The sequence below is a fragment of the Biomphalaria glabrata genome, chromosome 1, assembly GCF_947242115.1.
Source record: "Biomphalaria glabrata chromosome 1, xgBioGlab47.1, whole genome shotgun sequence".
Lineage (NCBI taxonomy): Eukaryota > Metazoa > Mollusca > Gastropoda > Planorbidae > Biomphalaria > Biomphalaria glabrata.
In genome coordinates, this window is record NC_074711.1 from 34,722,192 (window position 1) to 34,794,280 (window position 72,089).

Genomic DNA, 72,089 nt, shown 5'->3' on the forward strand with positions numbered 1-72,089 from the left:
GTTTTAGTGACTCGCTAAGGAATCCATCTATGCTATGATATGCCACTGTGTGAATGAAACAAGGAAGGACTTTAAACCACTGACTGTTAATGTTTTGGTTAGGGTGATTAGTATTTTGTTTAAAACAAAGTGCATTATAAATTTGGTTACATTTCAAGCAGAAAATAATCCACTATGTAATATACAGGCCTACGTAAGAACAGAATCTTTGGATCTATACAACACTCGCTACCCTGGAAAGGGAAAGACAATGAAATAGATCTATTCTTTTTTTTCAAAACTGCAACGGTTGCAAGAAGTGTAAGGAAGCATCTATACCTTTTTTTTTTTTGGACACATGACTACTTCGAATGGGAAATCCCAGTCTTGCAACTAGTGAAGAAAATGAACAAGTGAAGAAACAAAAAACTAAGCCTTTTTTTTAACTATTTAAAATCTAGTTCTTTCTTGTACATACTTTTATGTGTGAATTACATATGTCAGTGCTACCTTGTTGAATTTCCACATTCTATGCGGAAAGCAGACATCTCTTGCCGAGATGTGTTGGCCTACACATTTTAGAACCAAAAAGTGGATGGAGAGAGGTAATATCTGAAACAAGAGAGTACAACTAATAATTTACCTTGCAATTTTATTACTTCTGTTACCTCCCTTTGCTACAAAACCAATCTAGTATTTACACTCTAAAAATAAAATATAGCTTTTGTGTGTGTGTGTATGTGTTTTTCTTCTAGAATCCAATCCTTATTTTCTATTTATATTAACAACAGCAACAAGTTATATTGTTCTATTCACCTCATTGTTATTTTTAGAAGGTGGATGGATAATGCTGACATATAGGATAGCTTAGACATCTTGACTTTACATAACTTGTAATCTATTTCTTTTCATATTCGTTTTGGTTTTGAGCATTGTGTGCCAAGTTTGAAGTTGTAGTTCTGCTCAATGCTGTTCTCTGGTGGTTGTAAAAATCCCAGCCCTGAATCGTTAAGACGACGTAGTAATTTAGAGATATACCAGTCGATCGCTTCAGTCCTCCATGGTGCAACCTCTGAGACGGTTGATGTTAAAACAATCTTTCATGGGTAGGTCTGGTGTTTCACTTTTCATCTGTTTCAATGGGAACGAAACAAAACCAAGGGGCAGACATAAATTGTCTTGGTCTAGTTAGGGGCAGACACAAATTGTCTTGGTCTAGTTAGGGGCAGACATAAATTGTCTTGGTCTAGTTAGGGGCAGACACAAATTGTCTTGGTCTAGTTAGGGGCAGACACAAATTGTCTTGGTCTAGTTAGGGGCAGACACAAATTGTCTTGGTCTAGTTAGGGGCAGACATAAATTGTCTTGGTCTAGTTAGGGGCAGACACAAATTGTCTTGGTCTAGTTAGGGGCAGACACAAATTGTCTTGGTCTAGTTAGGGGCAGACATAAATTGTCTTGGTCTAGTTAGGGGCAGACACAAATTGTCTTGGTCTAGTTAGGGGCAGACACAAATTGTCTTGGTCTAGTTAGGGGCAGACACAAATTGTCTTGGTCTAGTTAGGGGCAGACATAAATTGTCTTGGTCTAGTTAGGGGCAGACACAAATTGTCTTGGTCTAGTTAGGGGCAGACACAAATTGTCTTGGTCTAGTTAGGGGCAGACACAAATTGTCTTGGTCTAGTTAGGGGCAGACATAAATTGTCTTGGTCTAGTTAGGGGCAGACACAAATTGTCTTGGTCTAGTTAGGGGCAGACACAAATTGTCTTGGTCTAGTTAGGGGCAGACACAAATTGTCTTGGTCTAGTTAGGGGCAGACACAAATTGTCTTGGTCTAGTTAGGGGCAGACACAAATTGTCTTGGTCTAGTTAGGGGCAGACACAAATTGTCTTGGTCTAGTTAGGGGCAGACACAAATTGTCTTGGTCTAGTTAGGGGCAAACGGAAACAAAAATGTTCATAGAAGAAAACGAAATTTGATAAACGGAAACGTTAACGAAATAAAAGCAAAACAAAAATGAAAAACAATTTGACAAGGAAGAAAATGTGGACTAAAAAAAAGCGAAATAAAAATAAACATTTCGTTGTTAATAGACTTGCTATTGAAATATGTTTCAGTATGCTAAATGTTTCTTATGTATTGCAGTTGTTGTTGTTCTTCTTCTTTGAGCGTTGTAGCAGACGGCTCACTTTGTCAGGTTGCTACTAGAGATTAAACTGAAATAGACAATTCATTGAAATAAAGATGAAGTTGGCAAAAACTGAATAGAACTCAGCAGACGAAAGACGAAATAATAACTTAAACTAGTTTCACTAAAATAAATTTAAGAACAAAGTTTCTGTTTTAAAATGTGTATAGCCACAACAGAGAGATTACTGCCCTCTCCCCAACCCCAACCCTTTCCCAAAAAAGGACTTGATAGTCAGGTTGGTGTGGTAGACCATTTCCTTTCTCTTCCTGATAAAATCAATAAACAAATCTGTCTGCCTGCATTAGGTCAGATAGTGATAGAGTCAAGCCGAAATGTCATCTTCTCTCCTAGCTCTGATTCAGAGCTCAGACAAGTGAGAGAAACCGCGTGAGGAGGTAGCCTAGTTGTTGTTGTTTTTTCCCTGCGTATATAAGGGCTCATGCTTTTGATGACTCTCTTTACACATCTGGTACATCTTTTTCTTCCTGATCATTTCCTTGGATCAGTTGTGTCTATCGTCTTACTAATATATAGAGTTGTTAAATGCATGTTAGTAAGTTAGAACGTGAAATATACATGGACGCCAAGTCCAGATTCATGAATCAGATCTGGATATGGTGCCTGGACGGCTCAGTCTCATATATATATATGTACATACGCACATGTATATATATATATGTATATACAGAAATAAATGCGCACACAAATACGCAATAGTAGGAGAATCTAGAGACCAATATTTTCCCCTTTCCTCTTGGTGATCCCTAGGTAAAAAAAAAAATTGAGAAGATTAATATTGGCGAATTGAAAACGGCTTCAATTCCGCTGTATACATTGGGGTTGATAGAAAGTCTCAAACCGTTTAATCTGAGTCGCTTACCGCTGCGGCGTTAGCGGGTAATTAGAAATACAAAATGTCAACATACAATTATTTCAGTTCACCATTAAACTTTACAATTCATTGAGTCCAAAACTTAGACCAGAAATCCAAACCACAGACTCATAGAGTGGAGATTTTCAATACATGCCTTTCTGGTGTCTCCGGTGTACAAAATAAATGGAAGTTGATAAGCTCTGTTTCTAAAACGTTGAATAGTACTGTACGTGTACACTTTAGCATGTAGCTTGGAATGTTTCTAAGCTCTAGGTGTACACTTTAGCATGTAGATTGGAATGTTTCTAAGCTCTAGGTGTACACTTTAGCATGTAGATTGGAATGTTTCTAAGCTCTTGTGTTGGTATCATTTATTAAGTTGGCAAGTTTGAAGTTCAATTGAGCGTCCTTGACATTGTTTACTTTATGGTGAAAATCTTCAAATATATTCCCACATTTTCGAAATATCTTTTCATTTCGATCTTTTTCTTACAATGTATCGTCTTGTTGTTTTTAATAAAAAAAATTTCAACAAAAGTTGGTCTCTATTTTATTACTATTAATACATTTTAAAATGTGTCTTTTGTTGACGAAAGTTGTAGAAATATCAAGACATCGCGTTGAAACAATAGGTATGGCTAAGATAATACGTAAATCAAATAATGTTGATATAATATGTCTTAGTTTAAATACAAACTTGACATACGTAATTATAATAATAATAATTCTAGCTTTTATATAGCGCTACTTTCATGTACAACACGTAGGCCTCATCTCTTTTACTTATTTCAACTGCCACTGGCCATAGTGAAACGATTCTATCGAGTAATAAGATCTGGAATTCAGTTTAACCTTTACCTGCCATTATAGTTTAGGTAGAAAGTCTAGCAACGATTTGCTCCTGGCATTGTTTTGAATTATCTTTCTTAAGGCTTAGGCCTCCTCGCTTTTATACCATCGACAATATACTTTGTTTTCTTTTTTGTTGGATCTTTCTTATTTTATATTATTTTGGAACACACAAAGCAGTGTCAGAAAGGTGTATGGTGTAACGGGCACAGTCCCTCAACTCATTGAGGTGCATTTGTATTAACAACGTCCTCCTTCCCTAGTATTATAACATTATAGAAACATTCCCATAGTTCTGAATTAAACACATTGAAAAACAAGTATATATATCATGTCTATATCTATCTATATCTCTATATATATCTATATAAATATATAGGCATATATATAGGCCTATATATATAATATATATATATAGTGAAAGAGAAAAACGGTTAGGTAAAGTAGTCGTATTGAGGTTGACAGATAAATTGATAGCTAGATCAATCGATCAATAGTTGAATAGATGTCTGGCGTCAGCCTTGCTTGCATTTATATACTTTGCATAGGTCGACTTTATTTTTTAAAATTATGTGTATATATATAAGATATATATATATATATATATATATATATATATATATATATATATATATATATATAATTGTAAGTGCTTGGAATTTAGGCCAATCAACAAAGTTTTTATCCAGAATGATGATTAAGGAGTGTTGTTGTTGTTGTTTTTGCAATATTTATGCGCTTTTGTGTGATTCTGTGTTCTTTCTCTCTCTCTCCCAGGGCTTGAATCGTTTGTTTTCCTTTATCTGCTTTTCAATAACAAACAACTTTAAGCTGTTCTTCTTTTCCTCTCCCCCCTCCACCCTTTTTTTTTTGCCTTCTCTTTCTCTCTATCTGTCTCACGTTTTTTCTCTTTCTCTTTTAACGTCTTCTGTCTTTTTCTCTTCTTTGTTTCTTTATATTATTAAATTTAACTCTTCTTTCTAGATAACAATCACTTTTGCTCCCTCCTTCCTTCCTCCTTTTCACTCTCTCTGTCTCTCTCTCTCTTTGTCTATCTCTCTCTGTCTCTCTCTCTGTCTCTCTCTGTCTCTCTCTGTCTCTCTCACTCTCTCTCTCTCTCTGTCTCTCTCTGTGTCTCTCTCTGTCTCTCTCTGTGTCTCTCTCTCTGTCTCTCTCTCTATCTCTGTAGCTCATGTTCTACCTTCTTTACCCCTCTCCCCGTTCTCTGTCCTCTCTTATCTCCCCTACCCTAACCCAAACTAATGTTAAAGTGTTTATGCTGACTATGTTTGTAGGTTGTGTTGATATTGAAGAGTTACACAAACACCATGTCAATTATTTTTAGCTCTTTTCATATCTACAAATGAATATAGCTCCATTTTGTTGACATTCAATGTCTTGTGTCATATAACTGTACAGGAGGGAAGGTCGTTTAAGAGCCCAGCCCCATCTCACGCACTTCAGTTACCCCTGTAAAGTATAGTGTTACACTTTGAGTTGAAGAACTGATGACTGAAGCCCACCCCCCCCCCACACACACACACAAGTGAGTAATACCAAGTCGATGTTGAAATAACAAGGTCAATCTGCCCTGTCAGTCTCACGATTTTGTTATACACTGAAGAATCTTAAGTCTCTCGTGCTTTCAACGTCGCTAAACTGTTGAATAAAATGACATCCTTCGTCTGCACATGATGAAAAGGGTTATGTAATATTACACATTGTTAAATAAATCATTGAAGTTAATGAGGTAAAGACAATTGAACAACAGCTTTCTGTCAATCGTTGAGAAGAGTTTAGACACTGTTGAAGAGTGATAAGAGAAAGGAAGAAAGAGAGGGAGAGAATGGATACAGCAGTAGGGCGCCAATCCTTAAGGGGCGCGAAATGCTGACCAAAAAGTGGAGAGGAAGAAAAGCGTTCTTCTTTTTTTCCCAAAGACATAAATTCTGTTCTATTGACATTGTAGTTATAAATCTATATTTGAGTAACAATCAGGTAGTAGAATTTATGGTATATTCGTGAGAGGGTTTGCAACAAGATTGATAAAAACTTTTTTTTAAAGAAGATATTCTTCGGAAATACGAATATAAGAGTGTATCCATCTTTTGAAAGTCAGACAGAATGATTCAATTTCTTCCCACTGACGTAGGCCTTCAAGTCTTTTGCATGAACCAAAGAAGGCGACTGTCTTGCTAGGACGATCTAACGACGATTAAGCTCATTTCAAGCGTACAAGCTCTGCTATCGCGAATGTCTAACTTTATTAGCCCCATAGTTTGAATAACCCTATCTATTGATGTTGTGTAAATAAAAAGTGGGAGATAATCTCATCTAGATATTTGCGATTGAAAACTATAACTTTGGTTCATTTTCTTTAACTTATTACAATGTAAATTTACCATTGCAGCGCCACTAATGTCTGGTATTACATAACATTAGCGTCATCTCGATATGCGAGTCTTGCCAAGTACCCCAAAGTCACTTCGGCGGTAGGTGTCCCTAAAGAAAGAGGCATACCTACCCCATCAAAAAATATTGACATTTCTTGTGTAATAGTCTCTAACGCAATAAATATCTTTATCTCCTTAAATACCTTTGACACCTCCTCCCCTCAAACCCTACTAGGAAAGAAAGTGCTGAGTGTAGACTAAAAAAATGGCAGAAATATTCGAAAAGGGGATAAAGCACTACATGCTTCATATTCTATAAGAAAGATACATTGATTCTCCTCCCAAACGGTGCCGGATTTCACCAAGTGCATGACCCCCTCTTGAGGTTCACTCTCTCCAAGCCTTATTAAAATTGCATTTAGTCATTTTAGTGATACCAACAAATCTAAAAGCTGCAACATTTGTCAAGAAAGATTTGTAAATTAAATATCTTTTCATTTATGCATTTTTGAAATTACATCACTTTGATGTATGGAGATCCTGCTTAGGTGGTTGTATCCCGGGAGGCGGAGCAGTCCTGCGCTTCGATAGAATTAGAACTGTCCTCACACTTTTTTATGCAGTTAACAAGCCTTTAGATTTCATTAATGACCAGGTTTGAACAGATTAGCCAATAGGGATAATTACTAATAGCATTTAGTCTTGTTTGACAAGTACAATTGTATAGTATAATACAGTAGATAAATCCTTCCGTTTTTTTTCCGTCTTTCTAACAAGCTAAAAATAAAATGCTGATAATGAAGAACAAAAGTTGAATCGACAGTAAACGGAGACCTCCCGCCCATTCCCCAGCCCCCTTAGACCAGATGTAGGGCCGATGTTAACTTGACTTGGCCCAAAGGTGCACGCCTCATTAAACAACTATTTTCAAACTTGTTACTTCAGTCCTAACCGGCAAACGAGGCTCTTCAGAACAACCTGAAACGGAGAAGAAGAAAAAGAAAATAAAAAGCAAACTTTCTTTAAGTCGCTCAATCAGAGAGCCACTTCTATAAATCGTCTTTTAATCTTCTCCCCCCCCTCCCTTATCCCTCACCCCACCTTCCAAGCTCCCCATGCCTGTCTGACATATATCTGAGGGTCCGAGCTGAAACACAACGTCAGCCAAATCTTACCTGGAAACTAGAACAAGGCAATCAAACCATCCGATGTATCGACGCAACGCTTTGTTTGTTATGATTCAATATTTCTCGGCTGTGTTCATTTCGTAGAGACTTGTTTCTAGACTTTTATTATTTCCAAAAGTAAAAGGTATTTACAATTATATCTCTATGTAGATTAGATGTACATTAATTAGTTAATTATGCATTGACTGAAAGAACGATTAGTAAACACTAAGAAGTTATCCCCCCCCCCACCCCAGAGTATAGATCTAGGTTACTCACTCTGTTGTGTTTATCAACAGTGAGTCGTAAGACTAGATCTTATCAACAGTACTTTGTTCTAAATAAACACTTCCAAAGGCAGAACATTGTAAGGTGAAACTTTAGGACTTATATCACTTAAGGCTGACTACTTTTAGTCTAGGTATTTATTTTTCTTGACATTTCTGTTGGGTCCAGTATTTATTACTCCGGAGTAGCTGTTGGGTCCAGTATTTAATACTCCGGAGTAAATTTTATTTTGTCCTAACTCCTAACTTCAGTGTCGTTTTTTATTTGTTGACTCGAAGTATTACCTCGTTTCTCTCTCTCTCTCTCTCTTTCTTCTTCTTCTACTTCCCCTGTCAATCTTTCTATTTTTTTACACACAAATTAGTATTTCTCTCTCTCTCTCTCTCTCTCTCTCTCTTCTGGATCTCATATATTCATAATATTTTAAGATTTCTCTATCTTCTGACGTCTTTTTATCACTGATTTTCTCCCTTACCTAAGTTGATTGAAGAATTATCTACCTTTCCTATTTGTTTTTCTTTTCCTCTTCTTTTTCTATCCGCTACTATACGTTGTATGCTCATAACTTTCTCATAACTATCAAACACACTCTCAGACGTGTCTACTGTGTAGTGTGCAAACAGGTCGAGCTACTGGTTATGTATAAAAGATGTAATTGCACTGCTGACACATGGTAAACAATAAACTCATGTGCTCGATCTCTCAATGCGTAATATCCTCTAATTCCACCTATCTCCCGTCTAGAAAACACGTGTAAGGGTGTAAGTAGTCTTAAGAACATGTGGTGAAAACATTGTTAAATTAAAAATTACATATGTGTGCATCAATCATTATAATGTTAACAACTTACAGTTTTCTTCTTCTTCTTCTTCATCGTTCTCAGTTGAATATTAATATGTAGGCTATTATGTTCTTCTACACAGTGGCGTAGCAGTGGTCCCGGAATATATTGCTGGGCCCCCACCCCAAATAAGACAAATTTAGTGTATGAAAAAAAAATCGAGTAGTTAAAAAAGACTGTCTTTATGTAATATGTTGTAATATGTATGGTTTATTTAGGACTCCATACAAAGACATTGTCTTAAAACTCAATTTTCATACGACTTCTTAATAGTACTAAACGAACTTTTTAAATATTTTTTTTATCGCAACTTCGAGAATCTCGTGCAAAGTAAGAAATAGCATGCATGTTGTGATACTGTCTCGAAAACTTGATGATCAGATGTAGTTGTATATGATAAAAAAGATAACAACAGCCAGACCTTGAATTGTACACAGACTTGAAATGTCTTTATGGGAGGCTTATGAAGGATTGCATCTCTGAACAATATACTTTGCAGTATCATATGGGTAAGTTGAGACTGAAGCATGTAGACATGAAACTGGGCATTAATGACTGAAACATGTTGACAATTTTTGTCATATCTAGGAAATCTGTCAAGAAATAATGACATGGATAGTTGGTAACATACGTTGATTTTGAAAGTTTTCTCTGCCTCTTGAATTTTCTCTGAACGATAGTCATCAAGCAAATTGTCTTTTAAGTTTCCGCAACCGTGTAGAGCAAAAATCTGCATCATCACCCCACGATCAGGTTTTTTCAGCAGCCTTATTTTACTCTCTCAAAGTCATTTCTCAAATGATTTACTTCATTATAGATATTCTCTAGTTGACTCCCAGCTTTATCTCAATCCTGCTGTTCACGTTGGAACATCGTTGACACAACGTTGATAGCACTTACTTGAGAATAGCAGAACAAAAGTATCCAATGTTGTTAATTTTCCACTAAGTGCTGCAACTTTCAAACATTATTTTTCCTTTGGGGGACACAAATTAATGTATGCTTTAGTATATCAAAATAATCGAATCTCATTGTTGTTAGGGCATTATTTCTTGATGACCACCTTAAAGGGCACATTTTTAAGTGCCCTATAATCCATTGCTCTTCCTATTGGATTAAAAAACCGCCAATCTTAAGATTCTATAAGCCTCTTTAGAGGCCCCTGCATTTTGACATTCGACATCATGCTCATGACATGAGATAATGGCGTAATATTTAATATTTAATGTAAAAAAAAAAAAAAAAAAAAATTCGAACACCCTTTGGGGTCTCCCTCAAGTAGGAGGCCCGTGGGAATTTTCTAATTCCCCCCCCCCCATCCCCCCACCCTAGCTACGCCACTGTTGAAGTTGTTACTGGTTTATGTCACCCATCGTTCTCCGTCTGTATGTTTGGCAAACTTGTTAATGATTCATTGAACATCTCTTTCTAAATGGGACCAATCTTTGAATCCTTCTTTCCATACGTTTCCTTGAACATGTCTGACAGTAACACACGTTTAGTTTTTAGGACACAAACACAACTAAAAGCAAGATAATATTAAACCCCGGTTATAATGTTGTAAACAAAGCTGCTAAAACCCCAACCTTTATTTGTTCCTTTTGAGAAATCCACATTAGGTCTACAAAACCTATTTGACAATAAATTTCTGACTTCCACAGGCAATGGGCCCTGATGTTCGTGGGCCCGGGTTCATTGAGCCCTTTCGCGCCATGAATGCTACGCCACTGCTTCTACATTGATGTCATAGTGATAGTTAACCGAAAGTAGTAAAGATTTCTATAGAAAGTTTCTACAGGAAGTTTTAAAACTAAAATTTAAAAAAAAAAAATATTTTCTTTTAATACCGATATTTACACTTCTCTGCTCTTGTAGGACATTATAAGTTTTCTTTTAATATTAAACCCGCCCGCCCTCCTACGCAAGAATAACCATTGAAGTGATTTTTAGAATATAAACAAGCATTAGTAGCCGAGAAATATATATCCAAACGAGGCTTTAAACGTGTATATTTTATTTATAGTGCTGCCGTGGCTACGCCTATTCATGACATGTAAGCATGTTAAAAAAAAAGCATTAACATAATATTGTATGTGTATGCCTACAAAAACCAACAGAAAACAACTTTGAGTGACGGAACTACATTAACTACGAATATACACACATTCGCGGGCGACCTGTTTAGAATAAGGAGGGGAAAAAAAAAGGGGGGGATAAATAATCTTAAATTTACTTTGCAAACTCTTGACGTGCTGAGATGACGTGTAACCTGAGGTTGAAAGGTCTTCTTTCCGAAGTCCTCCATTCATAGGAGCTCCATATAAGGTCAAGTTTGCCTAAAATAGATCCTAAGTTACAGTGAACATACTCGGCGCTCTGAACGTCGACCCAGTTTGGAACACGTCACGTTAGTTATTTCAATCAGACTACACGTCAAGCCGCTAGACTGTACATGCCTTTTGGCTTCATTGAATCTGCGAGAGTCTTTCATTAAAAGTGCAAACACCACGTGCTATTTCTTTTATGTTAAAAGTACCGGTACTTTAAAGTTTGCATTATAAGTTCTTATTACATTCTGACGGCTAGTCACATACACACGCAGATACAAACTTTTTTTGATTCATTACAGATGTGGCCAGGCTGTCAGTGCTACATAGACTTAATTCTTAACCAACAGACGTGGATTAGTAGTAGATTATGATATTATCCCGGGTCTATCAGACCATGAGATCATTAAAATACACAGTCAGATAAAAGCAGTAGACAATACAAAACCCAAAAGAGAAATTTTACACTGGAATAAATGCAGCCTAACACAACTACACCAAGCTGCATTAAACTTTCAACAAACATTCTTATCAGAAAAAGACATTAACCAACCAGTCGATGACGTCTGGAATTTCATTAAAAACTATCTTAAAAACATTATAGAAAATCATATACCAACTAAATGCATATCAAACAAAATAAATAAATGCTGGTTTAATAATAGATTAAAGAAGCTTTGTAGACAGAAGGAAAACTTATATAGAAAATTTAAAGAAACTAAGGCAAGAAAAAAGTATATAAAGATTAAACACCTAACCCAAAAAGTAAGCAGACAGCTGGAGAGTGAATACATGAACAATGTATATCTAAAAATAACAACAAAAAACCTATGGTCATACATTAAGTCTAAGAAAATGGAAACAACAGGCATAGCGCTATTCAATCCCTCAACTCAAGAAAACATTAAAAAACTGGAACAGACACAAAATAGAGCAGTAGTAAGATTCATAACAAACGAATATTCACATTTGACTAGAGTAACACCTTTGGTAAAATCACTAAATTTAGAGAGCCTTCAGGACAGAAGACTGAAAAAGTAAAGTAGCAATTATACATAAAACACTGAACCATAATCTTCAAATACAAAAACAAAATTTAATAAAATACTCAGAAAGACACAAAGATAACGGTACATTTCTCATCCCATATGCTAGGACAAATTTGTACAAAAATTCCTTCTTCCCTAGTGCTATTAGAGCATGGAATGGATTACCTGAGCTAGCCAGGAAAACCAGTGACTTGGCAGAATTTAAGACATTTGTTAATATGCATGACTAAATGCATGACGCGTTGGACGTAGTCATCTTTTTTGAAGTAACGTCTGTATCATATAAGATAAGATAAGAAGATTGGTATGGAGTAAGTTTGTCTAAGTGGTTTATGATGTTACTACATATTATGTGTTCTAGGATTTTACATGTGATGCTGGTAAGTGATACTGGTCTGTAGTTTCCTGGGTCAGATTTTTCTCCTTTTTTTAATAGGTGAGTGACATTAGCTTCTTTCCAGTCCCTTGGTACTCTGCCATGGTTAAGAGATGCCTGAAAAAGTATTTTGAACACTGGTGCTAGCTCATTGCTTAGTTCTTTGAGTAAACTAGCTGGAATACCATCAGGTCCAGATTCTTTATTCAGTTTGATGTTGGCTAATAGTTTTTGGATTTTCTTTTCTTGTACTTCTATATCTCCTATGTTGTCTACTTGGTTTAAATTAAGTAATATGTCTTTGTCTCCTGGGGCTGAGAATGTTGATGAAAAGTATTTATTTGGGATGTTAGCTTTAGTTTCAATATCATTATGTGTAAAGTTTTTTATTCTGTTAATGGCGCTATTCCTGTTGTTTCCATTTTCTTAGACTTAATGTATGACCATAGGTTTTAGTTATCTTTAGATATTACATTGTTCATGTATTCACTCTGCAGCTGTCTGCTTACTTTTTGGGTTAGGTGTTTAATTTTTATGTACTTTTATGTACCAACATGGCTTTAGGAAATATAGATCATGTGAAACACAACTAATAGGACTAATTGATGGTCTTTCAAAAGGTTTAGATAACACAGTGAGAGATAACTTGTAACAACTTGAATACCTTCTTTTGTGAACAGAACTAAATAGAACTTTGATTAAACTAGAGACAAAATAAACTTGGGATGAAATGCAATAAATTTAGTAGAATTTAGTTAGAATATAAAATGGTATAAAGTGGTATTTTTTTTTATCAAACTCTAACTCAATGCAATAACAATTCTGTTCAGTCTCGCTGACGACAATGCCGCCTATCTTGCATCATTCAGTACCAATCGCTAACATTCTTCCAACCGTCACTATAGAAACACACAAACACACAAACATAACAATTAGCACTTTCAATGTTATTAAAATCACATGTCGACAGTTGATAATTAGATCTTTTAATTCAAACCAATGAAACGCGCAAACAGCAAAGTAGACGTATAATAATGTTCCTATCCTTTGAACTAATTGTCAATGAGTCATTCTTTTCGTAGGAATGAGTTGTTTGTCAACTATTTTATAGTGTACCACAAATTGTCGGGGATCTAGCTGTCGTTGAACCAGTTGTCTCAACGTATCTGTGAATCACTAGTGAAACCATTCCAAACAGCATCAGCTACGAGGAATGGTTTCTAAAATCTACTTCTTACAACCGATTGTGTTTCTGCCCTAAGCTGACTATACCAATAAGCGCATTCTCTATACAGTTTGCAAACGGATGTCGTCTTAGACTTCGTCATCTCCTTTTACCCGTAAAATAAATACGCACTTACATTTTCATATGCTGATTATAAAATGCAAGTATTAGCCCTGCAAACAGGAATTATGTCTTTTATAAATGTAACTTTCATCTTCCTGACCCTGCAAGCCCCTTACCCTCCCGTTTATTTTTTACAAAGCTTATATAGCAACTCACTCTGTGTCTGTGTGTGTGTGTGTCTGTTTGGCCAAAAGTGTGTACACGTTATTTCTCCGACACCCAATCTTGGATCAATTGTGCACAATTATTTCTTTTACCTGACAACACAGGAACCAATAAAAAAAATAAAATTAACCAATTAGTTAATTAACTATTGGTAATAAATTACTTTGTTTGATATCTCAAGCAAGGGAAAGAAATAGTACTTGATGGGATTTATCATAGTTATATGGTCTTCCAATCTGCCTACTGTGACTTTAGTGTTGCCGTTAAAATAACAATAGCCGTAGACGTTTTCTTCTAGTCTTAAAGGACGATTCTTTAAATGCATTCTCGGTAGAATTAATTAGTAGTAATCAACTCCAAACAGGAGTATTCATGTGTGATTGTTAGAATTAAAAATCATTTTTTTTTTGTTTTGTTTTGTTATTTTATTTTTTATCATTGTGTTGTTGTTTTTTTAAACAATTCCTACTATTAGCTAGCATGCACCTCGTGGATGGAAGGAAAAACTTGGTGAAAGTTCTTGAATTTCAACAAAAAAAAAAAATGTCTGTAACCATTTTCATATAAATTCGACAGTTTATGTATATCTTTGGGGTAAAAATCACAACCTATATGTCCACACACTGAAAACTTTAGTTTGACCGTTATTTTTTTTTCTGAATTTTTCAAAAAAGCATCTTAAAATTAAATTTGGCTTATGTCTTTTATTAATGAAATTCATCCGATAGACGTCATAGATTTTTTCACACCTACGTCACCCGAGTTCAGCGGGAATACTCCCTGCAATATTGAAGCATTACGAGAAACAAATAGAATGAGACATGATAGACCATAATCATCTTCATTAAGTAGAAAATGAATTTTTTAAAAAATCTTTGTTATATTATGTTTTCATTAGCTGACTATGAACTATGCTTGTGTTCACAGGCCGCTCTCGAGATGGCGTCCGGCGCTGTACAGATACCCAAGATGACAGAGGGTTATCTCGGACCCCAGGCTAAGTTCGACGCTTACGGCCTAAGCTTGGTCTCTCATAGTGACCCTATCATTTACATGCAGGATAGCCAGGAGGAGGTGGAGATCATATTGGGCATTCAGCCTGGCACTAGGATCACCATCAAAATGATTTCTTATGAGCGCAAACAAGAATGCAACGAATACTGTTTGATACGGGCGCTGGGGCCAAACTATCTGTTTCTCATCAGACCGCCAGTGCCTGGATTTTACAAATTCCAGATCTACGCCCTCCCGAGGGACGAAGCAGGACCGAACATGTTGGGGGTTTACAATTACCTCATTTACTGCCCGGGCAGTTTTGGAAATAATCCTTTCCCTAAGCAGTACCCTCCTTGGAAAGACGGCTGCTATTTGTACGAGCCTCTTTCACTACCTCGCGGTATCCGTGACCCAAGCGTCAGGTTCAAAGTGCTGATTCCCAGAGCTAGAGACGTACAGGTCAAGGTGGGAGAAGAATGGAACCCCCTTCAACAGTCGGAGCCCGGAGTCTTTGAAGGCAATGTAGACTTTAGTCAAGGTTATCCTTCAGGTGCTAAGGCAAAGATAAACGTGAAATTCGCAGGGAATAATTACAATACATTGCTCGAGTACTCCCTTTGACATTATGGATTGCCTACTATTGATAACGTGTGAAATTGATTTGGTTGTGGAAGCTTTCTACTGATCACGATGATTGTCTCTTTAAATATATATTGACACTGACGCATATATATCAATTATTGATTCTTATTTTTATACCTAATACCAGAGAATAAATAAATATTTTCTTCAATATGTATTTAGTATCATCTATTGGATTTCATTGATTTGATACTCTCTCTTATAATAATTGCATACCCAGTAGCGCAGCTATCATATTTTTATCGGAGTGGTTTTGATATGCAATAGATTGTATTAATCGGAACACAACCATTTTGATTCTTATAACCAGATGATCCGCTTACACGAACATGTCGTGTAAGCACTTAAAACAAGACTGTTCTGGTATTTAAGGATTCAGTTCGAATTAGCGGCTAGTCTGATTAACCGGATTTGACTTTACTTGGAAATCAGTAAAGCTTATTTTACTACATTATTTCTCATTTTATAAGAAACATAACCAATTATTTTCACTTTTAAATTAGATTTTGGACATGGACAGTTGCGTCCATCAACAAGTACCTCCTTCTGGCTTCCGCTTCTGCAGTACATAGACCTAACCGTGTTTTACACAAATGAGTTCTGGAGTTTCCTCTCCATTATTGGTTTTGGCAACAATGGGCTATGCATTTCGTTTCTTTGGTTTAAAACTATAATTATAAATTGGGCTGGAAGTACCTTTTTCCTTGTATATCTTTTACATTTTTCAGTTCTCATTTTAAATTAAACTGACATTATTATGCTATAATTTTAAGTGTGCCTGATAGAGAAAACAATTCTGCACAAAATTACGGGTAGTTAGAATCAAACCCGATAGAGGCTATACAAATCACAAGACAATTACACCAAATAGCTTACTTGACACCAACAGATGATCGGCTGGAAAGAAAGAGTTTATATCCCACACACTACCACATATATATATCTTCGCTAAAACTCCTTAGCCTTTAAATATTTTTTTTAATGAAATCAAAAGGTATGGGAGTTGGCCTTATTCCTCCAATTAGCTGATGGTAGGAGTTCAACGTAAACTGTTACCTGGCCTATTCACATACATCACCTAATTATTAGCTTTAAGAAAATGGCATAAACTATATTAAATGTCAAAGATTAGTAATATGACCAAAAAAAAAAAAAGCTTTAGATAGAGACATGGAATACAAGATAAGACCAGTATTGGAGCAGGTAAGAAGATGTTGCAAAAAGCCTGGGAAAGTAATGTTGAAATCGTGATCCAGTAAGTGAGAAAAGGTCACAAAAACGAAAGAAAGTCTGGGTAGAGATCTAGTTAAAGCCAATGAAAGCCAAAGGTAACAAACATCGAACCACGAAGTGACAGGGATCGAAACTGAAGAGGAGTAGGTTGTTAAAAAGGGGAGAGCAATGATGTAAAAAAAATAAAAATAAAGAGCTGTTCAAACAAAAATGTGTGTGGTTTAAAAATAAAAGTGAGAGAGAAGTAGCCAGACAGTGAAAACAGAACATATGTTGCGGGGGGGGGGGGCGTAAAGCCTTTAATCTTGATCAGAGGTTCCAGATTTTTTTTTTAAGTGAACCACTTCACAAGTGTGATTCGCGATACCTATTGACATAAAAAAGGTATTTAATGTTAAACACAAATTCGTGGGCGGCCCTGCGAGTCCACGATAATATGCGCACATCAAACGCAACAACAAAAGTTGTAACACAAACCCTACAGATCCTCTTTGTTTTGTTTTTTTAATGTTTATATGTAAAAACACACACGCTTCTCAGTCTCTCTTTCTCTTCGCTCTCTTTCAATTGCTTTTGCTCTCTCTCTCTCTCTCTCTCTTGCTGTTTCTTTTGGCCATTCTACCTTTCTAACTCTCTCTCTCTCTCTTATTCATGGTCGTTGCATCCCTTTTTTTTTTCAGCTTTGTATTTCTTGTTCCGTGTTTTCTCAAATGTTACTAAAAACGTATATTAGCAGTGTTGTGAGCATGTGCGTGAATGGCATAATGACGGGACAATATGAACACGAGCAGTGTTATGTCTGGAATAAAGACAGACCTAAGGGTGCCGGCAAGTCGCAGACGACATTGAACTATTGCAGCTGTTGAATAACATGAACGGCCTGTTACATCTTGCGTTTGAAATTTTTTTAATGTGTGCATATATACTTTATAATATGCATAATTATTTTTTAAATAGCAGTTGCATTTGTTCATGTTTTAATTAAATTCATTTGATAAACGCCAAAGCATTAGATTAAATATATTCATTATTTCCCTTTCAATTGCATCTCTTGAACCTTAACCAGTGATGCCTGAACTCCAGCACAAACTACCCATACAGTTTACTGTCCGTGAGACGGTACTCTCCAGCCATTTGTAACTTCTGCCCAATGCTTTTTGTACAGATGAGATCGATCTTCTAAGTTCAATAATGTCGTATGAGTGTCATTTTGATATAGTTTTTTTTAACTTACCCTACATAAGAAAAACTTTTTTAGTATTTTTAATTCTTTGTCATCACATTGGCCATAAAATAATTAGTCGGGAGGTATTGGTTAATTAAGGATTTCTTCACTAAGTACAATATCACTATCAAATTAACTTTACGAGCCTTGCGTGTAGCTAGCTAAGTCATACAGTATATCAACAAAAATTTCTGTTTCCTACAAAGATCACGCTCAAAAACAATAGCAAGCATTGCCAAATTGTTCAATCTATCTTCGTGAATTGTTGACCTCAAGTAATTGAATGACACCCCAATATGACTATTTTTCAGGAGATTTCCATGAGCCCGTGGAAAATCGGGAGGCCGCGGGAACCCTGTAATATAAGTTATAATGGTTTAATTTAATAATATACACCTAGCATTAGCGCGGGGTCTATGAAAGTGCGGGGACCACTGCGACCGGCCCTGACTGTATGACTTTGCTACACGCAAGACTCGTAAGGTAATTCTGTACATAGTAAAGAATGAATAAAATGCAAAGACGAATTTATTTTCTAATACAAACTCTTAATTTTCACTTATTATCCGTATCCCTTCCCAAACTTGGCCCCGCGAAATCCGACCCTGCTATTTAGTGACGGGTGAATACAGAGTAGATTACTTGCCCTCTCTTTTTTTTCACCGCTTAAGTTACGTGGGGTAACTTTAGTCCGACTTGAAGAAATAAAAGAGTTATCTTTTCATTACTTCCTGGTGTCCAGACTGTTGAGCCATGAAGAAAATTATATATATATATAGAGAGAGAGATTTTAAAACGTTTTGAGAAAAAATCTGCTACTACCAATAATGCCCTGGTTAAAAGTATTCACTGAACTTAAATGGTATGTTGTGCAAACAATTTTTGTCAATGTATATCATTAGATTTCACATTACATCTGTAAGAAACTCGCACCAGGTTTGAGCCTTGGACGTTCGACTTAACGTACCTCCACCTAGGGGCCACTTTATTATCAATTTTATTGCATATTTTATATTAGCATGTACACTGTTAAAATGCTGAATCATTGTTGGTGAGACAATGCTGAACACATATTTCCAATGGATGTTGCCAACTTAAAACATAGTTCTATCCAGTCTGTGAGCTCAGGTGGAGGCCCGGGTCAAACAAAAATTAAGAAATTCTTCCAACCATCCGTCAAGTTGAACAAACAGCTAGTCCCCCCCCCCCCCCCCAACAGTGTACTCAGAAGATTTACTAAGGAGGGGGAGAACAATTTGAACAGAAGGTAGAGAGTTTACCTGGCCCTCAATACAACACTGGGTAATGGCCAGGCTCCAAGCTATTTTTAGAATAGTCTTGACGAAGACTCTTAAAGATGAGTGATCTAGCAGGAGAATGGAGGTGTGTTTTGGGTGAACGTCTCAGACAAAATATATCGAGTTGAAAGCAACAATAGATACTTGTAGACAGCAGGTAGATACAATGATCTATGTCCTTATCAGGAGATGTGCAGCACTACAGCCAGCATCAGCGTGTGTACATTACACATAAAGGTTTCATGATCAACTCCATACAACTTTGAACATTAACAAAATAAATTAGAAACAACACACAATACAACAAGTGTAAAAGAGATTTCTGTGAGAACAACCCCAGGACACAAAACAAATGTGTGAAGTAAGTCTCAACATAAGGATTGAAGCTACATCTGAGACAAGACGAAAAACTTTTTAAAGATCTCTATATGATCTATTATATGAAAGCCTGAAAATAAAATATTCTACAGCAGTATGCAGTGGAAGCTAAATTTAATGAAATACAATTCACACCAAAAACTAATCAACTTAGGATAACATGTTCATTTAACACGCATTACCTCCCTTTAATTTATTGGTTGAAGCTCATTCAATTCAAAACAAAATATTTAAAGTCAAAAAGGATTGAGAAAGTCAGTTCATAGATTTCATAAGCACTTGTCAATGTTGGAAAATGGCTGAAGTTATTGTATCACAAACAAATGAATCTTTCCTAGTTCAAATGTTGCTCACTCACAAACAGGTCAATCTCAGGGTAAACAAAATACTTCCTTTAGTTTCACATCACATTTTGTTATTCATAAAAAAAAAACTTCAGGTTTTGTAACAATACACAATCCATTTTGTAGATGTGACTTCAGTAACAGTTTTGTGATAGAAGAAGTAAGTTTCCTTCTGAAATTGCAAGAATGTTTACATTTCTTTTGGATTAACAGTGTAGTGCTGTTCACATCATGGAAGTCATGACATAATTAGAGATGTCATAGATGTGTTAATGCCAAGGCCATTATTTAGTTTTAGACATTTTTTATTTATTTTTATACTAACCTACATAAGTGGCTTGATTTATTGCAATGTTGTTGGAACAACTAAATATTATAATCATATAAATCATCAGTCAGTAATTAAACCCCTTGAAGTTCAAAACAAAACAAACAAAAAGACTGCCATAGACTGAAGAAGCATTTATTAAAAAGATGAAATGCAAAGTACTACATCACAAAGTAAAAAGATATAAAACAAAATATAACTATCACTTATAGGCTTACGCTTTAAAATTCATAAAAATTTTAGTCCACATGGTATAAAAATGATTTGTGTCTAAAACCCATGAAACACACTTTGGTTAGATCTTCCTTATTACTTGAATAAGATTCAAAATAAAATAGTATTTGTTCAAAGTGTAAATATGACTATCCTTAAGAAATATAAATATGGATACATCATACTTGCGTAAATAAGATTCAAATAAACAAGAGTGAAAAAAAAACTGGATATAGAATGCACAAAGATGAATTTTTATGTAGAATAACTATGGCTAGTCATGGTTATTTAGCAGTACAGAGCAAACAAAAAGATGCATTGTGCTCAGGCAACAAGTAAATGTGTGCTCTCAAACAGTGTTTAGTAGTAACCCACAAATACAGTACACAATCTACTTCATTCTAAAATAATGGACTTCAAACTACTCAATGATGTTTAACTATGGTGTCACAAGTAGATGAAATTAGCCATGACATAAACACTGGGGGTGACAGCATGAAGACAGTCCTCACCCTCAGTGCCATTCAAAGGAAATATAATTTTTTTAATCAGAATTTCTGTATTAAACAACCTGAAATAAATGATTTACCCTTCTAAGTTTACTGTGGTTAGGATAGAATGAAGTAGTACAACCCTGTGTGCTCCCTTTCCAGAGGCCAATAGTATGAATGGCTGAACTGAGACCAAGCAGTGCTGTGTGATCAAATGTCCTTACAGAGAAATAGAAAAGAAAAAATAATACATCGAAGCAAGGGAGATAATATGCAAAGATTCTGACCATCTCACTGACTTGATCCACTATTTTGATTGGTCATTAACAAAACAGAACAAGAAAGTCAACACAAACAAAAAACATTTTACATGCCAACTTTAAGGAAGTGAAAAATGCACAAAGTTTGAGTTGACTAACCAAAGTAAAAATGATTGCTATCTAAAACTAAAGCATTGGAAATAAAACAAGTAAAATGCTCTTTAACAAAACAGCACATAAGCCTCTGAGTTATGGAACACATAGGACCAATAGTTGACTTCAGTTCTTATCAAACCCTCCCTACATTTGTGCTTCTCTTTCACTAACTAGTGTTGCGTATACATCTGAAAAGACTAAATGCCAAAATGATTTACAAAACATATTCCAGAAGAGTTGAGTAACTAGTCTTGTCACCACCAAAGTTAGCATTCAATGTGACCTTAACACCTTGCCCATACAAGCCTGCAACCTCAACTTGCTTGGCCCACTCATCACCCTGTATGAGACAGACATGAAAATATTACATTCAAAGAGATAAGACACTATTAAAACATGCATGTAAGAGAGTGATTATTGAATTTACTACTTACTACTACTATTATATTTATTTGAGACTAAAACACTACATTCATTTTCCCCAACCAATCTATTCTTCACTGCTTCACTGTGATTCAAACTCAAGGACCCCTTCAGGTTCTAAAACCAAGAGCCCTACTTATCCAACTTATTCCCTCCATGTTGGTAATACAACAATAATGAGAAAAGTCACACATTTATTTCTGAACAATAGTTTGTACAAAATAATATTACTAAATCTCTGCTCTACACTTCAGCATTGTAATGTCTAGATATTCAATGGAAACAAGACTTTATTAAGTCAGTGTAAACTTTGTCTTCTCTAGTACTTGATTTTCTTGCATGAGCTTTATCCTCATTAATTTTCCACTAATATACAGTCACAAACATTTATCTTTCATAATGTCTACATTGGCCTTTAAATATTCCAACCTCTCTAAAAAAGCTAAATAAATAATTCAATATATACATGACAAGGTTCCATGTCTCTATCAAACATCTATCTTTACATTTTTTCAATCTAAATTTGATCTGTCTCAAAATGTACTCATTTATTCACATCATTCATTGAAAACTAGCAGGTAGAAAATAAAAATTAATTAATCACCTGAAGCCTGTCCAGATGTGTCCAGTTCTGTCCAGCCACTACAGCCACAGCTTCAGCTTTGGGAATGCTGACATGGAAATTAATTTTCCCAGGGAGGCGATCTAACTGAACTTGGTGTGCATGTGGTCCCCTGTTGGTTGGAATCACACCTGGTTCATACATGAAGCAACCCTCTTTCCATTGAGCATATTGCTTGGGGAAGGGGAAAACAGCCTGGAGAGAGAGAGAGACACACAAATAAACAATCAAAAACATTATATACTTGCAGCCCTGATAAAACACTTGGAAGTAGAAATTATCAATTTCAGGAAGAGAGAAAATATTTTCAGTTTCTAGTAATGAGTAATATATTTTTGTTAAAAGTTTAATATTTTAAAACAATTATTACACTTTTGAAAGTTTTTGTGTCTAAAAATTTCTATATTTTAAGTAAGGTCATAAATTATTTCAATACATTTAAAGTAAGTTTCACAAAAAAAAAAGTATACAATCAATAACAATTTTTATAGGCAAAAAAACATAGTTGTATTCATTGTATAATAATATGGTGGCGCTATATTTCCAATAGACATATATACATAAATCAATATAAAATTTAAAAAATATACCAGTGTACCTATAATCAAATATCTGGTACACAATGGACCTCATTCACCAATCGTAAACAAACAACATTTAGCCACGTGATTATCTATATCTTCTATACAAATTATGTAATACACACAGGCTGTCGCTTTTTCATTGTTTTATCAATATTATCACGTGGCTAAATGTTTGTTTACGATTGGTGAATGAGGTCCATTGTCTCTATAATAAATGCAGAAAATGTAGAGAGAAAGTTAAACTACACATGTAATAGAGAAAATATTGTGAAAGTAAGCATCCATAGATATTTTTTCACCTCCAGCAATGTATATAAAAAAACAAAAGCTAAAAGTTCACACTATCATATTTTTTCTATCATTTAAGCATCACTGAATGACTGGATAATTGCACCAGGAAGTATAGCATGCTCTATTATATTCAATATAAAATTCCTACCTGTGTAACACCTTTACAATTGATCAGATAGTTAAAGACTCCAGGTAGTTGTTGACTGGGGTCAGCCTGTGGCATTGCGTAGATCTGTAGTTTATAATAACCCACTGTGGGCATGTTGACAATAAAAGATATTTGTGAGCCGAGACAATTGGAGAAAACAAAGTCTGGGAACTCCTCGTCTGAATCAACAGCTATCAGGTTGGCAGTCACACGCATGGGGAAAGATGTCTTCATTGCAATGGTGACTGTGTTTACATCAAGATGGACTACAGGGTCAACATGGGAGATACACTGCAAGCCAAACTCATCAAACCTCTGTTGTTTTCCAAGGTAACCATGAGGAAGACTGGGCAGTGGCTCAACCTAGTAAAAAAAAAGGAAACAAACATTATAATAGGAGCATTGCTATGAACAACTTTGGGTCATTTAACTAATGCAGACAGTTCCAAAAGACAGAAATCTATCATCATGAAATAATTCTATTAAAAAAAATGTCCTCTAAAAATGAATATCACATTAAAAATTATTTATTTAAGACATTTTGATGAAGATTCTGACAAGACTAAATTTTTGGGATGACTACTATTTTTATTTACCTTCACATCCTCCTGACAGAGAATGAGATATTGAGCAACATGATATAATGTGCTTCCTTCCTTCTCTGGGTTGTTGGCATAGATCTCCAAGCCATACTCTCCTCTGCCTGGACAGCTGACATTGAAGTAAGCTGTGTTGCCTACTGTCCTGTGTAATACAAAACCTTCCAGTTCATTGTCACTGAAATGATTGCTCTTTAGTTTAGCCATGAACTGCATGTTGCCACTGGTCTTGATCTGAAAACAATATACACATAATGAATATCAAATGGCTCATTTTTTTTATTCTATACACATGAGTGTCATTAAATTTGACTATCTCAACAATTAAACTTAGAATAAATTATTCATACTTCTATTTCTACTTACTAAATCTAAAGGACAGAATTTTTAACAAAGAATTAAAGAGAATAGGGTTTCCTTCAGCACGCAGCTAAGTATTTTAATACTGTGAGAATGTAGAAACTAATTCTAAATATAAATAAAATGTATTAATTTGTATATTTTGTTAAAAAGGTTATTTGTATTATTAATGATTTTTTTTTTTGTCGTTGGTGAAATGTCAATACCAAATCAAAACACGGGAGAAAGAAATGAAAGCAAACCTATGAGATACCTGTAATTCCACTTTTCCTTCTCTTGTGTTCAATGTGGCAGTCTGTTGGTAAGTACTCAAATTGTATCTATAGAATGCAGATCCAGCTCCCCAGTTGAGATAAGAGCATGGTGGGTAGGGCTCTGGTGGAGGCTCTGGAACTACTTCCTGTTCAATCTTGTACTCACAAACCTGGGCATAAACGTTATCTTTGTTTTCAGGAGTGTCTTCTTTGGCATAGATGTACAGAATATAAGAGCCAGCCACTGGCAAGCGAAGAGAGAATGAAGCAATCCTTCCAGAGCTCTCCTGCAGACCATAGCGACTCAGCTTCACACCATTGTACTCCTCATTGCCATCCTCAAACTGAATGGTGAAGTTGAAAGCCACAGCAATTTTATCAGCTGGATAGCGAAGACGAATGTGGAGCTCACCGCGACTGTGAATGACACCTGTGCGGTGTGTGACAAACTCTAAGCCATATTTGAAAAACTGTGGTTTCATATGAGGCATGGACTCAAACTCTTGAAGTGTAACACTGCGCTCCAGCAGTTGCCACTGACTATCCTCAGGGAAATGGGTGTAAATCAGCTGATGAGGATCAGGCAAGAAAAAGTATCTGCAAATAAGAAACAATTTTAAAATAAACAAAACCAACTCTAAAAAGAAACATACATATAACTGAGCATTATAGACATTATACACCTAACGAAAATCTGCTGCCGAGGATAGACGTAGACGGCAAAAAGAAAATCTTAATTGACTACTAGCAAACAATGGTTATGCTTGCCCTAGATGTGACAAAATATGTAGGTCACAGCTGGGGCTGTGTAGCCATGTGAAATATTGCATTCCTTATTAATCTTTGGACTCGAAGACAAGCTTTATTATTATTATAGACATTATATATAAAATATTTGTAAGCTTGTTTTAGTTATTTAAATGTTCTTAGAGTAGAGTTTCTAATACTGACTATCAGATGGAAGAGTGTAATACAAATTCTAAATTTGAATTTGAAATTATATTAATGCTTTATAAAAAATAAATACAAAGATAAATGTACAAAAGCAGAACATATTCAAGTATGCCGAGTAAAAAGTGGTGTCAATGTTTCTCTTACTCATCTAACTGGTAGTGGAAATCTTCAGTTGATGCTTGCTTTCCAATGATTCTCCTAGCAGCCCAGTGAGCATCAATAAGACACCATGTGCCATAGATGTAGACAGCATTCCACGAATGTTGGTTGGTGCCTGGTGTAAACTTCTGACCTGGTCTGTAGTCAGCACCTTTGGCATAGCCACTAATGATTTTACTGTGTAAACCAGCATAACTTGAAAAAAGAAAAAGTACAATGTTTACTTTAACTAGAAAAGTATATAATTGAGAGAGATATATGGAAGAAAATGAGTGTGACATAAAAGTAACCAACAGGTCCTCCAACAGAAATGTATACATTGCACTGTTGGTTTGTTATATATATTTTAAATATATTATGTAGTTCATTCAATATTTTTGCATGATAGACTATATGGAAACTAGTCTATATTTTAACATAAAAAAATATAAAAAGAATTTTATTCGTTATTATCTTACTTGCACATTGTGTCAAACACCATGGCATAGGTAGTTTTACCAGTCTTAAGACCCATCAAAACCTCCTCAGGACTTCCTTTATCTACCTTGTCAAAGTTCATTTCTTTCAAATTCTTTGTAGCTAACCAGCGGAAAATGACTCTAAATTAAACAAAGAAACTTGTATTAGTTACATCTTTAAGGTGTAGGGCATGGTTTGCAAAGTCAAGCAACTAAAGCATAAATTTTATTTTTAAAAAAATTGTATTAGGTTGATATCATTGTTTTCTATCTAATTAAATGTAATAAATGTGCCAATACCTGACTTTTTCTAGCTCATTAGTAATGTTCTTTGAATAGATTAAATCCCAGACCAAGTCCCTGAAGTTGTTGTGTTCTGATTTGGATACCTGTATGTTGGTTGAATAAGAAAAACTATTCATTTTACACTAGCACATTGTCAATTATAGATCTAAATCTATTATGTTATGTAGATACAAGTAGTACCTGAATAGCATGGTCATCTACAGATTGTAAAACATTTCTATCAATAGCTTCTAAAGTTGGTTTCTGGTTATTTCCAGCTGGGGCTGGTACTGGGGCATCTTCTTTAGCAGACTTTTGCTGAAGCTGGAATGAAGAAGGAGCTGCTTGTCCCTCTTGACCAACAGACCTTTTCTCCACCTGAAGAAAGAGATGTATAAAAAGTTGAGTAATGCATACAATGAGACTAGAAGTAACTACTTATTCACTTAAAGTCAACCCTAAATTTATTGTCACATATATTATGTTGTTTTACCTGGATGGGTTTAGTGCTAACAGGAATCTGAACAACTTCCGCCTTCTGTGGTTTCTGACCTGTAGTCTGTCCTACACCAGGTGCATAGGAAGAGAAGCTTTGTCCTTGTGGGAAGGCAAGGTTACTCTGGACAGCTTGTTGACGGCTGTCAGGAACAGTACCATAAAGGTACTGCTGCTGTAGAAGCTCAGGTGGTGGTGGAGGGAATTCTTCATCACCATAGGCATCCTGAATCAAACAAGAGTAAGTGATTGTTTTTAAAATGCAATACTCCATAGAAGAAATATGATGAATGTTATTTCATATACATTGTACAGTGATGGGAACAGACTTTGAAAAAATTTTTGGAAATTTTGCACACCTCTGTTTTTTAACTGGCCTGTTGCTGCGACTTTAAAAAAGATGTTGCTGAATTTTTTTTAATGATGTAGAAACATTTTATTTCATATTTTCTTTAACTGATGTTGTATTACATAATAATTACACTGTATAAGCTTTACTGCACACATGCACAAAAAATGCATGCAAGGCACTATTGTTTGTACATATAGATGAGAGGAGAAAGCTTTTTGCAGATTCTATGCTTTATGTCTGGGTCCAGGCAGTCTGAGCATTCTACAATAGATAACTGCTTTACTGGTATTGTAACAGCTTCTCTCTCAAACAACTATAAAGAATAAATGTGTATGAAAATCAAAACATGCTTGAGTTTTGGAAATACCTCAAAAGTATGAGCTACACTTCTGTTTGTTTCACTGATTATTAAATTTTGTACAGGAGAAACTGTTTATTAAACTTTGCACATTATGTCCACCAAAAATGCTTTGAAAAGCAATTGAGAGAAAGCTGCTGAATCTCTCCTTAGTTCTTAAGCAAGAACAACCAGATGAGGAGCAATGCTTAGAGGAAGAGAATGTTAAGCAATAAGACCGCGTATTGAGGCTTCCTAAATCTTTATGTGACTCTTTTTCATGCTGATACAAGTTGTTTAGAAGAAGTGGATTTCTACCACACTGGGCTTTTAAAGCATTAGTAATGATTAGTTATTAGTTAGATATAGAAAAAACGTTTATATTTCTCACTATAAATCTAGATCTATCTATAATCTAGATCTACTTAAATCTAATAACTTGGATCTACATCTCTAGTGACTCTAGAACCAATATATTATTATTAGATCTAGATCTATATTCTATCAGACTTATACTCAGTAACTCACTAGTCATGTAAAGTAGCCGAGGCATACATCTAAATATTAAAATCTATAGAGTCTAGATGGCCGGTAGGTCTACTAGATCTAGATCTTTTAGATCTATGTCTAAATCTAATCCCATTTGAACTCATGGAAGTCAGCAGGCAGGGTTCAAATTAGAAAAATCTAGGGGCCATCATATCAACAGAGTAAAAATTAATACTGCATAGCGGCCAGGCATCATGACATTAATATTTTTAGAACTGAACTTTTCAAGCTGGCAAGCAGCCTTTGAACTTGAAGTTGAAGTCTAGACGCTCTAGATCTAGATCAAAAGTATTTCAAATTAAAGAAACTTGATATCTTATCTAGAATATATCTATCTAGACAGGAAAATTTTGGATTTTTTTGCTAGAGAATCGGATCAGATGAAATTTTCGGAATTCCGAAAATTTTCAGAAAATTCCCATCACTGATTGTAATACTGATTAAAAAAAACAACTCACCCCAGCAGAAGAAGCATTATATTTGCTAGGTTTTGTTGTGGCCTGTTTCCCTGGAGCGAGACCTCGTCTATCTGGAGACTCTTGATAGAAAGCTCCTTGCTGCTCACTCTGTGGGGCGTAGTGGACATAGTATTGGCAAATATGTGTGTAGGTATCTCCATCTTTAGCTGGGTCATTGCCATACACTTCAATACCATATTCACCTCTTGTTGGCAATTGAACAAATACCTAATAAAAAAAAAAAAAATAGTAAAATGGTGTACAAAAAAGCACAAAACAACTATTGCAAATTTTTTATTATGCTATTACCATTTGCTATATAATTTTGTTACTATTCTTTTTTTTTGTATAAACAATCCAAACAGCTACTAAATTAAACTAGCTAAATGTTTGGACTAACTTTGACAACATCGCCTTCATCCCTTTCCTCAATATATTTCTCCAGATCTTCATCTTTCACTCCATTCTTGCGCAGTTTGCAGAGAATGTAGGCTGGCTTCGTTTTGGCAAACTCCAGATTGACCACTCCATCTTCAGTGGTAACAATACCATCAGGAGGGCTGGCAACAATACCAAGTTGGTCAACAGCCACTCCAGGTCCCCAACTACTGTCTGAACAGGCAGGAAGAGGTGCAGCATCAGTAGCTGCTGCATCTGCTATCACCTGAAATGGTTGCAATAGATTGACTATTTATAAACAACAAATCAATGAGGAAAAAAACAACAACTAACAATTAGATTTACATTATTTACAGCTCCATAAAAATGGGGATCACCTTAATACTTTGTATTTAATCTTAAATTGCCTTATATTGTATTGTGTTTATTTAAATAAAATGATCATTTCTTATGAGCTTAACAGTGAAATGTCGACCCATGATTTAATCAACTTTTAATGTATGTAACCTGTTTTTAACTACTTTAACTATTCTAAAAGCAACTGTGACCCACTCATAATTCTAGCAATAAAATGATGACTTACTTTATACTCAGCTGAAGCAGTAAAAATATTTTTGACTCCAAGTTCACCAGTAAGCAGCTGACCAAATATTGTAAAGTAGTACTGTCCAGCTTTGGGAGCTCTGAAGATAAAGGTTGTGGTCTGGTTCTGACCTTGATGCTGGAGGGCATAATTCTTCAGTTTCTGGCCCTGGTAAACTTCTTCTCCAGTGTCAGCGAATGTGATTTTATAGCTGGTGAATACAATAATAAGTATTATATATTACTAGTGCATACAACAAATGTAGACATGATAAATGTTAGTGATAATAATAATAACAGTAAAAATTAATTTTACAAACACCAGATAGATAGATAAAAAGAAAAAAACAAGATGAAAATGGAATGTTCTAATATTTAAATGTATAAAGTAAGTACATTTAACTAAAGTAAGTACATTTAACTATCACTTTATAAAAGTAGCTTTTTTATATTATTTCAAAAGGGCCAAAAGGTAAAAGAATAAAATGAAAGTTTAGAAGTTGGTGTTAATCATTTTAAAATTTCTTTAAAAGCCATGCCCAAGATGTTAATAAGTTCATTAACATTTTTTTTAAACACTGTTGTTATATTTTTCAGGATGATTTCTAAATCAGACCCAAATAATAAAGCTTCAAATGGTGCAGATGTCTTGTGGATCAAAGATCTTGTTTCACTGAGACTATGAAATTCAAACAACCAATACTTACGTGAAGTTTGTTGGTTTGCAAAAGCCTAGGGTCAAAGCTAGACGTCCTTTCTTGGTATCCACAACACCATTGTGGTGAGAGATGAAAAACATTCCACACTTGAAGAAATAGGACTTCACCAGTGGAAGGTTCTCAAAGTCTTGCAAAGTGACAGGTGTGTACAATAGTTGCCACTCATTTTTATGGGCCCAGTGACTGTAGATGAGTTGTTCTGGATCAGTCAGGAAGTAGAAATCATCATACTCATATACCTAAAATACAAGTCACACTAATTATAAAACCATCAGGTTCATACTCCTAAAAAACAAAGTCACATTAATTATAAAATCATCAAATTCATACTCCTAAAATACAAGCCACACTAATTATAAAACCATCAAGTTCATACTCCTAAAATACAAGCCACACAAATTATAAAATCATCAGGCTCATATTCCTAAAAACATTATATTTTAAAGTGATTTTTTTCCATTTTTAAGTTCCTTTAAACAAAAATATATTAATACCACTTATGGTATGAAGACTTAACCTTCAAAGAGCAGATATAATGAAATTAGCAAATTGTAATCCCAGACCTGCCTACCAAAAAAAGTCCAAATGCGTAACGCTGATGGTCAAAATGCGTATTTTGGCACCAGAATGCGTAACACTTACGCGATCCACTATTTTGTCATATATATATATATAATATAAGATCTAGATGTCATGATTAGATCTACAATAGAGATGATATCTAGACTAGATCTATGTCTATATAATGAATATAATCTACTCTAGATCTGGGCTCAAGAGTATTAAGTATTACTGATGCCGTGGATCCGCTACAAACGTAGGTCTACTCCAAACTTTCCTAGGCCTACCTTCATCCTTGATTTATTCTATACTAAGACTAAGAATCTAGTCTAGATCTAGACTAGATGGTAGTAGATGTTATCGATCTAGATCTAGTCAATCTAAATCATACTACAACTAAATTGGATCTAGATCTAGATTGTAGAGTAATGTACAGAATCATGACATAACGTAATGACTAGCTAGAACTAGAAAGCTGCTAGATCTATTCCTATATAACAAGTTATCTAGATTCTAGATCTAGAATCCAGATCTAGATCTAGACTAGATATCTACAATGTCACTCAATGTGTTTTGAATCGATAGCCTTTCGATATTTTTTTCTATACAAATGAATACGGGAATCAGGGATTCAACATAATTAATTTCTACTAATGAACTTACAAAAAAAAAAGCCACGTTGGTGTATCACATCAGCTATATGACGGTACCAACCTGGTACCAACCCGCCACTCCCTCACTCTCGCGTTCTTCATTTCTAGACTAAATCTAATTGCTAATTCCGATTAGAACCAATCAACGTATAGATCTGAACACAATGTCACTGTGTTCCCCCACCTTTTTTGTTCCTCCTCCCCCCCAACCGTGACCTCTGTGACCCAACAGGACGGCTTAGCGTGACCTCCGTGACCGCTCATAAGCTAGTCAAGAGAGTGGGAAAAAAAGGATACGAAATGTGTATCGCGACGGGTTAAATGCGTATTTGCGTATTGACGGTCATTTTTGAGAGATTTTGCGTAACGAATACGCATTTTGCGTAACGGTAGGCAGGTCTGTAATCCCCTAAAAATTAAAAACCTGTTGAACAAAGAAAGATATGTTAAACTGGCACTGACCAGGTTCTCAGGCATGTTTTTCTCAGACACTAGGTATCTAGTAGCCCAATGAGAATCTACCAAGTACCAATTGTTGTCAATAAGGACTGCATTCCAGCTGTGATTGTACTCATTGCCTTTAAATTTGTCTCCTGGGCGATAATCCAGTCCCTTTGCATAGCCAGTTAAAACAATAGAATGTACACCAGCAAAACTGAAATACAACATCAATGGAGTTACATGAAGCACAGTACATGCCTAAAACAATTGATATTATTACTTTAAAAAACAGACACAGTAACACAAATTACCGGCAAAGAGTTTCAAAAATTCTAGCATAGGTGCCCTGCTTGTTTTTGAAAGAAAGGAGAACTTCTTCTGGACTGTTAGGTTTGGCACCATCTCTGAATGAAATGGTGTACATGTTCTTGGAAGTCATCCAGCGAAAAATCACCCTATTAAAATAAGAAAACAAGTAAGTTTGTTTTTTTAAAAACATTTACCTATTTTATATTTAATTTACAAGAACATAAGAAAAAAAAAAAAAAGAATCAGAATGCATTGAAAATAATGCTAGTAAAATTAAAGGCTTGCCTGCATTTATCCAAGTCAGCCTGCAGGTTCTGACTGTAAACCAGATGATATATCAAATCAGTAAAGTTATCATGCTCTGTCTGGGCAACCTAGACACACACACACACAAAAAAAAACAAGTTTAGTTACTTTACACCTAAATAAGTTTTAACAACATGCAAACAAAATAATTATAGCATTTGTTTCCAGCAAGAATAAATGCCAGTACATTAAATTTTTTTTTAAACATTATTTAAAAAGTAGTTGTCTTGTATATTAATTTTTTTTATAAAAAAGTTTGTAGAGTTTACTAACTTAAAATTTAATATTAAAATGGATTTAGGTTGTTTTTCATATTCTTATCACTAGCTATTAACCAAGGATATCTGATTGAATAAATACCTGTATAGCGTGATTGTCAATAAAGTAAAATTGTTGAACATTTCGATAAAGATCAAACTTCCTGTAACGAGCATGTACTGGGGGAGCGTGAATCTGCCTAGCCCTGGAGTCATCAGGGACAAAATTTGGCGGAGCCTTGATCTGCATTGCTACTGCTTACAATTCCAATAATTCTGAATAGAAATTTTTTTTTTAAATATTAACATATTATTAAAAACATATTAAAATATTAAAAGTGGCTTGAGAATCAGCATGCATCATAAAAAGATATATGATCAGTCATCAAACCAAGCAAACATTGACTATGTGAAAAAAAAACAAAGATTGGAACAAATCAGTTTATATCAAAACAAATGTGCAATTTTCAAGTTTAGTGTTTGATCATACAGATATTAGAAGTATATAACTAAAAGGCTTGACATCCCCCCCCCCCCTCTTTCTTTTTGCCAGATAAGAATAGAGTACAAGGGGATTGGTCTAGTAGAGATAAAGTTTGTACTCCCAGCACTCCTACTCAAACACTACAACAAACATGCACTTTAAATGTACCAAGAAACTTTCTATAACCTGAGATATGCATCTTGAGTTGTGAATGACACATTACATTAGCACAATGCTGTACAGAAGGTCAGGATCCGGTGACCTCAATAGGACAAATAAGCTACAGACCTAAATGTTTCTGTAAGCTTGTAATGACTTGAATGAATAAGTGGCCATGCAGTTAAAATAATTTAAACTGGGCCTAAAACAGCTCTCTCTATTTTTCTAGGATGGAATTTAAACAATGCGAAGAAGAATACTTAGAATGCTTACAACAGAAAGACTTGATGCCTATGTGCTGAAAACCATATCACTGAGATCTAGTTTAAAGCAAATAATTTTCTGAAGGCTATGTTCCAACTTTGTGCATTGTGCAATCTTCTGCAAAACATTAGTGACTATCAGTCAACTATCAACAAAACATCATTAGGTAACTAACATTCTAGCTAGCTACCTGTCAACTAACAATTGATGCTTAACAAAAAAAAAGGGGGGGGGGGGGTGAAGGGGGGATTGTTCTTGTTTTCACTGTCTAGTAAACTGTGTGTGTGCAGTAAATGTGTGTACTGACAAAAAAAAAATGAGGGGAAAAGATTACAGACAGACGAATTTATTGGAAACACCATCACAGCTACACATAATACAATACACCGGAGAGAGTGTGTGTGTTTACGTGTGTCCACAGAGAGGGGTGGGTTGCCACTAGTCCCAGTTCATGACTCACACAGAACAGCAGGGATGTAGACTCTTGTGTTAGTCTTCAAGTGGCAGACCACTCACCACCTAACCCTATCGGTTTCAACACATAGATGCTCACCTATCGTGCAATTGACTTTTTCCCCCCTCCATTCTCTTTCACAATCTCTCTTCTAAAAATAAAAGCTACCGGTGTTGTTTTAAATTGTTTACCTATGTCCTAGACAAGAGCGCTCATTCTAAAATTAACCTCTCCAACTGGTGTCCCAAGAAGAAAGCAACAGTACGTGAACGTGGTCTAGACTACACAGTTGACTGTGCATAATGAACACAACATATCGCCATCAAGCTAACAGGGCTAAATGTCATCGCCTTTAAAGCCACGCCCTCGTCATCAACGCGGAATAAAAGGCTCAAGGCATGTGACACATTGGACAAAGCTCATCATAGACACTGTGCCATAAAGTGTAAAATTGAGTGTTCACAGATTTCGTTAGCTCTGCAAGGCATTATCAAATGACAAACACTCTATAGCCCCCCCCCCCCCCCAATGCTAATACGACGGTAATGAAAAGTTTGTTTTTTTTTTAATTGGGGGGGGGGCGCAGCTATATCTAAATCCACAAGACGATAGCCCCGGTCAGTTGCAATCCAAAACCTCCAGCAGTGATGTTCTTTGACATTTCGGACACCGCTGAAGGATTTGATTAGTGAATGTGGTTTAGTTTTACATTATTCCAGTATTTAATGAAAGTCAATTGTAACATTTAATTACTTGTATTTTTAACGTAGTTTTAAACATTTCTCGACTGTACCTATTCATCAAACAACATGCTTAGCTTTAAAAAAAAAAAAAGGGACTACGACATTCTCCCATGTGTCCAGGTTACGGCAAGACACTAGAAAGGGGGGGGGGAGCACCCAAGATGTCAGAGTGTAAGAATGAATCAGTCAACCCACTAGACCTACAGATTGTGCACAAATTTGAAATACCATACAGCGATGTAAACTTTGGCTGAATGTCAAGGTTAGAGTAACAATAGCGCAAGATGTATAAAGTGGCGAAACAACCAACATGATTACATAAGACTACATACGCAAACTACAATGCCATCGCGTTAGACTCAACATGAATGTATTGCCACACAACGGTGTACTTTCAAAGAACTGGCAGAAAGATCTAGATAATCTAGTCAGGCTATCAGAAGTACATAGATAATGATAAAGGTTTAACAAGTGTACATACTATGCGTGTCTAACATTCTGTTCACAATTTTAACAAACAAAAGTGCTGACAAGGTCTTTTTTTTTACAGAGCTTCTAAATACTTGTCTTTAGAATATATATATATATGTGTGTGTGTGTGTGCGTGTGTGTATTTTTATCTATGTATATATCTATCTTCTATGTATCTATGTATATCTATATCTATAATTGTTCCACTAGGCAGTTTTTCCTCCTAAGCTATTTCATGTTTGTAACTGGAAGAGAACACTCTCACGTATACATACCAGTTTATAAACATTTTTTCCTCCTGTAGACCTGGCTTTAAGGTGAGACCACAACGTGGAAGGTTTTTTATTTTTACCTGGAGCTCCAGTTAATAACGTGGATTCCACAGATAGGTGAAACGGGGAATGTGAACAAGAAAAGGGGGGGGGGGGCTATTCCAGCTATAACCTAAGATACATAACGATTAAAGTGATGTATGAGAGACCAGTGGTCGAGTTGAACATTGCAACAGAGCAATACAATTGTGGGGGTGGGGGGTGCAACGTGTGTGATGGAAAGAAATTTTGTTTAATACTTTCTGATCAACGTTACACTAGGTTTTTGTTAAAGTATTATTTAATGAGCTAAAAGTGAACGGCTTGGCAAAAGTGTTCAAGCACTCTTGAGTTTGAACTCATCTTGTTGAAACGTGTGTGTATCAGTTGAAATTGTATTTGGGATTAGAACGAAAGATTCAAAGGTCGATGTCACACTATAGCCACAACGGCCAAATAAAAACAAAAAATATGTCTATAATTATTTAGCAAGTTGTTGCAAAGTTTAAAGATCTAAGACAAACAAGCAAACATAAAACTTGTGAGTGAACCAAGATACGTTTGTAAACGTGTGGAATTATGTTCTTCACAAAGTGTGACATGGGTGGGCAACTTGATATGCATAGACCAATGTTTATGGTTTAGGAAATGTCAATACCGAAAGGGTTTTTCTTGAATATCTATATTATAAAGTAGAATGTGAGGGGTATGTATGTATGTATGTTACTTATAGACATCAAAACCGCTTGACCAATCTTGATAAAACTAGGCAGGAATGTTCCTTGGGTACCAACTTAGACCTTAGTGAATGTATTGTAGCCCTAAAACAAATGTAAGACCCTCAAAAAAAATAAAGTTGTCCGACTCTATTACAGCTATAGTATTTTATGGATCTAGGCCATGTCTACAATGTTGACATGAGAAAAGATAGAAAGGATTTAGACCTAGATCTAATTTTAAGAAATACACTTTGCGCAGATAGTTTTTTACTTCGATACATGAAAATACAAAAGAAGATCCATTGATTTCATTATATAATTAAATTAACCTTCAATTTTGTGTTTCAAAAGCATTTTTTACATTAATTAGTTCCTTATATCTGTGATTACAGATTTCCTGACGAACATTCTTTCATTAGACAATTCAGTAATGAATCGCGTACTAAATATTAATTCGTTTAATTGTTTACTTTATAATCCCATCCCTAGATCTAAAACTCTAATTCAACTCTAAGATGATAAAACTTCTCTTCGCACAGATAGTTTTATACTTTAACACATAAACATATTAATTAAAGTCCATTCATTTCATATTTTGATCAAATAAACATTCAAATTTGGTTTTCTAAAGCTACATTCGTTTACGAAAGCTGCGAAGCCGAGTTAAAGGCCTAGATCTATAGGAAAGGCCCATCAGCGAAATGGCATATAAAGCGAACACCTCTCCGTAATTTTTATCTATTCTTATTTATTTCAAAAGTAACTGCAGAACTAATAGAATGGTATTACAAAGACTCCATTTTTCTACATTTCCCACATATTCACTTTCGTTTTCCCTCATACAATAAAGCATAGCTGAAGGTCAAAGTTGACATGTATGGAAATTTCATTCTCAAAACGTTTCCGGATAAATGAGAGTAGGTCCGAACTTAAGGCGATTTTAAAGCACCAATGGACATCGACCGAAAATAAATTGCATATTATGCTTCTTAATTGATGAGGAAATAGTTAGCTAGAATAGCTAAGGCTATTCATTTCGTTGAAAAAAAAATATTATGGGGTGTTCGCTCAAAATGACCTTTTTAACTGAAAACCTATTCAGCGAAACCCCTATTATAAGCTTAAAAAGCTATTAATAATAATTTAGTTACTGATTTAATCTGTTTTTCTTTTTGTCGTATCTATTGTTATTGTTTGTAAACTGAAATATTAAAATAATAGGCCTATTTCTAACTTTAACCCAATGTCTTCGATTTCGAAGATTAAGGATGAGTGCATCACTACGTGTTTCACATGACTACGCCCAGTTGCGACCAGCATATTTTCCCGCATTTTCTTTCCGTCTAAAATGTTTGACTCGCAGCTCTCCAACAGTCTCTCAGAGGTCATATGCTGGCAGCTACTTTCCTCTTTGCCAGTGAGGGTGAAATGACGCTTCAGTTGATGTTAACAGTGCTTATAATGGGGGGGGGGGGACCTCTGTTTTGCCGTCCTCCTTTTTTTAACTGACTGGTTAACCTCTTGTTACTAATTAATGATATTAATATGTGTATAAATGTTGAAAGATCGGGTTGATGGTGATTAAGTGCACTGAACATTAGTTCTTTAAAAAAAAAATAGTTGCAGTAACGAGAGTTTATGAAATGGAGAGTAGTACGACGTGGACTAGCCTATAAGAAGGTGGCGAGATAGAATTTTGTAGTTTCTTTCTTTCTTTTTAAAAAAAAAATATTTGATCGCAAGTTTCGTAGGCTATATAGACTTCAGTTCCAAGCAGAGAAAGGAGATGTGGAGCACGAGAAAAGTGAAAAAAAAATTAGGCCTAATGACACAAGGAGGACATTATTTATAATGCTTCATGGAAGAAGTTAGATGATAGAACTAATTGAAGCATAATTTCCTATATTTTAACATGCTATTTCGCTATTTTTTACGGCCTTTCGCTCATTATGACTCCCGCGAAAATTGCGTTCGCTGATTAGGTCCGACCCCTACCGCAATTTGACTTGAATTATAAATTTAATAGCTGATATGGAAAAAAGAGTCAAATTTAGTTTTATCGCCCAATAGCTGAGGAGTCCGCAGATGTTTTCATTTTTTTAATATGTTTAACCATTGCGGAGTTAAAAATTCTAAACCAAAAACTGGCACAAAAGCGTTCGCCATTGGTCCTTTCCCATATATTCATTCATGAATCGCGTACTAAAAATTATTTCGTTTTATTGTTACTTTATAATCCCATCCCTAGATCTAAAACTCTAATTCAACACTAAGATGATAAAACTTCTCTTCGCACAGATAGTTTTATACTTTAACACATAAACATATTAATTAAAGTCCATTCACTTCATATTTTGATCAAATAAACATTCAAATTTGGTTTTCTAAAGCTACATTCGTTTATGAAAGCTGCGAAGCCGAGTTGAGATAGGCCTAGATCTATATTCATTCATGAATCGCGTACTAAAAATTATGTCGTTTAATTGTTCACTTTATAATCCCATCCCTAGATCCCTAGATCTAAAACTCTAATCCAACTCTAAGATGATAAAACTTCTCTTCGCACAGATAGTTTTATACTTTAACACATAAATATATTAATTAAAGTCCATTCATTTCATATTTTGATCAAATAAACATTCAAATTTGGTTTTCTAAAGCTACATTCGCTTACGAAAGCTGCGAAGCCGAGTTGAGATAGGCCTAGATCTATGTTCATTCATGAATCGCGTACTAAAAATTATTTCGTTTAATTGTTCACTTTATAATCCCATTTATTTAACAAAGCTATCGCTCTTTTCGTTTTAATAGATAAGAATGTATCGACTTCGGGTAAACCATTTTCGCAAAACTAATTTTATTTTCGTAGCGAAAGAGAAATAACGTGAAAGGATCATTAGCTACGTTTAACATACATCTAAATCCAATCCACTAGATTGTTCAAAAGCAAATGTTTTAATTTAAAAAAATGGATTTAAGCCTATTAGCTATTTTGATTTGATAGCTTCATTCACACTATTTTTACATTGACACATTCGCTTTACTTAGTACATTATTATTTCGTTTAATTGTTTACAAAACACTCTCAGTGACTATATCGACAGTAATGGCAAGTAAAGACCCGCGGGTCGCGGGTAACATATGTCTAGTCTACTATAAAGATGTATATCCCTCAAAAAAATATATGATAGATATAACAGCCTAGTTACATACGCGCCTAGAAGGAAATAAAATAAAAGAATGTTAATTTAACTGGTAAACACACCCTCAAGTTTAAGTGTACAATTACACCTCTAAATCTCATACTATTCAGTTAATACCCGATATTGCTTTGATCAGTTCATAAAAATCGAACGTTCTGAATCCATTTTCATGAGTTCATAGACTTTCAACTAGTGTATCAAGCAAACTTAATACCGCAGCAACTGCCAGAAAGGCATTTTTCTTATCAACCTGCAAGTAGGTTGCAAATAATTCCAATTTCTCACTTAACGACCAGCAGAAACAAAAATTAAAATGAACTTGAAAATAGTAGGCCTACGCTCCTTCACTTGACTACAGGTATTTAGCTGGAAGTAATGAACACAATTTTCCTCCCAGCTAGACCAGGTCAGCAGAAGATTGATGAGAACATGACCTGGATGGCAATACCCTCCCCCCAACTCACCAAGGGACTTATCTGGGTGAATGTGGGCCATGAAATATCGATCTATTTATTACATTCCTGTGTTGAAAGGATTGTATACAAACACTACACAGTGTGTGGAATTACATATGTCCTACAAGTTCAGTTGTAGAGAGTGGAACCAACTGAGTTACTTACTTGGCTACATTGAAAGTACGCAGTCGAACTGGGTGAACCAACTGAGTTACTTACTGGGCTACATTGAAAGTACGCAGTCAAACTGGGTGAACCAACTGAATTACTTACTGGGCTACATTGAAAGTACGCAGTCGAACTGGGTGAACCAACTGAATTACTTACTGGGCTACATTGAAAGTACGCAGTGGAACATAATGAAAGTTCAGCTTCTTGAACCGGGGCCCACAGCCTGTGGCGTAGCAACCATGGCGCTAAGGGCTTCATAGCACATGGGCCCATGACTCAAGATCGATTGGGGCCCACATGAGCCCTTGGGTATAAGACCAAAGTGGCAAAAAAATATATGAAATGATACGAATAGTAACTATTGTACATGTCTTTCCTCATTTATCAATACATTACTTAACAACAACAACAAAAAAAGACATTGTTTTTATATTAAATACACATCTTTAGAAGTCATGAAATGCATTGTCAAACATGAGTTCTATAGAGTTAACTTGAATTTCCCAAAAGACATTTCAGGAATAAATAAGGGTTGGTATTTTAGCAACTTTATCATTATGTCAGCTGTCTTCTAGAAGTTGCATATTTCTATGACTTCGTTCAAAGTGTGAATGATTTTGGTCATTGAATGTCAAGCGGTCATCAAGGAATAATGCTCTAACAGCTAAGAAAATCAATTATTTTGATGTGCTACGATGTTAAAACAATTTAATGTGTGTTCCCCAAAGGAAAAAGAATGCCTGGAAGCTGTAGCACTTATGGGAACATTTAAAACATTCGATACGGTACTATTGTTCTGCTTATTGCGGTGCACACAATTGTAAGCGCAATCAACGTTGTATCAAAAATGTTGCAACGTGAACAGCAAAATCTACGTCAAGCTGTGAGGTTGCTATGGTAGCTCCCTCTTGGGATGTTGATCCAGTCTTTTTGCTCCACACGATTGGAAGAAAAATAAAAGACAATTTGATAAGCCTATCACTGACTACTGTTTAGAGAACATTCAAGAGGAAACTAAAGACTTTCAAAATCAACGTATTTTACAGAACTATCAACGTCATTGTTTCTCAATAAGATAACATTTCTTTCCCATGACAAAAATTGTCAACATAATTCAGTCATTAATGCCCGGTTTCAAGTCCAAAGAGTTCTATGCCTTGTAGTCTCTTCTTACCAATATGATGCTGCCATAAAATAGTGTTCAAAGAGGCAATCCTACAAAGCTTTCCATAACCATTAACGACATATCAAGTCAGTGGGATTAGCCTGTTTTTTTTAATCATATACAGCTACATTGGATCATTAATTTGTCCATTATCCACAACAAACAAGTTATTGTTTCACTTTACCTGAGACAATTTGTTGCAAAGAGCGGCCATTCTCGAAACGACAATTATTACTTACGACTCGATTATTTTGTCACACACTAAATTCGTCTTTTTCGGGGAGGTAGCCCACCAACATATCCTTGAACCCGGGTACCTTGCTACGCTACTGGGCTTGATGTGAACTCAAAATGCCCCGTTGTTTTGTTAATTTTACATTTTTTTTTAGTTTATTCGCATCTATATACAAATATGTATAATGAAGAATGTATTACAAATGATACACTCTCTACCTACGTCTATCTTAATACGATACTCAAAAATTGTCTACAAAACTTGACTGTTGAAATACCTTTAGAAAGTCGCGTTCTAGTTTTATATTGACTTCACCATCGTAGCAATACTTATGTGCTGAATATTCCTCCACTTGTTTTACATTAGTTAGTGTATCGAGGAATTGCGAACATTCCAGGGAAGGAAACTTATGGCCAAAGTGTTACAGCCGGGATAATAGAACAATGTTAACTCTTTATTTCTCTCAAAATGAAATGTACAACAGCTACTATAAGCCAACAACGTGTAGAATAGGACCTTTGATTAGTCGCGATTTAGTTGGAGGTTATGTCTCTAAAGTTCGACTGACCCGCAGAGGCCGCCCAAATATTTTTTGTTTTTTTTTTTGTACCACACAATATATTTACAATCTTATTATTAACATATTTATTAGTTGTTGTTTTTTTGTCACCAGCAAGTCTAAAATGTGTTACAGGATAACAGAAGTTTTGTTCAAGAAATAAACACTGACTTGTTGGAGCCATGTTACAATGTATTGAAATTAATGTACACTATGTAGCTCGTCAAACTTATTTTTTTAGTCGATACAAACAAACAAGGTCGGGATATTCCCACCACAATTATGTTCATACCATCCACGATTTTTTTTGTTTGAAAAAAAAAAGTTCAATAAAAGCTATACATGTGACTGTGTATTTAGATGTTATAAAATATTGATTTTCAAATATGTTGAATAATTTGTTTAGTAATTTAAAAAATGTAATTCAGTATTATGATTGCTTAACACTACATCAACTCCAATAAATGTGATTTATGTGATATCTTTATATTAAAAAAAAAAAAAAACTGAACTAAACAAAAACTGTTCACAGCATTTCAAAAACACTCCACTTTCATCAGGCTACTAGGGCATAAACAATTCTATTGCAAGATACAAAGCTGACAGCTATCTGGAAAAGTTCCAGGTACCTGTTTGTTTCAATAATTAAGAACAGAAATGAATTACCCTTAAAAAATGTATACCTTTCATCATTGAAATTACAACAAAAAATAAACACTTAAATGTCACTACTGCTAATCAAAAACATAAATGATGTATTTATTGCAAGTTGCACAAAAGAAAATGTACCCATTTCTTCATAGTCTAAAAAGCAACCTGCCATTCTTTCTAGCATATTATGAATTAAAAGAAAGTATTTTGGTGTAAGTTATTATATATAAATATGTTTCATTCCTAGAGTTTGTGCACCATATTCCCAGAATAAAAACCTAAACTGATAATAATAAGGCTAGCAATATTATAATATAAAGGTGTAAGTATTCACTATCTCCCTAAAATTTTAAATTTTTAAACTATAGCTCACAATATATTTAAATTTACAATCAATATCTCTTTTAATCTGCTTCCACCTGAGAAACTTAATTCTTGAAGAAAAAAGTGTAGTAGGATGGAGACAACTATCCTGGTAGAATAAGATGAACATAACTCTTTATCAGTCATTTCTATTTATAGCTAGACCCACTGTGAACTTGAGTGCCAAAAGGAATGAGGTCATGGCAAAGCCCAGCAAGATGAGTCAACTTGTATATGATTATATTATTGATAATGGTGATAATAGGTAAGCTTTCCCAATGGAAACAGTAAAAGTAACATTTGTCTGAATGTGTAATGAATGCCTGGCACATCTAGAATAGACTAATCTGAGAACAAATGTGTATGTTAACTTAACATAACCAACTTGTTCACCACAAGCAATGAAATAATGATTTTAAAGTTTGAGTTATTGGCACATCGACACAAATTTTTTTTCATTAAAAATGATATATAATAATATAAAAATGTAATTCCAGTTAGGTATTATCCAATGTAGGCTTTCTTAAAAAACAAAACTTTTTAAAAATTATATTATATAGTGAAACATTTCATAGGCGTGGCTATATAATTTTTTCTATTAACCTACATCCAAGATTTGTTGTTTTTTTATTTGTAAGACACAGAAGGTTGATATGAAAAAAAGCATGTTAGATTGATATATAAAATATATTTGGCTAAAAGCATAATATTATATTTTTTTTATTAATATTTGTAAATATTAACTCTTAAATAAAATATGTTAAAAATGTAGGTTAAGATTTTGACTGAGAATAATTAAAGCTGCATTGAATTGGTAAAATTAAACCTGAAATTGATATAATTTATCTTTTACTTACTTTTCATGTATTTATTCTAGCACACACAACTTATGCAGAAAATGTACACACACACATATATATATATATAAATATATAATAGGTCAATGTCACCTAACCTAACAATAGGCCACTTTCTCTATTTTACTGGTGTATAAGAAGGCAATTTTAGACATTGTAAATTTTCAGCTAGTCATATGGGAAATTCTGTAATAAACATTAAAGTTTCATATAATAAGTTCTTGCTATTGTAATAAACTAGCTAATAAATTTGCAAAAAAAGACTAATAATATGTTGGGATTAACATTCTTTTATTGCTCATTTACATTTTTTTTCTTTCTCTTGCATTTTATTATGAACAAACTACTGGAATAATTAACAAGTAAAAAGCCACTTTGTGAATTAATCTCTCTAAATAATAAGCATTTGAAGAGTTCTGCTAAATACTCAGAATGTGTGAAGTGTTCTTTTACGGAAAAAGTTTGCACACACTGGTCTAGAATAGATGATCAAGATCTAAATATCTAGCTAGACCAGATCTATCTATAGGCCTATATTATAAGAGTACTCTCTGGTCAAGAAATCTAGACTACTCTTAACAGTAACAGTAGCAACAATCCATCGCAGTAATAATTAATATAGATCTAGTCCTAGAGTAATCTAGACTCTTACTCTTAGTTTCTTACTGATCCCAGACTTATTTGTCTTAGTGTTAGTCTTAGTCTAGAATAGTTTAATTAACTTATTAAATTTAATTTATGCCACTTATGGTAGATCTATTACTCAATATATCTTGATCTAGATTAGTATATATATAGGTCTAAATTCCTAGATTCAAAGCCAGTAATTTAATGTAAAGTAAAAGTCAGACACTGACACTACTGACAGTGACACACACTGACACAGTCACAAAGGCCTCAAAGAGTCACACAGTGACACTGTGACAGTGAGACAGCAATATAACTTAATTTTTAATGATGATCTCTCTAGATCTAGAATCTTAGAGTCTAGATGGTCTCTAGATCTAAAATCTATTATCATTTTAAAAAATAATAACAAAAAGGAAAACTGCAAAAAAAGCAAAACAAGAATACGGAAGTGCAGTCACTCGGCTTCAGCCAGTTGACTGGAACTTGTAGATCTAGATTTAATCAAATTTAATGGTGTATATAAGCTTTTGTAGTCTAGATCTACTCTACTTAGATTTAAATAAGCTGATTTTCCTATTAAAAAAAGAGATGTGGACTTACCCAAGCAGAAGATAGGTCTAGCAGTTTAAGAGGTAAACGAAAATGATTTCCTGAAGGTGCACTACCTCCCGAACTAGCCAAGATTTTTTTGTAGAACGACGCTGCCGGTAACCCGTAAAGAGAGGAAATTTAAGACAATGCGCAGACAAGATGCGCCGACAAGTTAACAAAAAAATAAAAATAACTTTTTTTAAAACCTGCTGAGGGCTCAAGATTTAAAAATAGCATTCAGGGGAAAGAACAAATATAATTCTACTATCGTATTGAGTGTAATATATGGCCTAGTTACTGTTCGTACTTTCGATTTAGACCTATTTTTAGATCTCCGTCTTTAGTTTTACCATGGTTTTACCTACTTAAGCTAGAGAAAGACGTGGGAGTGGTGCAAAGAAAGGGTAAGCAACTCCCTATTAACACTTATTGACATAACTTCATGTTCATTTCTGAAAAGTATCCTCCCCTTTCCTTCGAACTCCAAAGTTATACCAACGTTAGGTAACTGGCACTAATTTTCACTGTTATTTCACAGGTAAACAAAAATTGAAACCTATATAGAATGAATGGACCGAACTCTCTCTTGGTGTTTAGCTAAGGACAGCTGCTGACCAGGAATAATGAAGGGATTTGGTTACGCGAACTGTCATAGGAAGGTAAAGGGACAGATAATGATGACATACTTAGATATAGATCTAGATATAGTGACTAGTTCTAATGCTATACAAACAAACAAACGTAGCGATGTTTCTAAGCATTTTCTCCCAACTGAATCTTGTTTCTGTTGTTTTCAGCATTTCAGGAAATTCTCGTAGTAATTCTTCTGCCTTGGATTCTATGCTGTCTATTCGTAATGTAGTCCTAAGCATATTCTGCTGTGTCACCACTGAAAATGTTTTCTTGACTAAGGTCTACATATTCTTTACAACTTCAAATTCTGCTGCACAGCAGCCAAGTTGCTTAATTTTCATCTTCCGAAAGTATTTTTTTTATTAAATACTAAGTTAGTATGCCGTTGCGTAAAAAACATTTTTGAAACACCAGGATGTCATGTCGCCAGCACAACGACGAACCGCCTTTACTTTTCCCCAACTAATGTCAGATACCCATTAGAGCTGGGTAGACTCAGAGGTGCCCACAGATCCCGAAGTTAAAAATCCCAGTCTTCACAAGTATATTTTACAAAGCTTATCACTCAGTCTGTCTAGAACAATTTTTGTGCACATTATTTCAACCACAGCCATTTTGGTTCAAGTGAAACTTTACACAATTATTTGTTGTACCAAGCAAAACATGACTCAATGAAAAATTAACCAATTGATTACGGTATTGGTAATTAATTATTTTGTTTGGCCTCAAAGAAGGGAATTAGATGATACTCATTGAGAAATGTGGTTGTATATGTGGATTTATTTCCAATATTACGTAGTGTACACAATTTTCTCTCACTTTCCATTCTCGGATCAAGTTGAAATTCTGCATAATCATAGGCCTACATATACAATGACATACATCAATCAATTAAAAAAAATTACCATTTAATTAATCAATCAGTGGTAATTTATAAATTTTTGTTTTGTACAGAAAAAGGGAGCTTATTCCTGCATTATTGAGATATATGGTAGCGGTTTTTCCCCTTATATAAGCTTTTTTTTTCATTATATTGTGGTGATTTTTTTTTTCGGGGGAATGTCGCTTTTAATGAAAGTGTTTGTTTAAGCCAAACCACTACACTTTATTGCTGCTGATATATTTTTAAAGTTTACTAGCCGCTAGTTGTGTAAAAGCAACAACATTTCGATAATCTGTGGTACAGATAAATCTAGAAAGTAGATATTTTGAGAGCAGAAATCTGAAAGTCGTTTAAGAACCCAAAGGGGCGGTAATAACGAAGCAATATATCATAATGTTGTCGACAATGTTATCAGCCCCAATTATTATAGATTAAAAGTTTATAATGCCACACCAATGTCTCGTTTTTTTTTTTGTTTTTTTTTTTATTATGTATATACGTATATATATATATGTGTGTATGTATATGTATGTATTGATGTATATATGGATGTATGTCTGTATGTGTGTGTGTGTTTGTCTGTCATCCTTCATGGCATTTTTCTCATTTCCTATTAACTCGAAGATGGCTACAGAATCCAATCCTCGTTTTAAAAAGCACTGTAGTCCTTTCCTTTGCGATACTCGATGTTGAAGTCAGCCAAAAGCAGCACTGTCACGTCCAACATGGAAGAGTACATCGTCATCTAGGTTGGAATTTGCTAATATTGTACTTCCCAAACAGAAACACTTTTTAGCGGCCCCCGAAAGGGGAAAAGACGCTATTAGTTTTGTGCGAAATGTCTGTCCGTCTGTCCCGTTTAGATCTCGTAAACTAGAAAAGATATTGAAAATCCGACATCACAATATTTTAGACCATTCAAAGTTCTGATGCAACGGCTACTTTTTTTTTCCTGAAAGCGAAAACTATAATTTTTAAAATCAGTTATGCAAGCAGTTTTTTAAAGAGAAAAATCTAATTAGTATGCATTATAAGTTGGACCTAATTTAAAACAAATAGTAATCTTATAAATTTTATTTTCTTAATCAATATTTATATAGACACAGCCACAACCCAAATAAAAGACTACGGCTTTTCAAAACAATTACATTATGTAAAGACCAGGAGAGTCTCGTTAAAGCGCTTAGCTTCCGAACCGAGGGTCCCGGGTTCGAATCCTGATGAAGACCGGGATCTTCAACTTCGGAATCCCTGGGCGCCTCTGAGTCTACCCAGCCCTAATGGGTACCTGGCATTTGTTAGGGAAAAGCAAAGGCGGTTGGTCGTTGTGCTGGCTACATGACACCCTCGTTAACCGTAGGCCACAAAAACAGATGAACTTTACATCATCTGCCCTATAGACCACAAGGTCTGAAAGGGGAACTAATTAGGCCAGGTTCACATCTAACCTTGCATTCACTTGCACCTATCCTTTGATCTGCAGCACCATTGGGGCACTACACAAGATCTGTCAACCGTCCTTCTCCATTCTTATCTCTCATTTGTCCTTGATATAATTTCATTTGAATGTTCTTTCTGAAAATATTGAAGCCTGCCTGGGTGGACCAATTCGGGGGCCGATTTTAAGTTTGTGTTTCCACACAAACTGTCTTTGTAACCTTGTTTATAATTTGCTTCTTTTTGGCATTCTATGAGAATGTCTGGTTCTGTGACTGATTTATTTGGATGAGGTTGGTGCAACACTTTTGTCTTTTTTTACATTGATGAAGTTTTCGCAGGCATTGGCGAAGAGGGACAAGCTCTTTTGAAGGTCCTCTTCATTGCACTCCAATTCGATAGGGCCACCAGGCATCACCTAGCAAACGCATTGGAACGTTCGGAGCACTGTGGGACATATAGAGCATACTGATCATCCACTGCTTCCCAAACCAGCTCCAATTATCTGGAGCCTGTTCCGCTATTGGGAGCGAGAGAGTGGGTCTGATACAATGCAAATCTCCTACACTTTCATAAATTACTATGAATCTATCTTATATAATACAGACTTTACTTCATAAAAGAAGAATGTCTGTATATAGATCTCTCTCTCTCTCTCTCTCTCTCTCTCTATATATATATATATATATATATATATATATATATATATATATATATATATATATATATATATATATATATATATATATTCTCTTTATGGCATCACTATAACTGTGCTTCTCAATCTTTCACCAGGGGCGCCTCGTCCAAACGAAAAAAAAAATCGTTCCATCACACACCCCCTTTAGTCATTTGGGGTCTGGGGAAGCGTTGTAAATTTCGACACTGGTATACGGGATAAAAAGAAATTCACAAACAGATTGTGCTTAATTAGAACACAATTCTCTAGTTGTTCTTTGAAAATAAATTAATAATTATAATCGACCAAATTGGTAGTGAATGAATATTGTAACTCTGCACTGCGCACCGCCATTCAGCAATGCTATAGGTCCGCACTATCTTGTGCGCTATACAAGACAAGTGTAGAACCATATTTCCACGGTAGAACCGGACTTATCTTTTATTTTGAAAGACTAGAAGCATTAGAGGTGTATGGCAGAAATGTGTTTGATAATCATTTTATCGTCCTCATTATTTAATTAAACACCTTCATTTTCTTCAATTCCATTTCAATGAGTTACTTAGATTGTACAACAGTATTTTAACAAATTTTCTATAGCAATTTTTTTTCATAGCAATTTTATAGAGTATGTATAGTATTAGGATAAGAGGGATTTCAAGTCAAGATTTCAAACACAAGTGGACTCGATTATTTTCACTAAAAAAAAAAAAGGAAAAGAAAACGCCACGATATATTGTATATGCTGAATAGGCTACAGATAGTGTTTTTATTAGTTCTTTTGAGTTCAATTATATCACTTGCAACATTTTTCATTTTTTCACTTTTCATTTTCTCGAAGTACTATCTTATAGTAAAAGACCCAAAATGCTCTTAAAATGACTTGTGTCTGATAACCTCTCTTGATCGCTTATTTCTACCCCACACAAGATTGTGCTAAGTAAATAACAACGTCCAAAACGGGCCAGTTAATATGTGTGTGCAGTTTATTCATCAAATGGCATGTTTCAACAAGCAAGAGGGTGAAAATACTTGATTTTCCATATAACTATACCGAAAAAAATTAGGTGAAAAAATACGAAGAAAAGAACTCCTTCCCTTAAAGTTTCAACGCGATCTGTGGAATAGAAATACATATTAAAATGTGACAAAATAGATATATTGTAATAAATATGTCATTTGAATATTTTTTTTTCACGAGTAGCGGATTAATTATGATGACATCGAGGGCAAGACTTCCGTTCACAGCAGCGCAGACGACTAAATCGTCCTACGCAGTAGATATGAAGCGGTTGGAGACGTACCAGCTTAGTTTTGTCTTCTGAGAACGAAATGTCTCTTTTTAAATAAAACGTACATATTTTAATAGACATACGCCATTTTTAAAAGCTTATATCAAATCACTCTGTCTGTCTGTCTGTCTTGTAAAAAGTGTGTACACGTTATTTCTCGCACACCCATTCTCGGATCAAGCTGAAACTTCGCACAATTATTCATTGACAGAGACAAGAATCGATAATCAAGGCTATAAAGAAAGTTTGTGTGGAAACACAAACTCAAAATCGGCCCCCGAAGTGGTCCACCCAGCAGGTAAAAAAGCAGGTTTCAATACTTTCAGAAAAAACATCAGAACGAAATTCTATCAAAGACAAATGACAGAGAAGAATGGAGAAAGAAGGTTGACAGATCTTGTGTGGTGCCCCAGCGGTCCAGCAGACCAAAGGAAAGGTGAAATTGAATTTAAAGTTAGATGTGAACCTAGCCAAACTGATGTCTTATTGTGAATGTCTAATTGATCTAATTGTTTTGTAATGGGCCAATCTCTTATTCCTCAAGAATAAAATATTTCCATAAAAAAAAATAAAATTTTTTTTCTTTGTATAGGTGTTATATGTGACTGTATGTCACATTATAGTTCACGCGATAATATGAAAAACTACTTATTAATTGTTCTTTTAAATTATGTCTGACTTATATACATACTTAATAGATTTTTTCTCTTTAAAAATAGTAAACATTTTTTATGCGAAAATACAGCACTTAGTGTAATAAAACTTACATAACTTAACAATAAAAATATAAAAAATATTTTTTTTACAAAAAAATAGACAACTGTTTGCATAAATGTGTTAAAAATATTGTAAATAGTCACTACATTTCCCCCCTCAATAAAAAGCCTCAAGTGTTTGTTACTATTAATAGTGTATAGTTGTAAAAGTGGTGTATTTTTATGAGAAAATTGCTTGATTTTAAAAAATTAGATTTCTCACTTTCAGAAAAGAAAAAAGTAACTGATGCATCAGAACTTTGAATGGTCTAAAATACTCTAAAATATTATGGTGTCAGATTTTCACTATCTTTTCTAGATCTAAACGGGACGGACGGACAGACATTCCACACAAAACTAATAGCGTCTTTTCCCCTTTCGGGGGCCTCTAAAAAAAGTAACCAATTAGACAATTTATTACTAGTAATTTATAATTTTGTTTAATAGTTATAAGGGAAACTAGTACTTCAGCATTTACATATATGCAGTGGCGTAACTAAAGGGGGGGGGAGAATTTGAAAATCGCCCCGGGTCCCACCTGGGGGGGGGGCCAAATGGGTGTCCGAAATTTATTTGTAAATACATAAATTAATATATTTGAATGACAAATAGTGTCATCGGGTGTCTTTTTTTTTTCAACATTTATGGATTAAAAATTTATCACAAAGACTAAACCTAGATCTAGGTCTATTAGTACGTTGACTTTGTTGACATTTTAAAAATATTTTTTCCCACAGAGATCAAAGTTTTTTTTAAAGTTTGTTTTAGATTTTAAACTTTGTTGCCACGAATAAAACTGCGTGATATACAGCGAATTCCAGGTATCTTGTTACCTTTACTAATAATAGATCTAAATGGCGAGTAGTTTATGGCTACACTAATTAACCTTGAAGCAAAATTTACAGAATCGAGTATAACAGATCTAAAAGTTATTCTTAATAATGCTAAAATAGTCCATTTTTCGGGTTTGGCTTCCTTAATTTCAGAATTAAACTTCACACTCGAGTTATTACCCCTCTATTCATCTTTCCTCCATTCAATGGAAACTCCCTTTTTATTTCCATCTAATCCTTTTGCTTTCGCACAAAACATAAACAACCAACAATGACGTAATACCATATAATATTAGCACAGAATCTTCTTCATGCAGTGGAAAATTAAGAATTTTTTGCCTATCTTGAATTCTGGTCAAAGCTCCTGCGCCCAATTAATATAGCTCAGAAGAAACTACAAAAGTCTGGACTGCATATACGGGAAGCTGCTAAAGAAATTAGTACCCTTTCATGCTTTCTACAAAATGATGAGAAACTGACAAAAACCCAATCCATCGAAAAAGCAAAAGAAGGTAGTGAATATTTCCTGTAATCAAAACAACCAGAAGAAAGAAAAGACTTGATGGGAAGTTGAGTTCTAATGTAGGACTGTCAACAGAACTGCAATTCAAACGTGTTGCGACAGAAGTGCTGGATAGATTGCATATGGAGTTGAAGGGCAGATTCCAAAGGCTAGAAAGAAAATGGATACCTTTGGGTTTCTTCTTGAACCAAGACACCTGTTAGATGAAGACACGCGTATGACAAACTGTGCTACTTTTCCTGTTTGTATGATGAAATAAATGGAAAATCGCTTTTTCAATGATGCCATTGATGCACGAGCACTTTTCATCAACAAACCAGTAATACAATCACCAATAGACATATTGAGGAAAAAGGCTTAATATGGGAATTACGTGTGCTCAAACTTTGCAACCTCCTCCGAATACCGCTAACTCAGGCCACTTCCATTACGTCATGTGAGAGATCATTTTCAAAGCTCAAGTTCATTAAAAAACTATCTCAGGGGCACAACGACGCAAGAAAGGCTTATCATGGTTTTAATGTCAGTATAGTCACAAATACTAGAAAGTATCGATGTAGTTGATGTTATAGATGTCTTTGCTGCACAGAATGCACGACGTGAAGCGATATCAATTTAGATTTGTCACTTGTGCATTATTTAACTAATAAACAACGGCATTATTCATTAAAAGAGTCTTCATGATTATTTTTTTTTTTTAAGTTTACTGATATACTGAACCAATTTGATTTTGAGCTTATATATTTGCGTACATTATCTCATGTCATATGTCGAATGTCAAAATGCAAGGGGCCCCCCGGGCCCCCAAATCCCTAGTTACGCCCCTGCATATATGGCTAAATTTGTTGTAAGTAATTGTTAACGCAATTTCTCCCTCTCGCATTTTCCAATCAAGTTGATATTTTAAACAATGTTTTATTGTATTTGTATCTAACAAAACATGAATCGATTAAAAAAAAAATAAATTCAATTATTGTTTGATATCGGATAAGGGAAATAACTTGTACATTATTGGTAGATATAGTTTTAATGACAGAGTTCTTCCCCGTTAGATAAGCTTTTTTTTTTTTTTAAAGAATTTTTTTTACAATTTTGCTTATTAAAACTAAATTCAAAAGTTCTATACAGCTATACTGCTTAATTCATCGTTATCTGTATTATATAATAGAAAAGAAATAAATCAATTGTTTTATTTTTTTTATAGAAATAGACATATATATCTTATCTTCTAAGTTACACATGTTCCTTCAAAAGTGATGGCAGACCTAATTACGTCCTAGGCGCATCCATGTGTTAATCTAGTCGTGTATGTTACCATTGGTAAACAACGCTTTTCCCTGGCTTATTTTCCCTGGCTTATTCAGGCAATCCGTTTCATGCTCTTATGGCAATGGGAAGGTGGAGCTCTTATAGGCCTACGTCTATTAATGCTTTGGTATTTGCCTAATTTTTGTAATTAAAAAATGATGGATGTTTATAAATGCTGCAAGTACTGAAAATTAACCATACACTATTTTTAACGATCATAATTATTGATTTTGTGTCCGCAACATATGAACATTAAGAAAAAATATTGCCACTTTGTGTTGCTATATTGCCAGGATGATATGTAATGTTTGACTATAACTTGCTACTGGGAAGGCCTCCTAAGAGTGTCTATTTCTAATTCTATCTATTATTTTATCACATTTCTTTATTATATTATAGTTACCCTAATACAAAAACATTATGAAGCGGGGATAAAGCCGAAAAGACAATAGGCGTAATGTTACTATATAGACGTAGCGAGCTTAGGGGGTGGCAAGTGGGGAAACCGACCCAGGCCTCGCGCCTGATGGAGCCCCGCGATCGGAGATTCCATTGTTATCGTCAGCATCGAAAACCAGATCAGTTCTCATAAACTAAGATATTTGATTGGATATTTGATAGGATATTTGATACCACATGATTTGATATGATACCAATTACTATGTAACTCTTAACATGACATATTTGGTTTCGAAATACCGTTCAGTTTCGGTATGTTATGAACTGCCGACTCTTAGAGGTTATAAAAAAATAAAAACGCGGGAGTATTTTTGTCATTATTTTTTTTAAACCCTTCCACGAAGTCAGATCTGCGAACGTAAATGAAATAAACTACTGTAGCTCTTTTCTCACTCATACCAAAGACCAAAGAGTATTGTGTTTTCCTTGAAAATTGTTTGGAAGTCAGATCTGCGAAAGTCAATGAAATAAACTACTGTAGCTCTGATCTCACTCATACCAAAGACCAAAGAGTATTGTGTTTTCCTTGTAAATTGTTTGGCACGATAGCTACTGGAGGCCAATTAGCAAACAAAGGCTACTGTGACTGGAAGCATTTTGGTAATAAACTTGGGCAGCACGGTGTTTTTGAGAATCACGTTCAGTTTGTGTCAGCATGGTTGGATTTATCTCTGTACAATGGTAGCCCAACGGATAACAGAATGCTAGAACAAATTACAAAAGAAAAACTGCATTGGCGCGCAGTCTTAACAACAAGCGTTTCGCGGGGAAACAGATAAACTTTATGCGCCAAACAACGGTCAATTTTATGCTTGAGTTGAGATGCTGGCCAAATTCGACTCAACCATTTTCGACTAATTAAGAACTCCAAGGCTCACGACCATATATTCGGGCATAGGATTCAAATCGAGCTTATGGACCTGGTGGCATCAGAAGTAAAAGGGAAAGTTATTAATAAAATCAATCAAGGAGCAGATGTCCCTTCTATGCGTTTTGTGGACTATCAGATTGAGACGTTACAGTGGAGAACACTTCATCGAATTTGTAGATATTAAAACAAAACGCAACAGGAGATGGTTTGTCAGAGGCTCTTCTCGCCGTGCTGGAGAACCTTCGTCTGGATATCGCCGATTGTTGTAGCCAGTGATCTGACAAAGGTGCGAACATGAAGGGAAAGCACCACGGAGTTAAAGACAACATTATTCACATTAAAATTCAATCATTTTACACTCCGTGCGGCTGCCATAATCTGAAACTTTGTAATCTGCTGAAATGCAAAGGCCTTCTTGCACTTGTTAGAAAGTACCGAAACACCTATTTCTCTAGTGCACTGAACAGAACAAAGAAAATTGCTTCTGAAATAAACGACGATCTGAAATTCAAGGAACAGAGAATCTGACAAAGAGTCAGACAGAGATTCAGGCAAAAAAATCAGACACAGAATAAGACAAAGAATCAGACGAAAGAAATAAAAACAATTTGATTAAGAGAGTTTTGACGAATCAACATTTTTTCCAACAGCGTTAGAAGCGGACGAGCCCGTTAGCGTGATGTGGTACGATAGATATAGAGCCCCGCATACGACACTTGCCCGCTAGGGCCGCTCCTGCTCTTTATGCTCTAACCTGGAACCCCCCCCCCCTTCCCCCCCCCCCCCCCCCCGGAAAGAAGAAGAGAAGATGGCCCAGGAATACATGGCGAAATAGATGCAAGTAGTAAGTAGATGGGCAAGACATCCAGGAGGATGTTGGTTAATGGCCTATGCCCCAGACGGTACCACAGACACAGGAAGATGTGCTTGATATTAATAAATACCTGGCAGATTGTCTAAATCAACGTAACAGCCAGTGATTGAATCAGCACTTAGGTAAGAGTCCACCATGACAACTGGGCAGGGCTTACATTCTACTGCTCCTGGAATGTCGTTGTAACCAACCTTACAAGGCAAACACCGTCTAGTCTCTAGGTCCATGTACATGCCAATGCTGCACATTCCTGTCGTGAAAAAAACAACACGTGGACCTAGCGTGTTAATCATGGAATTTGTTTTATGTCATAATAAACAAAACGTAGACCTAGCGTGTTAATCATGGAATTTGTTTTATGTCATAATAAACAAGACGTAGACCTAGCGTGTTAATCATGGAATTTGTTTTATGTCATAATAAACAAGACGTAGACCTAGCGTGTTAATCATGGAATTTGTTTTATGTCATAATAAACAAGACGTAGACCTAGCGTGTTAATCATGGAATTTGTTTTATGTCATAATAAACAAGACGTAGACCTAGCGTGTTAATCATGGAATTTGTTTTATGTCATAATAAACAACATGTAGACCTAGAATGTTGACCTTGGAATTAGTATTTCATGATAAATATCATGTAAACCATAGCATGTTGACCGTGGAATTTGTTTTTGTCATGTAAAATAACATGTAAACCCATAACCTTCAAGCTTTTTTTTTTTCTACTTTAAGGAGCTCTGGTCCTAATCGTGTCAAACAAACCCTAAAAAAAAAAATACCTTAATTAAGGGCATGATATAGAATTCAATAATAATAAATATAATAATCTCGCTGTCTTCAAAGAAATTGGTCTCCAGCATTGGTAGGCTATTAGGCCACGATATACAAGACTGATTAATGTCTACTTAGTTATCATAGAAACCTTTGAAGAGAAATAACATTATCCTAACTTACTGCACAATGATATGTTGGACTCAAAGCTGCGTTCATTAGGCTCTACCAAACTTCCTTGAGCACACTCTCCAGCTTTGAAAAGATCGTCCCTGGTGATTTGTATTTCTAGGAAAAAACATTGGCCATAATATTCAAGCAAAATGGTTTACTTCAGTAATTAATGTAAATTAAGTCAATACACATTTTAATAAGTCTATTACTAATTTTTACCTATTCATTTGAACTGTTTAAATTTATTAACTTAAAATTTATCTCTCTTCACTCTCTACCCCTTCTTCTCTTTCCGCTCTCTTCCTTTCTCCCTCCCCCTCTCGCTCCGACTTTCTATCCCATCTTTAATCTACATCTTTCCCAGCAAGACTTCAACATTTTGGAAAATAAAATTCGTATTTCAAAGAGTAAAGAAAACTATAAGCACCAATGGTGCCTTATTATCTTTATATAGATAGATTAGCTTTCTTCTTCAACTATGCTTTTTTATGGGAAAGGGGGGGGGAGAAAGACATCAATTAGTTATACACAATTACAATTGTTAGCTTAGGCCCGGGGTCGGCAACCTGCGGCTCGCGAGCCACATGCGGCTCTTTGGATGTGAAGATGCGGCTCTTTCGTTCTATACGCAAATATTATTTATTTTTTTGAAATTTTTTTTTTTTTCAAAAAGTTCTGAATCGTTTAACGAGGATTAGGCACTGATTCTATCTCTCAGCAACTTGTACTCGCTTTTCACCACACCCCTCCCCCATTACACGCGTCGTCACTGTAATCATTCCGTCGGAAGCTCTTGAATGACGCCGTCGTCTGATGCTGCTATGTACGCTTTAATTCGCTTTTGGTTGTGACGTATAGGTTATTGTTTCAGGTAAATGAGTTAGAAGCGAATTATCTTCTCAAAGTTAGAAGCATTCTACAAGTAATGCTGATCTGGCAAACGTTGGGTACCAGTACGTACCACTAGAAACTGCACAAAAAGGCAAACCATTTACAAATGGTACGTCAAAGATTGCTTTATGCATGCATCTGGAAAACATTTTTTATGATTTCGAACAAAAAAAAGACTTGCAAAAAAAAAAAATCAAAGCTAAAACAGTACAAGATAGAAGAGCTAAAATGTCTTTAAATGTAACATATTTGAAGGTGGAATATATTCAATATTCTTCTGTCTTGTCACTTGCTATAGATGAATTGGCAACATAAAAGACAGCATAAGTTGACCCTTTTGTCATGATGTCTTCCCAAGTTCCAAAAGAAGAAATGGAATTGCTACCGCTCTGGAGACAAACTAGAGGGGATGATAGAGCGTATGCCGAGCACAAATACCTTGAAGACATTAAAATCGTTTAAATAACAACTGATTGAGCCAGACAGGAAAAAATAAAGGAGCAACTACGATTCTTCGAAGCAAAATAAATTGCGAAATTCTTACGTTTCACTGAATAATACACAATTCAGGCCAAAATAGTTGAGGTCATAAGTTCGGTAATCAAGATTGTTAACAGCATCTTGTCAAAAGCACTTAACCATCGTCAGTTTAAAGAATTCTTAAGCGAAATGGAAACTCCGTATTATGATCTCCTTCACAATAAAGTGTGATGGCTTTCTAAAGGTAAGGTGTTGAAACGTTTTGGCTTGTGCTTGAATGAATTAAATACATTTCTAAATAAAAAAGATACGTATCACCCTGAATTAGAGAACAGCAAATGTTTGAAAAAATTTTAGTTTACATAACAGCGAAATTAAATGAGCTGAATGTTAAACCGTAATGAAATGGAAACCCAGCCGATGTTTGGGTAGAAGATTAGGCTTCTTTTGAAAAAAAAATTATTATTGCAGAAGAGCGGTAAGTTACTTCGTTATTAAATGTCTAAAGAAATATCGCGATAAAATCAGTGCAACTGTTGACACGAATTACTTCAGCACAGTTACAAAAAAAAAATTCAAAGATGAATTTATTGACAGTTTTCTATGATAGTTACAATACATTACAAACTAACAAAATCATTCTAGCATTACTAGTAAATCAACACAAATAGTAACGAAATCCTAATAGATCCATTTGAAATTGATACTGGATTTCTAGAAATGTCATTGATTGAAAGTAAAACTTTGTGGAGTTGAAAATTTAAAGAGTTGAAAAGCAAGTTGGAAGAGTTGAAAGTCCAGAAATGCATGTACATAACGCAACAAGTGGACATCTTTAAAAAAAATGTCGCGAGTTGATTCGGCGCAAGAAATAATCTTCCAGTTTGCAACATTGAGGTGAAGAAGTTGGCATTTCGAGTGCTATATTCGGATCTACATATTCGTCCGAGCAAGCGCTCTCTTGCATGATACTGCCGGGAGTAAGAAGTCAACAAACAAATGAGAATTTAGAGTCGTGTTTGAAAATAAAAAACAAGTTATGAGCCAAATGTATAGAAAAATTTCTAGAACCAAAGCCATCGCTCCCATTGAATTTGTTTAATTGCTTGTTATTGAAGTACAAGTTAGTGTTGCAAATAAATGTTTAACTGCTGTATTTGCTACCAACATAAACAAAACAATTATCTAATAATGCCATATATATATATATTATCTATCTTTGCTGTGAAAACACTATTTATATGAATAAATGTGAGTACTACGTATTGTTGGCAAGAAAGAAAAAACGTTGTGGCTCTTTAAAGTTTAAAAATTTTGTAAATTGTAATTTTTGGCTCTTCCGACTCAAAAGGTTGCCGACCCCTGGCTTAGGCTAATCAATCACGCATAAAAGGGACACCAAATAGAGAATAAATTATTATTATAGCTTTTATATAGCGCTACTTTCATACCTATAGCATGCTCACAGCGCTGTGGACCAGTTGGGGGGGGGGGAATCTGGAAATTCGGGCGTTGAACCTCGAGGCCCCTTCATAGGTAGCCATGCCAAGCCAAGTACAAGCGTACTTAGCCTCTTGACCACGCTTCTCTTCTAATCCTATTTAACGTAACACATTGTCAACTTACCAGAGTGAGACACATAATTGGATATTGAAAAATTGGCATGTTCCTCAAGTTTACGTTTTGCGGTGTTCAGTACGCTAGGAGGAATGAAACTTGAAATAGGTAAGTGGTACATTCTAAACTTAAAGGATGTCAATACCTAGAGCAGATAATTATAGAATCTATTGGTACATTTAAAAGCAATAAAGATCGGTCCCCTATAAACAGATATGAATAGCATATGCTATCAATGCATATTGTATGAAGGATTACATATAAATACAATGTGATCTGACTAATGATTGTGTGTGTGTGTGTGTTTGTGAGCAAAGTTAATTATTTTGTAAAGTGTTTTCACGGCTCACCGACAGACTTAACAGAGTACAGACAAAAGGTAGGAATAGTGTGACACTTAGGTTTAGTCGTGCCATAACAAGACGTACAAGCATTGAGTGCCATGACACTATTAAAAAGACACACTAGTGCTGAGTGCCATGACACTTTTAAAAAGACACACTAGTACTGAGTGTCATGACACTTTTTAAAAGACATACTAGTACTCAGTGTCATGACCATTTTAAAAAGACATACAAACATTGAGTGTCATGACACTTTTAAAAAGACATACTAGTACTGAGTGTCATGACACTTTTAAAAAGACTCACTAGTACTGAGTGTCATGACACTTTTTAAAAGACACACTAGTACTAAGTGCCATGACAATTTTTAAAAGAAATACAAACATTGAGTGTCATGACACTTTTAAAAAGACATACTAGTATTGAGAGTCATGACACTTTAAAAAAGACATACTAGTATTGAGTGTCATGACACTTGTAAAAAGACATACTAGTATTGAGTGCATAACTTTTTTAAAAGACATACTAGTACTGAGTGTCATGACACTTTTAAAAAGACGTACTAGTACTGAGTGTCATGACACTTTTAAAAAGACATACTAGTACTGAGTGTCATGACACTTTTAAAAAGACATACTAGTACTGAGTGTCATGACACTTGTAAAAAGACGTACTAGTACTGAGTGTCATGACACTTTTAAAAAGACGTACTAGTACTGAGTGTCATGACACTTGTAAAAAGACATACTAGTATTGAGTGCATAACTTTTTTAAAAGACATACTAGTACTGAGTGTCATGACACTTTTAAAAAGACGTACTAGTACTGAGTGTCATGACACTTTTAAAAAGACATACTAGTACTGAGTGTCATGACACTTGTAAAAAGACATACTAGTATTGAGTGCATAACTTTTTTAAAAGACATACTAGTATTGAGAGTCATGACACTTTTAAAAAGACATACTAGTATTGAGTGCATAACTTTTTTAAAAGACATTCTAGTACTGAGTGTCATGACACTTGTAAAAAGACGTACTAGTACTGAGTGTCATGACACTTTTAAAAAGACGTACTAGTATTGAGTGTCATGACACTTTTAAAAAGACGTACTAGTACTGAGTGTCATGACACTTTTAAAAAGACATACTAGTACTGAGTGTCATGACACTTGTAAAAAGACATACTAATACTGAGTGTCATGACACTTTTAAAAAGACGTACTAGTACTGAGTGTCATGACATTTGTAAAAAGACATACTAATACTGAGTGTCATGACATCACTTAAATGTACACTTATCGGGATTTTCGTTGTAAATGCACAGATACATACTGTATGACTTGATTCGTTTTTTAACGGGGGCAGTTGCCAGCATCATATTTTGAACCCTGGTATTATAGACAGTGTTTCTTGAGTAATCATGAGTAAGGGAGAGCGGATGGTTTGGTTGTGTTGGTTGAAGAGATTCTGTTGAGACCACGATATGGTCTGTTGTAGTTCAAATATATAAATAATGGCGAGAAAGTTGAAGAAAGGAGAACAAAGCAAGCAATGCGTGACGTAAAGACTTCTAATTGTAATTATTAATATTTTGTTCAAAGTATCAGCACTTCATTTATGTTTCTACATAAGCTTGAAACTTGAAAGCTGTGTGTATTTATAAATAAAATTATCTTTTTTTTTTAAAGTTTGTTCCAGTTTATTTCAAGCTCTACATTAAGAATAAGATAATCCTACAACTGTTGGGCTAGCTGTTTTTGGAGCTACAAACCCAACGACCGAGTATCAACACCGGGCTGGCGGGTAACTTGCTACGCCACTGGATGGTATCATGAAAGACAAAATGGAAAACGTACTTCGGCTACTTTACCGTTGGCATCAAACGTCACTTGACATTCTCGTGAGAAAGCTGTTTTATACAACTGGAAATCAAGACCTTCTATATTGATTCTGCTTTCAGTTTTGCCAAAGGTCGGATCGTTCTCACAATCTTGAAAATTTTTTGTCGCCGTCGTCACCTGTAGCTCCAAAGTGATGGTTTGCGGTAGCATTTGTTCTGAACATCACAAAAGAGAAAGGTTTTACAGTAATGCTTATATTTGTGTAATGTAGGCCTACACAAACTGTACTGTAGACTATAGGATGCACTTAGACCTAATAAGAGAAACCACTCACAAGGTCCTACTTGATATTTATTTAACCAGGGTTTCAGTCCTAAAAGATGAAGGGGCCATCAAGGGTCTGCACATGTATTTATATCTTCCCGAAATCGTGTAACAAAAAGTTGTTCTATCATTTTCTACCAAAGTTTATACTTGTAAGTCAACATTTATGTTTGTAGCAAAAGAAAGTAGAACCCAAAAGTCGTGTTCAGAGAGATTATATCACAAACTAGATCACTTACTAACACATGTCTTCGGGATGTATGTGGGCAGAGTATGCTCGTTTTCTTGAAGAGGAGTAAGTAACCTTAGATCGGATGTGTTACAGATCCAGACTTTTCTGCTTCCAAATGGTCTTGTATAACCCGGCTGACAATCCTGGAAGATAATTTGGAACTTCGTTTATAGCTTCTAGCATTACTTAAGACTCTCTCTCTCTCTCTCTCTCTCTCTCTCTCTCTCTCTCTTTTTCTCTCTCTCTCACATACACACATACCAATCTTTTTATAACAAAGCTTATATCAAATCACTCTGTCTGTCTGTCTTGTAAGAAGTGTGTACACGTTATTTCTCGCACACCCATTCTCGGATCAAGCTGAAACTTAGCACAATTATTCATTGACAGAGACAAGACATGAATCGAATCCTGAATAAAAAAGTAACCAATTAGACAAATAATTACTGGAAATTCATTATTTTATTTAATAGTAACAAGGGAAACTAGTACTTCAGCATTCACAGATATGGCTAAATTTGTTGAGTTTAGTCCCCTAAAATAATTGTTAGCTCTATTTCTCCCTCACACATTCTCCGATCAAGTTGACACTTTAAAAAAAAATTGTTTATTGTACCTAAAAACATGAATCAATAAACAAAAGTAGGCTACTCAATTAGATCAATTAATTATAGGTATTAAATTATTTTGTTCGATATTGAATAAGGGAAATTACCACTACATTTTTTATAAATATAGGCTGGTTTTAAGGACGAGTTCTTCCCCTTTAGATAAGCTTTGATGTTGTTTTTATAAAGGATTTTTTTTTATATATTTTGCTTGTTTTTTGTTTGTTTCGGACGTTCCTTCAAAAGTGAAACTTGTTACAACCTATCCAATCCTGCAGGACACCAGGGGATCGAAGGGGACGGGGTTTGAACTCATTACCACAGTCCTAAGCGCATACAACAGCCTCGTAGTCATCTAAATCGATACCATCACAATATATAGGCCTATATTTCTCATTTAATATGTTTGGGAAAATTCTCTTTCCACAGTGAAATAAGTAGGCCTATTAAGTTTAAATCATTTATTAACGACAACGTCTAGTTTCTTATATAATACAGACGTTTCTTCAAAAAAGAAGATGATTACGTCCTATCCGTCATGCATTTAGTCATTCATATTAACCAATGACCTAAATTTTGCCAAGTCACTGGTTTTCCTAGCTAGCTCAGGCAACCCATTCCATGCTCTAAAAGCACTATGGAAGAAGGAGCATCTGTACAAAGTTGTCCGAGCATTTGAACGAGAAATGTACCTTTATCTTTGTGTCTTTCCGAGTATTTCATTAAATTTTGTATTTGATGATTATGGTTCAGTGTTTAATTTTAATAAATGTAAGATCCAGTATGTAGCCTATAAGCGTAGGAAGTTGACCTATTTTTTTCAGAGGGACACCTGTCCCACCTCTCAATTAATAGGTACAGATGCTATACGTTTGAATATCTTTTTAATCTTACCAATTGGTATTCTATGTATTGTTCTATAATAAAGTCACCATTGTCAGCGGACACCATTCCTGGCCAACAGCCAGGAGAATATTTTTGTATTTTATAATAACTATTGTCATATTCTTGATATTCAACACTTGCTACAATTTGAGTTGCATAAATTAAACAGCAAGAAATCAACAGTACAATTCTCATAGTTTTTTTGTTTACTAAGTGTAATTAGTTGAGACACACCAACAAATTGCACAGACAATAATGGTGCAAATGAGTTCTCTTTGAAGCATACTGGAGAAAAGTGCACTTCACTCAGAAAAAAAATCTCGATCTACCTATACGCCATTTTACAGAGTGAACATTGAAAATAAGAATCATGCTCAGAGCGTCGATTATAAATACAACTTATATCTAGTATTTTTGCGACTTTTATTAAGACTATCTGGGATACTTAACAAGTAGAAGTCTTTAATGTCCGATAGAAGATTAGTCACAATTAGTGGCAATGTCTTCGATTCCGAAGATTAAGGATGAGTAGGCCCTACAGTGTTTCTGACTAGGACTCTTGAAACTCTAGACCAACGCAACTCTAAAAGCAGATGTAAATATCCCAAGACCTTCGGGACTAGAGGCGAGACAGAGGACGAGCACACCAAGGACATTTCATTTTCCTTATCTGTACCACAGCAACCTTGGCCGCCATATAATGGCTAATAAAAAAACTAAAGGAAAACTAGTCAGTAATTGTAGCCAAGGGGTTTTGAGGCTTCAAACCTCTTCCAATAAAAAGAAAAGCAAAGCTACAGTTACTTAATTAAATAAGAGTAGCTAAAAAGGGATTTAGTGTTTACCCCCCCCCCACCACCGCCCCCCTTTTTCAAATAAAAAAAAAACTGAAGGATAACTAGTCACCAAATTCCAAAATCGTACCCCCCCCCGCCCCCCTTTTTCAAATAAAAAAAAACTGAAGGATAACTAGTCACCAAATTCCAAAATCGTACCCCCCCCCCCCCCGCAAAAAAAAGGGGGGGGGTAGATGTTAAAATCCACCTTCTCACTAGATTCCATGATGCTTAACCCCTCTCCGATTTAAAAAAAAAAACTTAAGAAAAACTACAGACGTAGACGACGAAAAGAAAATCTTAATCGACCACCGGAGGACAATGGTTATGCTTTCCCTAAATGGCAAAATATATAGGTCACAGCTGGGGCAGCGTATCCACGGGAAATGCCGCATTCCTAATTAATCCTTGTACCCGAAGGCAAGCCTTAAATTATTGTTATGTCCCTTCTTTGATATCAAGCAAAATAATTAATTATCAATAATTTTTAGATTGATTCGTGTTTTGTTATGTTCATTAAATAATTGTGGACATTTTCAATTTGATCCGAGAATGGGTGGGAAGAACTAGTGTGTATGGATTCCAAAGGGGACAAAACCCTTAATGTTAATCCCATAGACATAAAACATATGTCTATGGTTTAGCCAACTGTCTGATTACTGAAGAATTACTTTCCCCTTGTCGGTATAAAAATAAATAATAATTAACAGTAATAATTTTTAATTGACATTTTTTTATTATTATTATTGTTTCATGTATTGTCTTTACGATGGAATTATTGTGCGAAGTTTCAACTTGATCCGAGAATGGGTCTGGGAGATAAACATGTTCAAACGTTATACCTGCTCATTTGCTTGTAGAATTTTATTCCATTCAACCGAACACTTCAATTATAAAATAATAGGCTGATAATGCTGGTTGCGTGTTGACCCACATAAAAATAAAATAATCTCCAAACAACAAGAATCATCAGCGTTTCTCAAACTGTTTAGTGTGTGTGTGGGGGGGGGCAACGTCCTCACATAAACAAGGAGTTGGGGTGAGTTGTTACTTTTAATTTTCAAGGAGGGAAAAAAAAGTAATTACATTGTAGGCTAGTTATCAATTGATATTTGGATACTAGTCAAGTAAAAGGAACTTATTAACAAATTATCAAAAATAATATATTGCAAGTAGGAGAGGTCGTTTTAACTTTTAATAGACTCAAGTGCTTAAAAGTGTAAGCCTTTATTAGGAGGCGTCTGAAACTATATCGGTTAAAACTATATGAAGAAGGCAATTTGAAATGACTCCACTAATGTGATTCTTTACGATTTTCTTCTGTCAAAATGGTCTGAATTTTCACAACTGCTCTACATCGTTATGTTGACGACTTTTGTGTGACGACAAATGATAAACTAAATAATACTAAATATAATCAAGCAAAAGAAAAAACTATACTTTTTTAAAAGCAAAGCTTATCTAAGGGAAAGAACTGCTATTAGCTGCCATTTCTCTCAAGATTGCAGAGTCAAGCTCCCATTCTGCTATATAAAACAAACTAATTACTAGTATTTGATAAACTAATTGTTTAATTTTTTTTTTTATTGATTCGAGTATTGTCATCATCTATGAATAATTATGCAATTTTCAACTTCATCTGAGAATGAAAAGTGGGAGAAAGAAAATGAAAAAACAGAATATGCGGAATAAATCTATATATATATATATATATATATATATATATATATATATATATATATATATATATATATATATATATATATATATATATATATATATATATATATATATATATATATATATATATCCACATCTCTCATTTACTCCCCTTATTTCGATATCAAACAAAATAATAATGATTAAATTAATTGGTTCATTTTTTTAATTGATTAATGTTTTGTCAGGTACAATGAATAATTGTACAAAGTAGGTGAAAAAAAATGTTTGAACGTTTATACAAGACATAGTGAGTTCATCAAAACTTTTTAAAAATATCTAGAGGACTCCATTGTAAACACCTGAACAAATTAAGTTTTGCAAATTAGAATTCCATTTCCACGATTCTTAACTCTTTCTCTCTATTATTATTTAACACGTTCTGATGGAATCAACGTTGGTATCGTCAGGAGAGAAAGAGTTAAGAAACCATGCTTTTCTCTTCACACTATTATGTACAGAATATTGGGAATTTCTCTAAGCTAAATTCTTGTCTTTTTCTAGTTAAAAAAAATCTTTAAGGGTTACAAAAAAAAATTATTTTTGAAAATGTAGTTATCTGTGTTGTTAACAGTAAAATATTATATTCACTGTGTATCAACATACAATTGAGATAAAAGAACAACCTGATTCAGTTTGTAATTTCATTTCTTTTATTGGAATGATCAAAACAATGCTCTAAGTAACTTGCACATACCATATTGAAGTACAAAGCACAATTCATTTTACTTGCAGCATTATTTACATCTATGTACATTCATTTATGCAAATCAATTCTAGCAACAACAAATTAGCTCTTAAAGTGACACATTTTATTTCACTCATATCATTACTAGACATATATTACCAGCGGTCCGCTGGTTTTTTGTTTGCGTTTAACTGTCAATGAGTCACAAACAATTAAACGAAATAATAATGTTATAAGTAAAGCGAATGCGTAAATGTAAAATAGTATGAATGGTATCAAAATAGCTTAAATCCATTTCTTCAAATAAAAACATTTGCTTGTAGGCCTACATATATTTGATTAAAATTAAATGAATAGACTTAATTTTGTATGTTCATGTGTTAGAGAATAAAGTAGATCTTAAGTTAGACATAGATCTAGATCTAGAGTAATCTAGAGATAGTAGAGTTAAATATTGGCTTGGATAGAGTTCATTTTGCACGTGCGCATGCGTGATCTTTTTAATTAGATGTACGCAAATGAATGAAACTATTAGAATATATCTTAACACGGCTTTGCAGCTTTAGCGAACAAAGGCATGAAAAATGCTTTTGAATTTGAATGTTAATTTGATTAAAATATGAAATGAATGGACTATAATTAGTATGTTCATGTGTTAAAGTATAAAACTATATTTGCGAAGAAAAGTTATAACACCTTAGAGTTGAATTAGCATTTTAGACCTAGGAATAGAAAGATGTGTAACTGTAACATTACAGTATTGTCTAATGAAAGAATGCTCATCAGGAATTCTACATTCTTATCTTAACTTATATAATACAGACGTTACTTCAAAAAAGAAGATGATTACGTCCTACGCGTCATGCATTTAGTCATGCATATTAACCAATGACTTAAATTCTGCCAAGTCACTGGTTTTCCTGGCTAGCTCAGGCAACCCATTCCATGCTCTAATAGCACTAGGGAAGAAGGAGTATTTGTACAAATTTGTCCTAGCATATGGGACGAGGAATGTGCCTTTATCTTTGTGTCTTTCAGAGTATTTTATTAAATTTTGTTTTTGTATTTGAAGATTATGGTTCAGTGTTTTATGTATGATTGCTACTTTACTTTTGAGCCTTTTGTCCTGAAGGCTTTCTAAATTTAGTGATTTTACTAAAGGTGTTACTCTAGTCAAATGTGAATATTCGTTTGTTATGAATCGCACTGCTCTATTTTGTGTCTGTTCTAGTTTCTTAATGTTTTCTTGAGTTGAGGGGTCCCAGACGGAGGATGCATATTCTATTATTGGCCTAACCAAAGTTAAATAACATTTTAGTTTTATGTTCTTATTTGATTTATAGAAATTTCTTTTAATAAATCCTAATGCTTTGTTTGATTTTATTGTAGTTTCATCAATATGTGGTTTCCATGACAGTTTTTCATTTATTATAACACCTAGGTATTTTGCGTTTTTAGTCTGTGTTACTGGTTTGCCATGAATAAGATAAGTGGAATTAATTTGTTTTAGTTTTTTTGTTACTCTTAACAACTGACATTTTTCTGGGTGGAAAGACATGCTCCAATTTGATTCCCATTTCTGTAATTCATCTAATTCTCTTTGTAAAATATCTGTGTCTTGTGTTGTTTTTATTGTTCTATATATTATGCAATCGTCTGCAAATAATCTGACTTTTGTTCCTGAAGTAATGCAATTTGGTAAATCATTTATGTAAATTAAAAATAGTAGTGGACCCAAGACTGTTCCCACCTGAGTTTACTGTTATCGGTGTTGATTTAGAGCCATTTATTATTACAGTTTGTTCTCTCCCTATCAGAAAGTCCTTAATCCACTGATGCAGTGGACCATTAATGCCGAAATATTTTAATTTTTTAAGCAAACATTCGCAGAAATAAGGAATGAATTTATGTAAAAAATGATTTGAAACACAAATTTGAAGGTTAACTTTATTAAATAATGAAATCAATGGACTATATTTTGTATTTTCATGTGTCAAAGTAAAAAACTATCTGTGCAAAGTGTAGTTCTTAACATTAGATCTAGATCCTTTCAATCTTTTCTCATGTAAACATGGCCTAGATCGATGAAGTTATAATGCTTTCATAGAGCTAGTCAACCTTTTTGTTTTTTTGAGGGTCTTAAGTTTGTTCTAGGGCTACAATACATACACAACGGTCTAAGTTGGTACCCAAGGAACATTTCTGCCAAGTTTTATCAATATTGGTGAAACGGTTTTGATTTCTATGTGGGGACATACATACATACATACATAAGCATTACTTTCTGCTTTATATTATAGATTCTTAATCTAAGACTAGGTTCCATTTAAAAGTACATTGTTAAGACTGAAATGTATAACCAGTACATTTGAAATAGCAATACAACTAGTTTGTATAAACTTGTATTCATAACCAATAGTTCTTTACTTTGAATTTGAATTCATTCAATGAGATTTTCCTCTCCAAGATAGGGTCTCCATGAACTGTTTCTCTAGTGACTAACCCTACTATACCAAAAAGATACTTTTTATTTGCTTTCCCAAAAGTTCTAGTGCCTGTTCATCTGAAAGGCATGTTGCAACAAATCACAGAAATTTAACAAAACATCTTAAATAAATTTATCACCAGTGGTTTCTAATCAACAAAGTGAAAATAAATTCAATGAAACAATGATTGGTTTCCAGACAAACGTCTGAGGCATTCATGACAATAAAATAAAAATCTCGAGGTTTTGAATTGTAAGCTGTGTGGCAAAGAGAAAAAGCAAACAGAAAAGACAATTTGTTTGCTTGGATTTTCATGTTTTTTATCCTGATTGTTAGTAATATGTAACACAGGACATCAGTATTGATGTGCTTATACTTTATTAACTTAGTAACTATTTTAGAAGTGTACAACTTTGATAATAATCCCAGGCTTGTAATGACTTTTACTGTCACAGATAAATAAAGGTAGCTCTTTGATCTTACTTTAGAGAAAGAGAAAAATGTGACATTAACATCATTAGTTGTGATTACACAAGGACAATATTGAATAAATAACCTTTCATACAATAATATAATTCTTTTATCTAGTGCTGGCGTTGCTTGTCTTACTGTGTTGGTCTGTGATCAATGTCACCTAAAAGACAAAAAACATGAGTATTTACTTAAAACTACAATTAATAACAATATTGATTTGGATAATTAGTCCATACATCATTATTCTCCAAACCACAATTGTACCATGCTAGGCTTCTGATTGGCTATGTACACAAGAACCTAATAAAATCTTTGTTTCTATTATTTTAAAAGTATTTGAAACATTAGTCAGAATAACTATAGCATGTTTCAAGATTTTGTTTACTTAAATCCAATAAATAAAAAAAAATTGGAAAAATTCCAACGAGTCCCATGAACATTTAAGAAAAAAACACCTTTTTTTTAAAAATATATTTTACTGTTGTAACTGGTAGAGTAATAGCAGGAAGATATTGTACAGTGCATAAAGGATATAACCTGCATCATAGAAATGGTTTTAGTTCAATAACTATTATTAACAAGCGGTAATGTGTTGATGACATTTAGGATTGGACTAGGTTATTCTTTAAGGATTGACTTAGAAAAACAAAAACACAAGGCATAAGGTAGGATGTTGTGATTAAGTCATTAGTCATTAGTGGTGCTCCAAGATTAATGAGATGATGATATGAACATTTCTATTTTTAGAAAAAAAGAACAAAAGTAAGATTTAGATGAAGTTTTCATATTTGTAAAATTTGTTCTTTTTCATTAGCAGTGATGAGAACTGACTTTGCAAAAATTTTAGGAAATTTTGTAGATAACTGCTTTACAGATATTGTAACAACTTCTTTCTCAAACAACTATAAGGATTAAATGCATTTGAAAAACATGCTTGAGTTTTGGAAATACTTCAAAAGTATGAGCTACACTTCTGTCTGTTTCACTAATTATTAAATTTTGTAAAGGAGAAACTGTTTACTAAGCTTTGCACATGAAGTCCACCAAAAATGCTTTGAAAAGCTGCTGAATCTCAGCTGAGTTCTTAAGCAAGATGAGCAAGAGCAACCAGATGAGGAGCAATACTTAGAGGAAGAGAAAGTTTAGCAATAAAACTGCATATTGAGGCTTCCTTGTGTGACTCTTTTTCATGCTGATACAAGTTGTTTAGAAGAAGTGGATCTCTTCCACACTGGGCTTTTACAGCATTAGTAATGACAAGTTATTAGTTAGAGAACATTTTAAACTTTTATATTAAAATATATATATATATCCCTCACTATAGATAGATCTATAATCTAGAGCTACTTATATCTAATAACTTGACTCTAGATCCAATATATTATTATTAATCTACATTCTATCAGGCTTATACTCAGTAACTCACTATAGTCATGTAAAGAAGTTTAAGAAGGCCTACTTACTACTATATAAAAAAAAAAAATTCTATATATAAATCCAGATGGCCGGTACACAGTAGGTCTATCACAGTATCACTCTATTAGATTTCGATGAGTAGATCTAGATCTTATTATTATTATAATAGATCTAGATGTCTAAATCTAATCCCATTTGAACTCATGGAAGTCGGCAGGCAGGGTTCAAATTAGAAAAATCTAGGGGCCATCGTAACAACAGTGAAAAAATAATAGATCTAGAATTGTAGTAATAGCGGCGA

General features: G+C 34.6%; 4 protein-coding genes across 6 annotated transcripts in view; 1 reads left to right on the top strand and 3 right to left on the bottom strand.

The window, feature by feature from the left end:
* The first annotated feature begins 7,324 nt into the window (after positions 1-7,324).
* On the top strand, positions 7,325-15,637 carry LOC106068554 (uncharacterized). 3 transcript variants are annotated; one of them, XM_013227964.2, is made up of 2 exons: positions 7,325-7,599; positions 14,776-15,637. In XM_013227964.2, exon 2 carries the CDS (start codon positions 14,788-14,790, stop codon positions 15,463-15,465), a length of 678 nt encoding a protein of 225 aa, XP_013083418.1. In that variant the 5' UTR covers positions 7,325-7,599; positions 14,776-14,787; the 3' UTR covers positions 15,466-15,637. The 3 variants fall into 3 exon arrangements, with proteins under 3 accessions (XP_013083418.1, XP_013083419.1, XP_055889727.1); XM_013227965.2 differs by lacking the exon at positions 7,325-7,599 and adding an exon at positions 8,911-9,092; XM_056033752.1 differs by lacking the exon at positions 7,325-7,599 and adding an exon at positions 12,199-12,339.
* Positions 15,638-20,411: 4,774 nt separating this feature from the next.
* LOC106068552 (uncharacterized) lies at positions 20,412-45,618 on the bottom strand. Its single transcript, XM_056033768.1, has 19 exons — positions 45,462-45,618; positions 33,071-33,243; positions 32,690-32,778; positions 32,407-32,550; positions 32,117-32,309; positions 30,429-30,679; positions 29,723-29,933; positions 29,141-29,404; positions 28,741-28,968; positions 27,043-27,270; positions 26,751-26,927; positions 26,565-26,653; positions 26,265-26,405; positions 25,792-26,001; positions 24,693-25,290; positions 24,077-24,313; positions 23,481-23,843; positions 22,440-22,652; positions 20,412-21,752 (listed from the first exon to the last, which is right to left on the bottom strand). Exons 2-19 carry the CDS (start codon positions 33,215-33,217, stop codon positions 21,627-21,629), a joined length of 3,909 nt encoding a protein of 1,302 aa, XP_055889743.1. The 5' UTR covers positions 33,218-33,243; positions 45,462-45,618; the 3' UTR covers positions 20,412-21,626.
* A 4,434-nt stretch (positions 45,619-50,052) lies between these two features.
* Positions 50,053-64,420, bottom strand: LOC106069222 (uncharacterized). The gene is made up of 7 exons (XM_013228840.2): positions 64,179-64,420; positions 62,684-62,819; positions 62,136-62,335; positions 59,944-60,079; positions 56,956-57,060; positions 56,070-56,249; positions 50,053-50,201 (listed from the first exon to the last, which is right to left on the bottom strand). Exons 1-7 carry the CDS (start codon positions 64,362-64,364, stop codon positions 50,092-50,094), a joined length of 1,053 nt encoding a protein of 350 aa, XP_013084294.1. The 5' UTR covers positions 64,365-64,420; the 3' UTR covers positions 50,053-50,091.
* Positions 64,421-67,354: 2,934 nt separating this feature from the next.
* Positions 67,355-72,089, bottom strand: part of LOC106069221 (vacuolar protein sorting-associated protein 11 homolog) — a 24,154-nt gene continuing 19,419 nt past the window's right edge. Inside the window, exon 29 of the mRNA XM_056033787.1 lies at positions 67,355-70,532. Within this exon, the coding sequence (XP_055889762.1) occupies positions 70,479-70,532 (54 nt within the window). The 3' untranslated portion in view covers positions 67,355-70,478. The remainder of the gene's footprint in view (positions 70,533-72,089) is intronic.

Excerpts from the sequence above, each read along its gene's own strand:
- LOC106068554 (XM_056033752.1), top strand. The coding sequence starts at position 12,292 with ATGATGTTACTACATATTATGTGTTCTAGGATTTTACATGTGATGCTG. Across the intron at positions 12,340-14,775 it reads GGATTTTACATGTGATGCTG|GCCGCTCTCGAGATGGCGTC; the intron begins GTAAGTGATACT and ends TTGTGTTCACAG.
- LOC106068552 (XM_056033768.1), bottom strand. The coding sequence starts at position 33,217 with ATGCAGATCAAGGCTCCGCCAAATTTTGTCCCTGATGACTCCAGGGCT. Across the intron at positions 29,405-29,722 it reads CTGCTTCAGCTGAGTATAAA|GTGATAGCAGATGCAGCAGC; the intron begins GTAAGTCATCAT and ends CAACCATTTCAG. Across the intron at positions 23,844-24,076 it reads TCTGTCAGGAGGATGTGAAG|GTTGAGCCACTGCCCAGTCT; the intron begins GTAAATAAAAAT and ends TTTTTTTACTAG.
- LOC106069222 (XM_013228840.2), bottom strand. The coding sequence starts at position 64,364 with ATGAGAATTGTACTGTTGATTTCTTGCTGTTTAATTTATGCAACTCAA. Across the intron at positions 62,820-64,178 it reads AATACATAGAATACCAATTG|GATTGTCAGCCGGGTTATAC; the intron begins GTAAGATTAAAA and ends ATTATCTTCCAG. Across the intron at positions 60,080-62,135 it reads CCAACGGTAAAGTAGCCGAA|GTATTGACATCCTTTAAGTT; the intron begins GTACGTTTTCCA and ends TATCTGCTCTAG.